This window comes from Nelumbo lutea, chromosome 5, assembly GCF_056320005.1.
Source record: "Nelumbo lutea isolate HS-2025 chromosome 5, American lotus-T2T, whole genome shotgun sequence".
Lineage (NCBI taxonomy): Eukaryota > Viridiplantae > Streptophyta > Magnoliopsida > Proteales > Nelumbonaceae > Nelumbo > Nelumbo lutea.
Window position 1 is genome coordinate 70,373,686 of NC_142688.1, and position 72,089 is coordinate 70,445,774.

The window sequence follows — 72,089 nt, forward strand, 5'->3', positions numbered from 1 at the left end:
AACTGTTTAATAGTTAGATATCAGATCCGTAATTGTTTGATCCCTCTAATCTATGAAGCAACTAGGGTTTAATGATTTGCTGCGTCATAAATTGTTAGATCTGAGGAAGAACACTCGACTGAATTAAATGCAACTGCTTGTGCTTGTGTTGTTTAGCTTCATCGATCACTAATGCTTAAGGCAACTACTGGATTAAATCTTTAATGTTTGTTTAGAAATTGTTTAGTAGTAAAGGTTAAGAGGATTGTTTGTTTTCTGATTAACTGTGATTAGGGAGATACAGGAAAATAATTCCTACCGTAAATATTCAAAGTCTGAATTGACATATCTTTGCATCGATGAGCAGTAGTGAAATTCTAATGATGGATGTTGACTTAGACCAAGACTCATTTTTTGCTTAATTTCAGTACTTTGATTTGTATTGTTTCTCATTTGATTTTCTTTTTTTTTTTTAATTTTGGTTTTCATTATGTTCAAACCCCCCTCGATTTTTGTTCTCGCAACACAAAAACTAGGCTGGATACTCATTGTGGGAACGATCCTTACTCGTACTACTACATTTGTTTTTGAGAGTATAGATTTTATTTTTGGGTGCCTACGACAACACACCAAATGGTCAAAGCCTTTTTGGTGTTGTGTCTTTCTAGTGTCAAACCTAAACCTAATATGCAAGTTTGCCACTTAACTTGGCCCATTGTCTAATGAGGTGAAAGTTCTTATTGGAAATGTAGAGGGAGGTTTTTGTAGAGGTCAAAGTTTAGGGAGGTTAAAGTAGTTATTACTACTTAGAAACTACAAGGTGAGACTTAAAGTAATTTAGCCTAATATAAATAAATTATTTTGCTGAAAATAGGGGTGAGCATGGGTCTCTTTGGCTTGGTTCCAATGCAAAACCTATAGTTTACAAATTGGAATTGGAACCTACTTTGTCGAGATTTGTTCTTGGGTCTATCCATGGAACTCGTTCTTTCTTTAACACCCCCCCCCCCCAAAAAAAAAAGAAGGAACATGATCTTTTAAAACTTTTGTTTTCAATAATGGTAATAATCATATACAGTTCAAAACTTATATTACCTTTAAATCGAGTAATTTAATTTGTAGATTATCATATTATATTAATATATATTACATAACTTATCATTATAATTTAAATTTTGTAAATAATACCTTTTACATTACTTGTTATACACATTCAAATATTAAATTGAAGAAAAATGATGAAATCACTTAAGTGACTCAATGGTCAAATGAGACTATGGTTTTTGTAACCATGAGTTCTTGGGTTCAAATCTTCACATGCTAAAAGAATTATGGGATTTATTTGAAGGAAAGTTTGGCTACAAGTCCTAGTTTTTTGGGCTGAATCGGTTAGGGCAAACCTCTAGACCCTTGAATTAGCTTAGGTGGGGGTCGATTCAGAGAATTTGTAACTATACCCTACTCGGTAACAAATTGGGTAAGGTCGATTCAAGTCCAATTTGGAGTAGGTTCCGTTGGTTCCAAGTAGAACCTACCCATTTGCTCACCCCTAATCAAAAGTCCACTCAATCAAGATATTAGAACAATTAATACATGCCACATCATTTGCATCTCTTTAGAAAAACGCATCCTGATATGGAACTTATATGGTGTATTGTGATTGGGCCAATGAAAACACATCAACATTGCCCAAGTCAAGACATCTAGTTAACCTTGCGTTCCAACTAGTTCATATGCCTATTAGGAATCCCGCTTGCTTCGTGTTCAATATCATTAAGGGTAAATTACAAAGACCCCCTTGTATCATGGGGTTAATGACAATTACTCCATGAACTTTCATTTGCAATAAAGATCCCTAAACTTTCAATTTGTGATAAAATAGCCCCTCTATTAGTTAATTTAAAAAAAATTCTCATTCGGTTGTTTAATTTTTTAAATCCCCAAATTACCCTTTTCTTATTTAAAGCTTGTTTTCCTATGTTAGTGAAATGATTTTTGTTATTTTAGTTAGTTTTGTTAGGAGAAAATGAAGGCATTTTTTGGTCAATTAGTGTTAAGAGAAAGGGTGAGGAAAAGAAAATAAGGAAAATTTAGGTAGGCAATTTGGTAATTTAATGTATTCCATTATCTCACTTAACGTACAAGGGCATTTATTGCAAAGTGAAAGTTTAGGGGTTCTGTGCAAATGAAAGTTTAGGGATAATAATACCTTTCTCAACCTTTTGGCTAAGATCAAGAAAGTTTAGGGGTAATTGTCACTTACCATAGTATAGGAGGTTTTTGTTATTTACCCTATCATTAAATTTCAAGATGCACTTAAATTAATAGGTTAAATTACATGGACCCCCTGTATTATGAGGTCAGTGATAAAGACCCCCTATACTTTAATTTATAAGAAACCCCCTGAATTTTAGTCATTAGATAAAGACCCCTTTGTTAGCGCTCTATTAGTTAACTTCGAAAATGATTCTCATTTGGCTATTTAAAGTTTTCTAATTGCCCAAATCACCCTTTTTTAATTTGTTTTACCTTTTTTTCTTTAATTTACATTTTGTATTGTTCATACCTAGTGCTTGCTTTGGGACCAACGTGATGACTAAGTTGGTTGACAACAAAGTGGGACATGGTTTCTTGAACTAGGTTCGATTGATGTGAATAGAGGATGGGGTCTAGTTTTGTTTTGGTTATAGATGAATAAGGGTCTAATGATGTTTGACTCAATTGGAGGGAATGTGATTAGAAGAGGAACAAAGGAAATGAGGGAAGAAGAGAGTGGGAGGCAGAGAAAAATGGGAGAAAAGAGAAAAGGAAGGGAGAGAGAGAGGTTTGGTTCAGATAGTGACACAGAGGTAATGGGTGGATATGGTGAATAGGGAAGGTTTGTTACAATGATGGAGAACATGGGAAAAACAATAAGAAGATGAAAATAAATAAATAAATAAAAAGAAGAAGGAGGAGAGAGATGATTGGAAAATGAAATCACTACGACTACTGTAGTGGTTGTAAGGTGAAAATGAAGAGATAAAGAATGCTGAGGGAGGATGACCAAGAGAGAGAAGGAAAGAAGCGGGGGAGAGAGAGAGAGAGAAAGCACCAATGAACTTTTAGAGATTTTTTTTTTCCTTTTATGGTGACGATCATTGGTGAGAGTCAAAATTCTCATGTTAGAGATTTTTCACCAAAGAAAATCAGATTTTTTTCCTTTTTCGGCAACCATCAAAATATTTTTGGATCGGTTAGTTTAAGAGAAAATGACAAAAAAAAGAAAATAAAGAAAGTTTAATGGAATATTTTAGTAATTTAACGTATTTTATTATTTGGCTTAATGGCCAAGGGGTATTGTCGCAACGTAAAAGTTCAAAAGGTATTTGGCGCAAATTAAAGCATATGGGGGTATTTGTCACTGACCCCATAGTATGGGGGTCTTTGTCATTACCCAAATTAATATTCTGTTTTCTCTTCATCCATCAAATTCATCCAACGGTCTTAATCGTTAGTTCCTGACCCATTGGCGGCTTTGTGGGGTACTACGATCGAACCGTCGATGCTCGCCGTGACGACCCAAGAGCAGCATAGCTGCTCTGAAGCTCTCTCTCTCCGAAGAACCGACTAAAAATAATCACCCGTCAATAAGGTAAAACACTCTGTGAACTCTTAGAAAATTTCTCACTCCGATCTCGAAGATGATCGGCGTTCAGGATTCAAAGACGCTGTTCTCTATGCTGAACGCGGATCAGCGGCCTTTCGAAGAAATCGTTACCGAATTCAGCTCTAAATTCCCGCGCACAAATCATTTCAATGTATGCTGTTCGATTGCCATTCTTTTAGAGGTAAGTCATGTCTATCTCCCCTTCTTGTTGAACCGTTAGTTTCTGATGTTTCCTGGATTTGCCTTGAATCTTGTTTAGGGTTTTGGGTTTTAGGGCGTGGCTATTATTTTCCGATAACTGAGCTAGGGTTTTCTCATTTCCCCAGTTTTATGATGGTGCTTGGTATAACTTTGAATGGATTAGATTCGTTTAAAATGATTCTTCAGTTACTCTGTCGATGAATGTTCGATGTTGGACTCTAAAGAGGAAAGATATGTTGGGTCAAGTTTCTTGGTGATTGATTCAGTGAGGATGGTGCTGAAGCTTTGCCCATAACTTCTATTGACTAGGTTATTGGAGTGGGGTCTGTAGGGGAGCCTTTAAATTCCAACTACCTATTCCTAGTACCTTTAGAATAGGAGACTTTGGTTGAGGCATAAGGAGCTATAGGCGAATAACAGTTGCTGATCAGAAACAAAAAAAGTCAGAAAAGGCAAATAGATTGTATATACTATAACTGTTACTGATAAAAAATGCAATTATATCTGCTATCATTGGTTCTAGATTCATCCTCATGTCATCATACATACATACATGCATACGTAACTCCAGCAGATATTTGAACTAGATATTATATATTTGGTGAGAAAACCTGTGTAATATTGGTTTAAAGAAATCTCCAAGACCTAATATCTTATTATTTAAAGCATTCCGTTCCAACTGAGGACTGTATAGGGTGTTTGTTTGGTCGGTCACCGTGCTGTCAAAGGGATATTATTTATAGATTTTAGATACTTCTACTTTCATGAAACTGGATGAAATGGTGGAATTAAGGTGGGTATTGGTCTCTATTTTTTTTTCTAGATTTTTCGGAGAGGTCCTATTTTCTGCCTGGTAGATTGAAACCATCGTCCAAGTAGGTGCTCGGTGACAACCCAGTTAGGAATGCTTTTTATAGAGAAGATTTTTGTGGGAGTTCATTTTGTAAATGGGGCCTTCTTTGTTTTCTTTCTGGTTCGTTCTTGCTTCCAATTCCCTCATTTCCTCTCTTATTATGCGGTTCTTCATTATTGGTAAAGAAGATGTTTGGATATGCTTAGTTGATAAAGAAGTGAGAAATATATCATATGATCTTTGAATTGCATCCTGAACATGTTTCCAAATCTGGCTTCATACGTAATCCTGTCCTTGAAATCTGAATAGGCTTTAGAAATTTTCATAAGACACTATGGGTCAAAAAATTTTCTAGACATTGTATTCCCCATCCAAAGGCTTCTCCTATGGGTACAGATAATTCGTACTATATCTTTCTCCATATCAAATTCCTCCTATTGTGAAATTCTCTGCTGAACTAGGAGTTTTCTACATTACATTTGACTTTATAAAGCTCATCTGTCCCAAATTTTCTACCCACAAGATGTTTGGATATGATTAGTTGATAAAGAAGTGAGAAATATATCATATGATCTTTGAATTTCATTCTGAACATGTTTCCAATTCTCACTTTGTCTGTACCCATATGGGAAGCCTTTGGAGGGATAATACAGTGTCTCTAAATTTTATTTTTGACCCATAATGTCTTATGAAGATTTCTAAAACCTGTTCAGATTTTATCAACTAATAAGAACATATCACGTATGGAATCCGTTCTTATCAGTTTAATTCCTTATTAAATTTGTTATGGGCCCGGGCGTAGGATCTCGTCACGGGTCGGTCCACGGGGAGAACCTCTTGCTTCCCCTTGCGCCTTTCCTTGCGTGCAAGCCCTATTGTGGAAAACCGAATGGGTGATTTGTCCAAGAGACCACCCGAACTCTCCTCACTCTTCTCTTGACTGGAAACTGAATGCCTTTATTTCAACTCATAGCTCCTTAAATAGGAGATTACAAAAGGGGAGTTCCTTGTTGGATTCGGCTAGGCTAGGGTAATCCATATCAAACTCAAACTTCTACTTCTAAATAAATTACCTACTTCTAATGGTAACACAACCCCTACTTCTAGTGGCAACAGAACTCTTACTAAGACGATAAGATAAGATAAGGATAAGGGATGAAGGATAATGCAGTTGGCGGTGAGTTGGCGAGCAGAGCTGTTGTGACAAGATAAGTGTGGGCCCACCTTGCTGAGCTATCGTGTGGGCCCCTCTCTAGTGCTGTTGCCGGATGGTGCGTGCGTCTCCTAAGTGTTGTTGCCGGGTGGTGGGTGTTGCTGTGCGTGGGTGGTGCGTGCTGCTGCCTATGATTGCGTGCGTCCATAACATCACACCCCTCTTGGACTACGAGCTTGTCCTCAAGCTTGAATTCAGGATGGATTTCGGGAAGCACCGTAGGAATCCCAGATAGGCGGAATGACTTTGCCCTCCTGGATCGGGTTCCAGTGAAGGGGGTTCATCCTCATCTTCCTCTTGTTTCACCAGGAGGCAGAAAAGTCTCTTGCACTTGTGCCCTGTTGAGTAGAGTTCATCGCAATTAAAACATTGCCCCCTCGCCCTGCGTTCTGCCATCTCAGCCCTGGACAAGTGCTTAATAGGGGGTGTACCGACGCTGCTCCCCACACTGGATGCTGATCTGGAATTGGTGCTCGTCAGTGGCTTCCATTCTTGGCTGGCTGCTGGATATGGAGCCATTCCGAGTGGTTCCGAGGATGCCCATGTTGATGGAGGCCGCCCCATACTGAAGGTTCCGTGGCTGAGTTGTAGTTTGCGTTCGAAGGTGCGTGCTAGGTTCATGGCTATGACCAGGTTGGGAGGGTGTTGCATCTCCACGTCCACTCTTAGGGGTTCTGCTAGCCCTGTGGTGAACATGTCGATTTGCTGATCTGTGCGAACCGAGGTTGCTCTGGTGAGAAGGTTTGGAACTGGCGTTGGTATTCTGCCACGGTTCCAGTTTGCTTGAGGTTGATTAACTCGCCCAGCGGGTTGCTTGTTAACGGTGGTCCGAACCTGAGGAGACAATATGATTTAAACTGCCCCCAGCTGAGACCGGGTTCTTCTTGCTCCAGTCTGTAGAACTAGAGTTGCGCCTCTTCTGATAGGTGGAAGGCGGCCAGACTGACTTTATCCTTGTCATCAGTACGCTGGTTATGGAAGAACTGTTCGCAGCGATACAACCATCCTAACGGGTCTCCGGTGCCGTCGTAAGATGGAAATTCCAACTGGCTAAACTTGGGAATAATAGCGGCTGTTGGGGCAGCGATCTGCTGTTCGCTGGACGTCTCTGTCCAGTCCGGACGGCGGCTGTTGGTGGTGGCGGTTCCCTCAGAGCTTCTTCCTTTGTTGGAGAGGAACACTTCCAGCAGGCGTTGCAGCTTCTGGACATCATCCTTGACCTCACGAACCTCCAAGTTGGTTTTAGCGAGCCTATGCTCTAGCTCGTGGACCCTGGAAGATAGCGGCTCCTGTTCCCCCATGACGGTAGGCTTTGATACCAGAATGTTATGGGCTCGGGCGTAGGATCTCGTCACGGGTCGGTCCACGGGGAGAACCTCTTGCTTCCCCTTGCGCCTTCCCTTGTGTGCAGACCCTATTGTGGAAAACCGAATGGGTGATTTGTCCAAGAGACCACCCGAACTCTCCTCACTCTTCTATTGATTGGAAATTGAATGCCTTTATTTCAACTCATAGCTACTTAAATAGGAGATTACAAAAGGGGAGTTCCTTGTTGGATTCGGCTAGGCTAGGGTAATCCATATCAAACTCAAACTTCTACTTCTAAATAAATTACCTACTTCTAATGGTAACACAACCCCTACTTCTAGTGGCAATAGAACTCTTACTAAGAAGATAAGATAAGATAAGGATAAGGGATGAAGGATAATGCAGCTGGCGGCGAGTTGGCGAGCAAAGCTGTTGTGGCAAGATAAGTGTGGGCCCACCCTGCTGAGCTGTCATGTGGGCCCCTCTCTAGTGTTGCTGCCGGATGGTGCGTGCGTCTCCTAAGTGCTACTGCCGGGTGGTGCGTGCTGCTGCCTATGATTGCGTGCATCCATAACAAAATCTGAATCTTTCCCTATATTAAATTACTCGTAGGTAAACCTTTTTTTTTTTTTTTTTTGACAAGTCTCCGTGGTGCATATTTTCTGCTGACAACTCGTTGGACTCTCTAAATGGGGTTTTAGAACTTTTACTTCTCTTTCTCCTCTAGTAACAATGACCCACCCCCCCACCCCACAAAACCATCACCAACAATGTCTCTATGGGTTTTCGGTGGGTGTCGAATCCAACCAAAGATAAAAAGTCTTGCTCGAAGTGAATAATTTGTATATGGTGATGAGCAAGGTCGTCTCCGCAGGGATTGGGTGGATTTATTTCCAAGTAAATGAAGTAGGGGGTTGTGAAGATAAGATGAAATAAAAGAAAATAACAAAAAGCAAAGATTAAATTGATGGACGATAGCTTCTAGTTGAAGGGACAAGTTCAGCTTTGATTCTTATCATTGATCCTCGATGCAAGGATAAATTCATATGTTTACGAATAAATTGGTTATAGCCATTAACAAGCTCTAACAACCAGCCTCTACTCATATTATTCGACAACCAAAACAAGCTCTTTGGTTGCTTCTCTTATTAATATACAGTCCTAAACAAGCTCTTATGATTTAATCTATTAATAGCATTAAGAGGGGAGAGACCCAATTCTGGTCAACGATCTCACAAGCTCGGACCGTTTAAACTAGATCATATATCTTATATAAATCGAAAACTTTTTTGCAATCAATTTATGTTAGTTGCCACCCTGATTAAACCTACCAATCATATATGAAATTGGAGGTTCAATCGGCCATAGATTATTCTCCTTGAATGAGCAAGGGCGCCTTCTTGCTTAATCAATAAAAATAATCTTTATAGGAAATCGCAGAAAACATATGAGTACTCATAAACAATGAACTGAAATAAAAATCAATTAGATCTCATAATGTTTATAGAATCAAAGCTTCCCTAACCCTTCAACCAGAAAATAAAACCTTACAGACACTTCATGATGAAACCGCAGTTTCCATATGAGAGGGGGCGAACTCAGCTTCTTCCTCCTTGGTTGCTGATTGTTCCCTTCGAAGGTTGAAGCTCACTTGGAGGATTTGATGATCCCCTTGGGTGCTAGTCCGCCCCCTTTATATAGACTTAGGAGGGAGTTGTCTCCTGCTCCTCTAAGGAGTTCTTTCTTCGTTGGGAGTTTAGTTCTCTAATAGATAATGCCTAGATTAGATCTAATCTACTCCTATCTCTTAACTGGTAATCTTAATCTCTTTTATCTTTCTAGAAATACAACAAAAAATTGAATCTGATAGGACTCTTTGATGATTCTTATTCATGCATGCTAAATTCGTATTGGGCCTTCTCAACGAATTGGGCTGCTACAAGGCTTCTCTGTGAATTGGGCTTCTTTGCGAACTGGGCTTCTGCTGCGAACTGGGCTTCTCTACGAATTGGCTTAGACGTCGGGCTCGATTTTGACATCGGTGTAGTCCGAATCTATCAAAGCTCAAAACATGAAAGTTGTAGAGTTTTTCTTTATCTTTCCAATGCATCTTGAACCATCTCAATCGGAGTCCGAATGGGAGAGTTATGCCCAGATTATCGCACGGCGCCGAAACTGTGCAAAATTACCCGATTAGTCTTGTTTTTTACCTAACGCCTTCTTTCGTGCCCTAAATCGAAATAATAGTGAGTCCAATTAGGTACTAAATAAGTGTAAAAGACTGAATATTAAGGGATAAAAATATGATAATTTTCATTCTCATCAGTTTTTTTCTTAAAGTCTCAGGATAATCACTCAAAAAGTGTTCTCTCGCTACATTCTTAGGGGATGGCAACATGTAGCAATTTCTTCATCCACAATTAAGCTGCTAAGTGCTATCTCATTGACTCCTTCAGCTATGAATGTCATGAAACTAAATTTTGATGGTTGTAGCATGACCATTCTAGGAGGTTCAGGGGTTGGTGGAGTTCTCTGGAATTGTCTTGATGATATTAATGCCATTTACTTGGAACCTATTGGCCAAGGAGAAGATTCAGGAGTTATAGTTAATTGGCTTAGAGACAAGTCTTGGAAAATAGCAGTATAGACATTTTGAGTAAAGTAGAAGTCTATCCAGGAGACTGAATACATCTTTCACGTGGATTCAGAGATTGGCAGGTTGAATAACATATGCGTTATCTAGGCAGGGAGTGAGCAGAAATCGGTTGTACTTGGCAGTTATGAACCTGCAGAGTGGGATTACACAAGTGAGAAATCGGAACTATTGGATTAGACAGCAGTTCTGGCCTAAATACTTTTTTTGATCAGCAGCAATCAAAGTGTTTTATTTATTTCTATAAACATAATTTACAGATGTACAGTTTAATTGGATTGCTTGTAGGCTAGTATTTTCCACCTGCCCCATAATGTTTTACATGAGACTCCCCCTAAAATCTCACTGCAGGAAAAAAAAATCAATCTATTAGCTCCTCGTCTGGATAAAGCATCAGTCAAACTATTTGCACTTTGAAGAGTCCATTGGAATTTGATGTGCAATTCTTCTGCCAAAGATTTGATTTCGCTCAACTATTATCTATTTTTCCATATTTCCTGAGCATGATTTCTCAACTAACTTGCCACTACCTTAGAATCCCCTTCCATTGTGATGTTTCCAACACTGACCGGTTCAGATAAGAGTGTCATTACAGTTCCATCATGTCATCTAAAGACTCCTCCAATTCCCAAGCTACTGGGTTCCCTATACCGCAGACACCAAAGTTCCTCTTAATGTTGGGATGAGTTGGAGGCAGCCACTGTACATTTGCTTCGTTCCTAGTTCTGGATGATTCTGCAATTACGTGCCAATTTCTGGTAATATTCTCAAAGGATATACAAGCAAAAATTGGCAAAGCTTTCATCTAATTCACTACCCTTACCATAATCATTTTCATCAATGCTTCCTTAGTTTGACCTTTCTCTTTAAAAATCTTCTCTTTCTGTCCTAGCACTTTTTCCCTATGTTTATAAAATTGAGCAGTTATTGGTAAAAAAAGAGAGCAGTTAACAATAAGAAAGGCACTGCCAAAAAGTCTAAATCCATAGGAATTGTCTTGAATTGGCACTTGGTTTGAATTTGCATTACAAACAAACAGAGCCTAAACTGTATTAGTTTTTCTCCCATTGGATTAGCCTAAATTATGTTAGTTTTTATTCCATTGGATTCCACCATCATATCCTCTATGTTTGATATCATGCCCTGCATATTCTTTCCTTACATGACCTTTTAAATATCCTCTAATAAATATTCTTTCCCCAATTGGAACTAGTTTATCCAGAAGTTTCCAAAAGGTTCTTTTAATGCTTCATCTAATCTTTCTTGATCTTCATAAATTCTAATTATGCTAATTTTCTCCTCTTAAGGTGCAATATAATTCTGTAATTATATTTAAGGGGCATAAAGACCCCTGCTTGCGCCAGTATAATTTTGCCCTCTTTTATTTTACATCTAGAACTTCATATTTTAAATCCATCTACTATTATCCCCACCCCATTTTGTTATTAACCTTTTCTATGTGCTAAAGTTTATATTCATTGATCTTCGCATCTTTTTTTTTCTTTTTTTTTTTTTCTTTTAGTTTGATCTCTTTCAATCATGCTTATTTGTTAACTTAGCATTATACTGGGCATGGAGGTTGTGTTAAGTTCCCTATGAAATATTAATGATCATTTGAGGATGCTAGATTCCTGTCTGGGGGGTTGTTTCATTAACTCAGAACCAGAAGTGGAGGTGATAGAAGATTGGTGACTTCTGTGTGGTGAACTAAAAGTAAAGTTGAAGTAAGGAAACTATCTGCTGGTTGCTTCTTGTTCATTTTTAGTTGGGAGGAAGAGGTGGGGGAGGTTCTGAAATGGGAATCAAGGCATTGCAGGGTTCCAGACCTACAACTAGATTATTGTAACCCGTTGGTTGGAGCCTTAAGTGATATATGGGGTTCCTGTTTAGTGTGGATAGAGGTCTATGGTATACCACTTCATGTGTGGTGTTTCCAAGCTTTTGAGTCAATTGGCGATGCGTATGGTGTGTTTAGAAATTTGATCAATGCACTAGAACGTGGAAAAACCTTGTTGCAGCGAGAATCCTTGTCTAAGTGCAATTGCTACATAAAATTGCGGATTTGATTAATCTCCTTTTCACAGGCGAGTCGTACGTTGTGAGATAACTTTGAGATGGTGTTGGGAGTAGGTGTTGAATTGGAATGAAGAAGTTGCAGAGTGGAGGAATATGAAAAGTTGAGATGAAAAGGGGGAGTTTCCAGGATTGAAGATAGGGGTGTTTTTGGAGTTTTGCTAATTGAAGAAGGTGAAAGGTCGGGTGAGTTAATTCGAGTTGGGGGATACGTGGGGCAAGGGAGGAATATAAAGGGACATAAGATGTGTCTTAATCTTTTTCAAAACAAGAAGGGTGGACTAGGTTGATGTAGGCTGAGGTATGATGGGCTGGGTTTTCAAGATGTGGGCAGGGACGTCTTGGATAAAGGGGATGAAGGGGCCACAGGTTTGTCTTGTGCAATTATGGATTTGGGCCCAGAAGATGATAGAGTTTCAGGTTCCTTCAATGGTGTGACTGTTGCCGGTAGGAAGCTTGCACAAGCAAAGGTCTTGGGCTTGCAGTCTATGCTGAAGTTAAAAGCAAAGGGTTGGAGAGTCATGTAGCTATCAATCATGGGAAGGATGCTTCTAGAGCCTTGGTTTCTAATGAGGTGCAGTTGATTTATAGAGATGAGGAACAATGATTTAAAAGGCATGCCTCAGGCAAGGCGAATTTTAGGGTAGACGCCTCGCCCAGGTCCTAGGCACAACCCATTCAAAAGGTGCACACCTGGTGCGCCTAGGCGTGTGCCTGGTGCGCCTTGCTCCTTAGCCTAGGCATGCGCCTTTTGAAAATTTGCCGCTTTTTCCCTTTTTTTGAGTTTGGCCACTGAAGCTTCAAGAACCCTCTATTTGGTAATGTTGTCCCATTCATTCATCTTAATAAAATATCTTCTTAAAAGCAATTTAAACTATAAAATTATTATTATTATTTTTGTGTGAAATCTAAGAATTTAAGACCCTAACATGGACTTGTTTGGGCTTGCCTCGAGAGGCATGGCACAAAGGCGACTCGTAGAATTAGGAATATAATATATCACATTAGCTACTTGATGCAATTGAGAAAAGAGATTGTGGGTTTTATATGCTTGGAAATGTTTTATATGTTTGATTTCATTTTTAAATTCTCATTTGAATATGCTTTACATATTATATTTATGCATTTTAATTTTAGATAATAGGTTTTTTAAAACATTTATTTTAAAACTTAAGTTAATATTTTTATTGTTTTATAATTTTTTTGATTATTTTTGAAAATTTTGCATTTTTTTCGAATTTTTTGTGTTTTTTTTTTAAATTGTGCGCCTTGCCTCAAAAAGGCGCGCGCCTCGCCTTGCGCCTTTTTTGCGCCTTGTGTTTTTAAAACACTGATGAGGGGTGGGTGTGGGTCATAATGTGCTATAAAATTTCAGATCACCTTGCTGATGAGACGCCTGTTAAAGAGAAAGAGAAGGTTGGGGTGCTACAGTTGAGGCAAAGATTGTTGCGGGTGGGTTAGGAGGTGGAGTTATTGATGAGAGTGTGTTGGTTTAGAGGGATTTAGGAGGTGTTTTGGAGAAGGATCTAGGGGGGATCTGTCATGCTAACACAACATGGGGCCATGGGGGTGAAGGGGAAGTATACAATGGATCATGGCTATTTGAGAGGGAAGTGATAGCTGGGAAAGGAGCATGAGGTGGTAGTGGAAATGCGGACAATGTTGAGCATGAATTGTTTAAACAGAGTAGATGCTAGTGTTGAAATCACCAGTGTTCAGGCAGAAGAGAAGGGGGAGGGAGAAAGGAAGGCAGAATCTGAGAAGGTGGAAAGTGGGGAGGAGGAGGAGAGTGCTCAGAGGGGGGGTGTGGAAGGAAAAGGTTTTAGCATTGGCAATGGTGAAGAGATAAAGGTATACAAGAGGGCAAGGAAGTCCAAAACTAAACTGATAACGACGATGGGGAGTTTGTGGAAGGGTCTGGGGAAGGGGAAGAAAGTACAGAAGAGGTTATTATTGTCGAAACACATGAAATCCAGAGTAAGATTGATCTAGAGAAAGTAGTGAATAGTGAGGAGGAAGTAAGTAAAATTTTGGGGCTATTCTTTGTGGGGGGATGAAGAGTTTGCAAGGAGGGTGTTTAGGCATTTGGATGAGAAGGAAAGGTTACAGAATAAATTGCAAGGAGGTGGAAGGGTTTAACTTAGGAGTAGAAGTGTTTCAACAAAGATTGGATTCAGATGGAGAGGGTGTGCTGTTGTAGAAGAAAACAATCAAGGGATTGAATTCAAAACTTTTGAAAAGAACGTGGTTTTGGAGCTGGAAAGAATTAATGTTAGTACTAAAGACGTTGAGGACTTGAAGCAGTTCCCTAATGCAGTAAGATGTTTTAGAAAGCATAAAAAACCCCATGCGTGGCTGGGGGAGGGAAGCTTGTTTGGAGATTCTTGCACTTGCCTCTGCTGAAAAGGAGTAGTTTCTTGTTTGGGCTTAACTAGAAAAATGAAGAAGTCTAAAAGAGTCCTTAAGCGGAAGATAGGAGATTCTTGCACTGGCCTTTGCTGGAAAGGAGTAGTTTCTTTGTTGGGGAGGGTGATTTTAGATTGGGGTCCATGTTGAAGGGGTCTTTTGTTGTTTTGTTGTATATTTATTTATTAATTTAGTTTTAAGGTTGTTGGGAGTGGATGGCTGGCTTTAGTGTTGTTGGGTTGGTGTTGGGAGATGTTTGAGGAGTTAGTTTGGTTTTTTTTTTTTTTTTTGAGGGGGGGTGTTGTCACTTCTCCTGGGTGACTGCTGGCCACCTTTCTTGTGCTTTCATTTTTTTTTTCTTTTAATAAATTCTATTTTACTACCAAAACCCTCTTTAAATGATCTGCTGTCAGTATGCTGTCTATTGCCACTTGTCTTGCAAAAGCCTCCATCCTTTGGGGAATGGGATTGCCCCAAATACCTTTATTTAGAAAATCTTCATCTGATTCCTTGTAATTGCATAATAGAAAGACTTGACTGAGAACCTGTCATTGTTTCATTCCTTCCACCATCTTTCATCTCTCTTTGAAAATAGAGATCCTCACCTCCTCTAGCTTGCTTAGAACATGACACATTCTTCCATCTCCCTTTCAAGTAGAGGTCTCCTAAAGTTTGGACACCACGCTAATGAAAGAATGGTAGGATCCATCGAATGGACGCCAAAAAGATTGCGGAATGGGTGGGCGAATTTCAAAAATTTCCTACCTTTCTTGCAATTGGGAATCGCATTCCCTTATTTTAGAATCAAATATTCAAGGATCTACTCGAACCAAACTAGACCAGATCTGAACCAAAGATCAAGGGAAGGGTTATACCTGATACGAAGAATCAAAATCTCCCAACGTCGGTGTTCACGCCCAAAGAAAGATCCAAGATCTGCTCTCGCTGAAGATGACACAACAATGGTGGGGCAGAACCAACAGTGCACGTCTCACGTACCAAACTCTTCACAAGAACTCGTTGGAGGCTTAGAGCACCGAACCAAATCAGCCTTTTAGCAAAGACTGATATCAAGAACAGATTTCTTGATTCTCCCTTCAATGGAGTTCGAACTATGCAATAAGGTGGTGACGACTAGAGGAGATCCCTAAGCTGAAAGTGGCGTGAATGCAATTTTCAGCTTAAGGAAGATGAGATCCTCTCTCAGATTGCAGAGAGTGTTAACTGCAAAAAGCCTAGGTCGAATTCTTGTAATTCTTTATTAGGGTTTTCTCCTTTCTTAGTGATTAAGAAACCTCCTAATCCAATTAGGAGTTATCCCAATCCAAATCTGTATTTGGATAGGGGTTAATCTTAATCCTATTTGCAGATTAGATCAGCCCCTTCCTGATCTCATCAGGAGGTTAGTCTTAATCCTATTTGTAGATTCGCCCCTTTAAGTGGGTGATCAAATCAGCCCAGTTCGAAATGGGCTTTTAGGCCCAATAAATAATTAGTGCTCAATAAGCTTCCAAACTACTGCCTAGTTGGGCTTCTTTGTATTGTGTGGGACCCAAGCATTGATTTCCACATCAGCCACATGGTTTCGGCCCAACCTTTGTTACAAGTTTTAGCCGAATTCACTGGAAAGCCCAGTGAACCCCTTGAGCCCATCACATGGACCCTATGAGCCCAACACTTACACCAAGTGGTCCCTGGGCCAAGTCATCTTATAAAAACCTAGGGACTGTGGGCAGATGCAAGATTAGCCCATCAGGTATTATCCTAAATGGCCTTACACTTAACCTCTTAGCCCATAATGATCAAGCACTGCTCGACAAGAAAGGACCTCTCCCTTGGCTGCTAGGAACAATGCTGCACTCTCTACTCACATGGATCTCGGGATTTAAAACCATTTGCAAACAATTTGAACCATATATAAGTATATATCATATATATAAATTTTGCAAAAAAAATTCCAACGATTGAAATCAACTGCCGGCAGTTTGGTTTCCATCAGAGAGAGTGCATCCCCGATCATTACCTTTGTCCGACAAAGGGGCTGATCCCGTCACTATGATCACCCACTCAGATGAATTCTCAAACTGTCCCAACATACCCAGGTTTTGACCCCCCGCTAAGGATCTAACTGATTGGCATATCAAAGACAGCCCAATCCGACACTTAGTGCATTACCATTATCGGGTCTAGGGGTTAGGTGTAACTTTCCAGTTTTGCCCATCAATCTCCAAGGTCCATGGCAATATTGGAAATCTGGTCCTGTTCAAGGGTTCAAGTAATCTTACATTGCGTGTACCTTGGGTCTCACCCTGGCAGCTGAGACAAGCCACCCCAACAGTTGGCAGCACACCAGTGTCGGTCTTGACAGGATAAATCTCCCCACACTTATCCAACGGCTGTGAACATTTAAAACTAACACAAGTCTCATTAAGTGTCCAGTTTTAGGGTCTTACACAGAAGCATACCACACAACATGAATCAAACATGTACTTTATTTATTTACATTAAATATCAAAAGTACATCAAAACTGATTGAAGCTAAGGGCATACAAAACTGTCTAACAACCAACTGCTCTCCTCTCAAATCATTGCATTGATTGATCTCAATATTGTGTGGACTAATGATGTAGCACACATTTTAGAAGAAAGAGGTAGAAACACGAGTAAGAAGAAGAGAATTAGGAAATTTCTATTTTGCAAAACATAACATAATACAACCCTAACATAATGTAAATTTATAAGAAACCTAGAAACTGAAAATTACAATTAAATTCTTACCAAATATGAAAATTACAAATAACCCCTATTAGAAATTTTACAATTAAACCCAAATTTTGCATTAATTTAAGTAACTCTAAGCTAATGTCGTCTATGCCTAAAATAAGTACGAATTCTATGTGGTGCTTTGGTCTCAAAGTGATCTCAATCAATTCTCCCCGGTGGAAGAGAACTCTCCTCAGGAGAGGTAAGGGAATGATACTGCTCCAATAGATCTGGGTCAAGACGACGAAGTTCATCTTCTGAAATCCAAGTAGCATCAGTCTTAGGCCAACCTTTCCATTTCACAAGATAATGCTGAAAACCACCTAGTTTGGAAGTGACAATTTCATCATGGAGAATACTCTTGATTTGCTTGGCATGTGAAGATTGAACTCGGGGCAGAATGGGTATGGGTACTAAAGGTGAAGCAATTCTGGTTGTGGACGCCTGTAGGTAGAGTAGGAGGCTCGTGGGTGCCCTGATGAGGAAACAAATCCTCCACATTGAAAGTTGAGCTAATTCACATGTCCGAAGGTAAGTCAAGTTCATATGCATTAGGTCCTATCATTTGGATGATGTGCAATGAGCCATTGGCTTGGGCATGTAACTTTTTAAAGGAGTGCTTTGGGTAACGCTCGGGACGCGCATGAACCATGACATAATCTCCTTCATTGAATTCTTGATTTCTATGATGTGCATTTGTAGCAAGTCTATAGTTTTCATTACTTGAAGCAATTTTTCATCTTATACTGGCATTCAAATCACGGATATGTTGGGCAAAAAAATCAAGAGGTAAGGGGACAAGGTCAATAGGTGTATGGGGGATAAAGCCATGGGCAATATTATAAAAGGGGGTTTGTTTGGGCTTTTGGACCAAATAAGAAAGTGATGAAATCCAGGAAATTTTCAAAGTAGTATCTTTTTTCCAGGCTGTTGGATTGAAGGATTGTCAAAGAGTTGTATGTTTTCTTTTTTGCTAAAGTTTTTATAGGTGGGATGATTTGTTAGGTCTTTGCCTTTGTTGGAATGGTGTATGCCTTGGAGGTTTTGGGAGGTCGGAGGATTTTTTTTTCTTCTCTCAGGTGACCACTGGTCACCACCCTTGTACTATTTCTTTTTCTTTTAATAAATTTTATTTTATTATAAAAAACGCTGTTGTGATCAATTACTAACTAGGTAAAACTTTGTTTCAGGAGAAAAAGATGCTCAAACCAACTCAGCGCTTGGTTGCATTTTCTATTCTTCACCAGGCTTATTCATCACAGCCATTTTCTGCCAACCCATTCATTTCTTTTCTTATCAATGTAGGTTTGCTGTGGTAATCTTGACATTATCCAAATTCCATTTACAAAGCTATTGTTATACATGGTGATATTGGAGATTAGTTGATCTTTTTTTATTACTTAAAAATTTTCAGGAAAGATAATGATTAGCATTTTATTGAATCTAATGTTTTATTTTCCTTGCAATCTATTTTGGTGTTTTGTCTTCTTGATATACATAATTTAACTTATCTCCCCAGAAGGCCAGAAATGGATTAAATCTGACATAAATGCTAGATTTTTTTTTTTTTTGGTAGGAAGCATGTGATGATGCTGCTGAAAAAATGGAAAGGGCATTTATTCTTCAGTTGCTTGGGTCTTCCACTTCTAGCAACACGAAAGAGGTTCATTTACTTTCTTCTCTCTGAATTTGATCCGTCAGTGAACCAATCTAGTTACTGATAGGCTTCTATATTTATTACAAGCCAGATGTTTTATGCGTGGCTTGTATTTAACTTATGACTGTAACATGAATGAGCACATGCTTTATGTTTCAGCATACTATATTCCTGCTGTTTAATATCATTCGCTCTGTACATTGAATAATAAATTCTTTTGGACTTTTATATGTTTTTTTTTCCCCTTATGCAGGTGCTTAAACAGTCTGCTGTAGATTACATCAAAGGATTTGATCCTTCATCACATGTAAGTTATTTGTGTTCTTATATATGAGTTTTATGAATGGTACTTATCATAACTAAATTGACATACAATGATGGTGTTTCCTGTTTGAATATTTTCCTTGGCCATCAGGTTTTCTTGCAACGTGAACAGTTGCAAAAGCAACATTTTGACAAAGTACAGCCTGAACCATACAATTGCTTGTTCAGGGGTGCTGCTGTCAAAAATGTAATTCCGGATCCTGATCTTCCTCATGGTTGTGATGCAAATTCACCAGAGTATGACCTTTTCTGTCAAACAATGCTGTCATGATTTTATTATTATTATTATTATTATTATTATTATTATTATTATTATTATTGTCATCATCATCATCATCACTCTTTTTAACATCACTTTCAGCATCTTCATTACTGTTATTTATTTATTTAAAATATGGGATTTCTGTACTGAATTTTGCAAAGAAATCAACTGACATTTCAGGCTTGAATTTGTACTGCCTGGTGCCAAACCAAGGATTGGATCGGGAGATAGGGATGTGGCAATAACTGGGATGTTGCAAAATTTATCACTGGAAGGATTGGAACCTCAATGGATCAGGCCTCTTCCACCACGACTTCCAGTACAAGATGGAGAGGCAAGAATTTTATATCAGGAAACAATATACAGTTATGTGAGATGTGATCAATATTGTTGGAGTTAACCCTTCTCAAATCTCTTACAGCTTGTGTGGCTAAATCCTGACAATAATCATGAGCTGTTGTGGGACTATGGGATGTGTGCTGACACCAGCAGAGGAGCTGCTTTTAGGGATTTAATTGCAAAAGCCTTGAAGGGACCTCTTGCTCCTGCACAACAAGAGGTGAAATATTTACTATGCTGAATCTTATGTTTTTAAGTTATTCTCTCAGTGTATCCTGTTCTGCTATTTTTTATATGGCCTTGAAACTTGAGTGCTTGGAACTAAATGTATCATTTGATCTTCAGATTGCTTTTCTAAGTAATTGCTAAAACCTCTATTCTATTCTCTCTTTGGTTAGGAGATCACTCTCATTATCATTATAAGTTTTCTTATTAATGAAGAAAATGAAGGAGCATTTCTGATCTTATATCATTCTTCTTACAAGGAACTTTTCATGTACCATAAATCAGAACTGAAAAAATGCATGTGTACAGATTGCCAATTATGTTTAATTTTGACGGTTAAGGTAAAATTCCAGTACTATAAGAAAGAAGTGACTGGGCCCCATATTCAAATGATTACAAGATATGAATGTAGTGCATCATATATGGGATGTATATCTACGCAATAAAAGAATAAAATTCAAATTGCACTTTCATAAGGGTTGGGTGGTGGGAAGAGATAGAGTGTTGGTACTTTGCTAACGCATCTTCAGTTTGTGGATGACATATTGATTTTTTGTGATGGAGAAAGTAAAGAAGGGGTTGAAAATTTGAAATTGGTGGTGAATCTCTTAGAAAGAATGTCAAATCTTTAAATTAATTGGATCAAGAGTTCAGTGGTTGGTTTAAATCTTGAGGGAGAGGAATTAGGCTCTATGGCTTGAGATTTTAGGGTGAGAGAGGGGAGTGGCCTTTAAAATATTTAGGTTTACCTCTTGGTGGCAACCCAAGGTTTGTTAGTTTTTGGAACCTGGTCTTGGAGAGGATAGAGAAAAGATTAGCTGGCTGGAAAAGGAACTATATTTCATTAGGAGGGAGAATCAGTTTGATTAAACCCACTCTGGCAAATCTCCCTATTCAGTATTTATTTCATGTTTGTCTTCAGGATGCCTCAGGCGACTGTGAAGAAAGTAGAGAAATTGACGAGAGATTTTCTTTGGGAACTAGGAGATAGATAAAATAATCATTTGGTGGGATGGGAGAAGGTGATCAAAAGAAAAGAAGAGGGTGGGTTGGTCTAGGAAACATTAGTAAGAAAAACCTCACCTTTTGGGGGCGTTCTTTTTTTGGATTTTGAGATGGGGGAAAGTTGGTCAATGGGATTTTGTTTCCCATTGACCAAGAAACCCATGTTCTTTTTTTCAGATTTATTTGGGGACCAGGGAAAGTTTATTTTCCTGGGTAAGTGGGTAAGTGATACCCATCTCCTAGGTGGGTAAATGACTTTCCCACCTGGGGGAAAATTGCCAATACTTGAATGGGACAAACTTGCCCCTTTTAATAATGGATTTTTATGGCTAAAATGGTCATTGCGTTATTTACATGGGAAATAAAAGAACATTGGTAAATTCACTTACTCAGGTGAGTCTTTCTTGGGAAACACTTACCGGGTAAGTGCATTTACCCAAGTAAGTAACTTACTGATAATGAATGGAGCCTCTTAGGTAAGTGGTTGTGGCGTTTCCCCTTGGAGAATGAAAGGCTGTGGCACAAGGTGATTTCAAGTATTCATGGCCTTTCAAGGAATGGGTGGTGATGAGGGAAGATTTGGCCCGACCTCGTAATCACTCAACACGTGGCAAAAGCAACAGCTTGGCATAACAGCTCGCCAAGGTGCGAGCTCCCAAGGGAGGAACTAGCGGTCCGAACTCTCCGCAAGGAGCCCAAACTCCCAATACGGAGCCCGAGCTCTCCCTTAGGCCCCGAGCCTTATGAACACAAAGGCAACAACCTGAACTGGCCTGCCCCATGGCAGTTCGGGCCACACCTCTCTCCGAACTCAAGACTTCGCCTCGCACACCACTCCAGTACTTTGCCCAGGACACCGAACTGAACAAACCGTACTTGACACCGAAGGAATCCGTATCCAGGGGCGGAGCACCTGACTGATTTGGGATCTGACGCTTGACAACCGCATTCCAACGGCCACCTGCCATCGCCACCTGACCCTACCATCTCTAGTTACAGAGACGGCTCCAACAAGGAGCAGCGACAGTTCTGTCCCAGCAGAGGGGATGACACCCGAACTGGCAGAAGCACAAAAGTAATCATACCCGACCTGACAAAAGCCTTGGAGTGAGTGCGCGAAGTGGTTATAAAAGGCTCCCTATCCCCAAGAACAAGATGTGAACTTTGCGCCATCTGGTTTTGTCTTGCCTTTGAGAGAATACTAACTTGAGCTTTGGAGCAATCTCACCGGGTTCCCCCCCGGAGTTCCCTCATCTTCTCCGTTTCGGGTTCCCTGTATCTCCGTTTTGAGGCAAGGCCGTTGACAGCTAGGACCGGCCGGATTGCGCACCATCAATTGGCGCCGTCTGTGGGAATCGCTTCTAAAAGCCTCCCTCTAAAACTCTCATAACCTCTTCTTTTTCCAAAAACCCCAACACTCATGGCTTTTCCAGCAATGCCGGACGTGGCTCAGAGATGAACACGGGGAACAACTCTAAGTCCCCATGGTGTGCATCGGACAATTCACCATCCCCCTTCCGGTGGATGGGATCCCCAGCTTGAATGCACCACAAACAGTGGCACCCGTAAACCTTCCTGCCTTTCCACCCCTTTCAAGTCAGCATTTGACCAGGTACAATTGCAGAGAAGCGAGCTGAAACCCGCAAACACTCCTCTGGTGGGCTTCAGCGGAGAGGAAGTCAGGCCCCTCGAGAAAATAACAGTACCTGTGGAAGTCGGCACATGGCCTTGTGCGGTCAGACTCAACCACGATTTCCTGGTGGTCGCGACCCCCTTCCCATACAATGCCGTAATAGGGCGGCCAATTACGCATATCCTGCGGGCAGTGGTCTCCACCTACTATTTGGAATTGAAGTTCCCTACAGACTTCGGTGTGGGAGTAGCGCGGGGCGACTAGCTTGAGTCCCGCAAGTGTTATGTTGCCGCCCTGAAGGGAAAAACCAAGGCGGCTGACGACCTTGAACTGGAGCGGCCTACGGAGCAAGGCGAGGAACGAGCTTCACCCACAAAGGAAACGGTCGCAATCCCGACCTCGGCCACGGACCCAGCTCGCACACTATAGATCGGTGCTTCCGTCAAGGAACCTCTACGAACCGAACTGGTGAGTTTTTTACTTCAAAATTTAGATATTTTTGCTTGGTCCGCGGCCGATATGCTTGGTATTGACCCCAGCCTTATAACTCACAAACTTAATACTGACCTTGTAGTCAGACCCATTAGACAGAAGAAACGCAACTTAGCCCCAGAACGCTAGAGGGCGGTCGACGAGGAGGTCGAAAAGCTCATCGTAGCAGGCTTCATATGGGAAGTTCATTACCCGAGCTGGGTAGCCAACCCAGTGCTGGTGAAAAAGGCAAACGGCAAGTGGCGCATGTGCGTCGACTACACTGACCTGAACCGAGCTTGCCCGAAAGATTGCTTCCCATCGCCTAGTGGACGCGACCTCGGGACATGAGTTGCTAAGCTTCTTGGATGCATACTCGGGCTACAACCAAATCAGGATGGACCAGTCCGATGAAGAAAAAACCAGCTTCATAATCGAGTTCGGCCTGTACTACTACAAGGTCATGGCCTTCGGATTAAAAAATGCTGGGGTGACCTTCCAAAGACTTGTAAATAAGCTGTTTCGGCCCTTAATAAGCACAAAAATAGAATGTTATGTAGATGACATGGTCGTCAAGACGCAATTTTCACAGGAATTATTACAAGACTTAGATTTTGTCTTCCAAATTCTGCGTCAATTTAGCATGAAACTGAACCCAAACAAGTGCGTCTTCGGTGTCACCTCGAGTAAGTTCCTAGAGTACATTGTCAACCGGCGCGGTTTTGAAGCCAACCCGGACAAAATAAAGGCCATCCTAGATATGAGACCACCTAGAAAAGTAAAAGAGGTTCAGAGGCTAAACGACCGCATAGCCGCTCTGAGCCGCTTCATGTTCAAATCGGCAGACCGCTGCCTGCCTTTCTTTAAAGCAATCAAAGGCAAAGGGTTCGAGTGGACCCAAGACTACCAGATCGCGTTCGACGAGCTAAAAAATTACCTCGCTAGTGTACCGACCTTAGCCCGGCCCGAGGAGGGCGAAGTTTTGGAACTGTACCTCTTGGCAAGCGACGAGGTGGTCAGATCGGTACTAATAAAAGAGGTATATCGGGTCCAAATACCCATCTATTATGTTAGTAAATTTTTGCAGGGAGTCGAGACAAGGTACCCGTAGATAGAAAAGCTAGCATACGCACTGGTAGTAGCAGCTCGGAAACTCCGTCCGTACTTTCAGGCTCACACTATCATCATCTTGACTGACAAACCTCTGAGGCAAGTCTTACTCAAGCCCGAGGTTTCCAGTCGGCTGACTAAATGGGCCATCGAACTCAGCGAATATGACCTCCAGTACAAGCCACGAACTGCTATTAAGGTCCAAACCTTAGCAGATTTTATCGCCAAATACATGTTCAGCCTCGAAGTCCCTAGGCCGGTCGAGCCTGAGATCCCCAGTTCGGGTGAGCATGGAGCTCCCAAGCCAACAAAGTCTGAACCCAGTGAAGTAGCAGCCAGTGTGGCATCCCTCCTGGTTAGGACAAATGCGAACTGGGATGAGGAGCCCTGGATCTTTCACGTAGATGGCTCCTCAAACCAACAGGGCAGTGGGGCTGGAATAGTACTACGCGACCCAGGTGGCACGAAACTAGAATATGCACTACGCTTTGAGTTCGCGACATCCAACAACGAGGCAGAGTACGAGGCACTGATAGCGGGACTGAACCTAGCGCAAAGAGTAAGGGCAAAGCACATAGTTATTTGCAGTGGTTCCCAGCTTGTAGTCAACCAAGTTACGGGCGAATACGAAGTGCGCGAGCTGACTATGATCGCCTACTTAGCAAAAGTAAAGGAGGCTCTGCTCAACTTCCAGTCACACTTCATCAGGCAAATACCGAGGTCAGAGAACACTGAGGCTGACGCCCTGTCCTGGTTAGCCAGCACGAGTCACAACACCATGATAACCGTGTACATAGAGGACTTACCTCGGCCTAGCATTCTCGGTGGGGCAGAGGAGGTCGCTCCCGTCCTTGAAGCAGAGCCGAGCTGAATCGACCCACTCGCGAGCTTCTTGCTAGATGGAGCCCTCCCTGCGGACCGCAATGCAGCCAAGAGGGTGCAGCGCCAGGCAGCCAAATACATCATAATAAACGAACGGCTATACCGACGGTCCTACATGCTGCCCTACCTGTGCTGCTTGCGACCTACTGAAGCCGAGCTCGTGCTCCGCAACACTCATGGAGGTCTGTGCGGTGGACACTTGGGAGGTAGAGCCCTCGCTCAAAAGGCACTTCGACAAGGGTACTATTGGCCAGTGATGAAGGCAGAAGCCGTCGAGCTCATCAGAAAATGCGACAAGTGTCAGAAGCATGCCAATATCCACCATCAGCCTTCTGCCGACCTCAAGTACCTCACCAGTCCATGGCCCTTTGTGCAATGGGGCATCGACCTCCTAGGGCCATTCCCGCGAGCAACAGGTGGGAGAAAGTTCTGTTAGACAGTTATGTATGCCCTTAGCTTCAATCAAAATGATGTACTTTATGAGTTTATTGTAAAGAAATAAAAGTGCATATTTGATTCATGTTCCCTTGGTATGTTTTTGTGTAATACCCTTAAACTGGACATTTAATGAGACTTGTGTTAGTTTAGAATGTTCACAGCCAGTGGGTCGGTCTGGGGGGACCTATCCTGACAAGGCTGACATTGTGGTGCCACCAAGTCGGTTGGGGTGGCTTGTCTCAGCTACCGGGGTGAGACCCTAGGCACATACAGTGTGGGATTAATTGAATCTTTGAACTGGACCAGATTTCCAGTATTGCCCTGGACCTTGGAGATTGATGGGCAAAACTGGAAAGTTACACCCGACCCCTAGAATCGATTATGATACTGCACTAGGTGTTGGATTAGGCTGTCTTTGATATACCAATCAGTGAGATCCTTAGCGGGGGTCAAAACCTGGGTATGTTGGGACAGTCTGAGAATTCATCTGAGTGGGTGATCATAGTGATAGGATCAGCCCCTTTGTCGGACAAAGGTAATGATCGGGGATGCACTCTCACTAATGTAAACCAAGACTACCGGCAGCCGATTTCAATCGTTGAAATTTGTTTTGCAAAATATATTTTATATGAGATATGAAAGTATATAATTTATGGTTTCGAAATGATTTGCAAAAGGTTTTAATTCCCTGGATCCATATTTGAGAGAGTGCAACACTGTTCCTTGCAGCCGAGGGAGAGGTTCTCTCTTGTCGGGCAGTGTGTGATCATTATGGGCTGAGAGGTTGAGTGTAAGACCATTGAGGATAATACCTGATGGGCTAATCTTGCATTTGCCCACAGTCCCTGGTTGTTACAAGGTGGCTTGGCCCAGGGACCACTTAGGGTAAGTGTTGGGCTTATAGAGCCCATCTGATGGGTTTCATGGGGTGCACTGTCCATAACAGTGTATTCGGCCAGGCCTTGTAACAAAGGCTGGGCTGAACCCATGTGGCTGATGTGTAGATCAATGTTTGGGTCCCACGCCATACAAGGAAGCCCAACTGGGCAGCAGTTTGGAAAGCTTAATGAATACATAACCCTAAATGTGCCTTAAGCCCATTTCGAACTGGGCTAATTTGATTAGTCTTTAAGGGGCGAATTTTGAGATAAGATCAGTTGATAGGATTGGGCCCACACCCTATCCATTCAGAGAGTCCAAGATCTAAATGAGATTTAGATTTGGAAACTTCCTAATAAGATTAGGAACCGGCTGATCTAATCTGCAGATAAGATAAGGATTATCCTTTATCTTAAAGGGACTTCTAATCCAGATATGATTTGGGTTAGCAACTCCTAATGGGATTAGGAGCTGATCCCTTTAAGTCTATAAAAGGAAGAGGGGCGGCAGCCTTTAGACACAACATCCAACACAACAGACAATCAACAGTCTAGTCTTCAGAGCTGAGATCACAGAAGAGAGAATTCTGCACCCTGCAAATTCTCTTTAGCTGCCTCCTTCCTACAGTCGCCACCTTTAGCAGTTCGATCTCCATTCCTTGGTAGAAATCAAGATTGGATCTTGATTCTAATCTTTTGGAGAAAAGATTGGTAGGAGTTGTATTCACAAGCCGTTCAAGTGATTCTTGGGAAGAATCAGGTTCTTAGGAAGGACACTGCTGATTCTGCTCTACCTTGCACTGTGCCATTTTCAGTGGGAGCAGATTTTGGTTTCTACCTTTGGCGTGAACACCTCCATTGAGAGATATTGTTTTTCTGTATCAGGTATTATCTCTCTCTCCTCCTTTTGGTTCAGATCTGGTTCAGTTTATGGTTCAAGAATGATCCTTGAAAATATGATTTTCTAAATAGGGAATTCAATTCTCAGTTGAAGGGAAAGAATTTTTTTTTTGAAATTCGCCCCCTTTATTCCGCAATCTTGGGCGCCCATATGATGAATTTCCTCCTATCCCTTCAAGTTCCTAGTGGTGGCGGTAGATTACTTCACAAAATGGATAGAAGCTGAACCTCTGGCAACAGTTACAGCCCGAAACATACAGAACTTCTTTTGGAAGAACATAGTATGTCGCTTCGGGCTACCTCGGGTACTGATCTCCGAAAACGACAAGCAGTTCGAGGATATCAAGTTCCAAGAATGGTGCCAAGATATGGGATTTCGTCAGAACTTCACATCGGTTGCACACCCGCAAGAAAACGGTCAGACAAAAGTAATGAAAGAGCCATCCTCTGCGGACTGAAAGCACGAATAGACCGAGCTAAAGGGTTGTGGGCGGATGAGCTACCAAGTGTTCTATGGGCTCACCGAACTACGGAAAAAACCGCCAAGGGAGAGGCCCCCTTTAACCTCACCTACGACACTGAAGCGGTAATCCCAGCGGAAATCGAAATACTTACACTGTGACTAGAAGCATATGACGATCAGACAAACGGAGACGAGTTATGTACCAACCTCGACCTACTGGATGAGGTAAGAGACCTCGCGCACATCCGGACAGCGGCCTACCAGCAAAAAGTAGCTCGGTACTACAATGCCAGAGTAAAGAAGCGGAGCTTCCGCGTCGGCGACCTAGTTCTCCATAAGATCATGGTGCCCGAACCTGGCGTGGGCAAACTTGGACCAAATTGGGAAGGGCCCTACAGAGTAAAGAGAGTGCTCGGGGGGGGGGGGCATACGAGCTCGAAACCTTGGAGGGCAAACAAGTACCCCGAGTGTGGAACATCGTCAACTTAAGGCGATACTACCTATAGACCACCAAGCGAAGTGGACGAAATTACTACTAGAGCCTAAGGGCTAGGATGAAGGAACCTCGGCATAGGCAAGAAAAACTGTCAGCCAAAGGCTCAAGCGAAGCGGAGACTTGAGTATTAAACATCAAAATAGGCCGTGCGAGTGCAGTAACCTGGGCAAGAAACATATCGGGCATATGATCAGTTCGGCAAATACGATCAGTTCGGGAGAAAGAACAACCAACACTTAACCAAAAGAGTCATTTTGTTTCAAAATAAGAGTATATATATATATATATATATATATATATATATATATATTCGAGCTCGCAGGCCCAAAGGTACTTATTCTTCATCAGAAGGCACTAAAACAACACCTGAAGGTCCTGCCTCTCCCTCGGAGTCGGGCTCACCATCAACAGCGTCGGCCATCTCCTGAATGATGCGCGAAGTGGATATCGCACTAATATCAAGCTCGGGGTATGTATTATGGATCATCCACCGACTTAGTTTAAAGCCCTTTCTGTACGAACCACCATCAGGTCATCGAAGCGCGGCGAGGCAATGTATTCATCGACGGCCTTCTTCTTAGCGTCCTCAATGCCTTGGGAAAAGATCTGTGTTCTCTCCCTAATGTCCTCTTGAAGGTATTCAACCTGATGTTGCAAATCCAGCCTCAGGTCCGCCATATGCTTCACAACCACTTCCATGGCCTCGACATCTCTCTGAGACCTTGCCTGCCTGGTCAGTGCAGCGCGAGCAGTCCATGGCCTCGACATCTCTCTGAGACCTTGCCTGCATGGTCAGTGCAGCACGAGCAGTTGCCTCAGCAGCTCGGGAAGTCGCCTCGGCAGCACGGAAAGCCTCTTCGGCAGCTCGCACTTGCTTCAAGCTCCTCTCCACCTGGGCCGCCAAGGCATGGATAGAAGAGTTCACCTACCAAAAGGAAAGAACAAGTGATTAAAAGAATGGCAGCGAGAGGGATAAAAGCAAAGAAGCCTGATGAGAAATCTGACTCACCACCATGGCATGAGTGGCAGCACGACAGGCCACCTGGTTCAAAGGAAGATCGATCCACGCTGCGACTTCCTTAGGGAAGCGGACCTGAGGGCCCAGCTCGCGTATAAGCGGACCCAGAGTAAGCGGGAGCCCCTGTGTAAGTAGTCTCGGCATAAGGGGCCCCTACCGCTTCTTGCATTGGAGGAGCCACCTCGGGCTCCCTGGGCGGATCCTCTGATGGGTAGTCTGGTACCTTGGGCTTCGCATCTTGGGGCAGCTCGGCACGAGTTCGCTTGGCGACTCGCTTTCTCCTCTTCATGCCTTGAAACAGGTGCCCACCACGAGTCCTTTCTGAATCCATCACACCTGCAAAAAGTGTTCGGCATCAGAAAAAACAAAAGAACAAAGCAAAACAAGAAACCTCTGAGCAAGGAACCTACCCGAACTCAGGCTGGTCGCAATGAGCTTGGCCTCTGTCAGATACTGATGGCATTTTAACCCAAGCCGTGCCCATTGCCAGAGGCCCTTCACCGTCTCTTTATCAAGCGTAACACTGGAGTCAGGGGCGGCCATCCCCCACCCTGTCTGAAACGGCCACCCCAGTACACTTCGCACCCCGAAGTAGTCCCGCTTCCACGCCGGGACCTTGTTGGGAAGTTCATGTAAGCTTAAAATCCAGGCAAGGAGATAGGTAATACGCCCGCCTACGCCTGGGAAGGGGGCCTGCTTGCTTCTTAAGCATTAAAATAGAAGAGAATATCTCCAAGTCTAAAGGAAAGCCTTGTTCGCAAAATAGGGAGATTGTCCCCACCAAGTTACGAATGGAGTTCGGGTGAAGCTGGCCGACAGTAGCGCCGAAGTGGTTCATGACCTCGACAAGAAGGGGGTGGAAAGGCAGTCGCAGCCCCACAGCGAGCTGCTTCCAGAATATCACAATCTCTTCAGGACCGTGTTCCCAAGGAAAGCTACCCGAAGGTATGAAGTAGGCATACTCCCCAGGCAAGTTGTAATAGGTAATTAGGGATTGGAGCCCCTCAGGCATCATGGTCGAGGGACCAAACTTGTCTAACGTCTGACCTCGACGAGAGGTGGACGCCAAACTACCCGAGGCGACTCGGCCTACGGGTTCGAATTCTTCCTCGAGCTCTACCTCCGGTTCGTTAGGATTGCCAGGGGATGCAACTCGGTTCGTAGAACCTGCATCTGACCCACTTGAAGAATTGTCTGAGCTATCCGAGCTAGACATCGAGGAGAGAAGATGGATTCCAGGAAAGTACTCACCTGGAAAAAGGCTTGAACAGACTACGGGAACTGGAACATAAGCAAAAAACCTTGAATGCGAACTAAAAGCTTGGATGTGAGCTGAAACTTGGACGCGAGCTCAAGAAGCAAAGCGCAGAAGTGAAAAAAGCAACTAGGGTCCCCCACTATTTATACCCGCAGTAACCAAGAATCAATGGCTCAGATCAAAGCCAATCCGATGGCCCGTAGTTGCGGTGACCGCGCGTCTCCTAAGACCAAGACGTGACTGGCCACACGTCTCTTGAAACTGACCGCACGTCTCCTCACATTAAAGGCGGCAGCGGCACGTTTTCAAATTTGAAAAGACGCCCGCTGTCACATCTCCCAGCGACGCACTTTTTGAATTTTGAAATAAGGTGCGCGCTGTCACTTCTCCCAGCGGCGCGTTTTTGAATTTTGAAATAAGGCGCGCGCTATCACGTTAGTCGGCATTTGTAGGAAGATCGACACGTCTCCCGTCTTTTGGGTGCTCGAGAAACCCAAAAGAATCCTAGCAACGCACCTCGCGCTATCACTCAACCAATTGGAAGTACGGGACAAATCCACCCGCCACCTCGCGACCTCATAATCACTCAACACGTGGCAAAAGCAATAGCTCGGCATAACAGCTCGCCAAGGCGTGAGCTCTGAAGGGAGGAACCAGCGGTTCGAACTCTCCGCAAGGAGCCTGAACTCCCAGTACGGAGCCCGAGCTCTCCCTTAGGCCCCGAGCCTTATGAACACAAAGGGCAACAACCCGAACTGGCCTACCCCATGGCAGTTCGGGCCACACCTCTCTCCGAACTCAAGACTTCGCCTCGCACACCACTCCAGCACTTTGCCCAAGACACCGAACTGAACAAACCGTACCTGACACCGAAGGAGTCCGTATCCAGGGGCGGCGCACTTGACTGACTTGGGATTTGATGCTTGACAGCCACATTCCAACGGCCACCTGCCATCGCCACCTGACCTCGCCATCTCCAGTTATAGAGACGGCTTCGACAAGGAGCAGTGGTGGTTCTGTCTCAACAGAGGGGATGACACCCGAACTGGCAGAAGCACAGAAGTAATCATACCCGACCTGACAGAAGCCTCGGAGTGAGTGCGCGAAGTGGTTATAAAAGGCTCCCTACCCCCCAAGAGCAAGATATGTGAACTTTGCGCCATCTGGTTTTGTCTTGCCTTTGAGAGAATACTAACTTGAGCTTCGGAGCAATCTCACCGGGTTCCCCCCTGGAGTTCCCTCATCTTCTCCGTTTCAGTTTCCCTGTATCTCCATTTAGAGGCAAGGCCGTTGACAGCTAGGACTGGCTGGATTGCGCACCATCAGATGGGATGCTAGTATTCTGCAAAGAGCTAATCAAGCTGCACTGTGGAAAGCATTGCATGGTATACTACCTCAATTTCTTGAGCGTATCAGGTATGATCTGGCTTCTGGTAATAGATCAGATTTTGGGAACATGTGTAGGTGGAAGAGATCCCCTTGAAAGATGTGTTTCCTTCCTTGTATGCTCTTTCAATCGTTAAAGAAAAGCTTATGTCTAAATTCATTGGTCTCTTTCCTCTTCTGGGTTTGGATGGAATTTGGGTCTAGTGAGAAATCTTAGACAGTCTGAAATACCCTCAGTGTCCTGTGTGTTAGAAGTTTTGGATAACTTAGTCTTTAATGTTTCAGTGGGTGATAATTAGGTGTGGTCTCTCAGTTCTTCCAGTTTGTTTACTTGTAAATCCTTCTTCTCTTCCCTTGTGACCACTTCCACTTTCTCTTCCTTTTTGTGAAAGAAGTTTGGAGTGTTCCTATCCCCCCAAAAGTTGGTTCTTTTTGTTAGGAATCTTATCAAGGGTGCATCAACACATATCATTTGTTGCAAAAGAAAAGACTAAATTGGTTCTTGTCTCCCAAGTGGTGGTGCATTTTGTTTAAGTTGAATGGTGAGATTGCTTACCACCTCTTCATCTCCGTATTTGGGAATGGTTTTGCTCTCTTTTTGGTTGCAGGTGGATCTGTCTTGTTATTTTCGAATGGCTCTTTAGCCCGTCTCTTTTGAGGGGTACAAAGAGAAGAGGCAGAATCTTGTGGAAAAGTGCAAGGGCAGTGGTAGTGTGGACAATTTGGGAGAGAGGAACTTGTGAATATTTAAGGATGAAGAAAGGAATAAGGAGGCAGTTATTGAGACTGTTACAATAAGAGTATCACATTGGGTGAAGACTTTGAAACTATTTTCAGATTTTTCACTTGAAGACTTTTTTAGAAATTGGGGGTCAATTGCTTAATCCTCCTCTAGGAAACAAAAAATCCTTGAGGTATGATCTCCCCCGATTGGTGGGTGGATGGAACTCAATTTTGATGGTAGTAGTTTGGGCAATTCATGACCTTCTGGAGTTGGAGTTGTGATTTGGGATGAGGATGAAAACACTTGTGGTTTGTTTTCAGGGCCAATTGAACAAGGTGATCAAGTGAGAGCAGAATTCATGGCTGTTGGGATGCAAAAAGCAAAGGAAATGGGAATCACAAGGCTGGTTGTGGAAGGGGTTTCAAAGATAGTCATTGGATGGCTGAAAAAAGGAGTGTTATGGCAATTTAGAAATGAATTCAGGCAGTTCAAGATGCTGTCAAAGATAGAAGGTTTGCTAATGGTTTGGCAGATGAACTAGCTAAGCAAGGAGTACATGGAAATCATTTGCATTGGGATCAATTATGACGAGGTGATGGAATCTAATTGTTGTAAAGGGTTTCTGTTCTAACAACCTCATGTTGCAATCTCTCTCTTTGCTGCAAGGATAAGGGTAGTCACAAGCTGCTGGGATGGAAATGTAACTATAAGACTCATTAAGCTGGTTTAGTATTCGTATGAATTGACTCAACTCAATTTGGGTTGAGTGAGGCTGATGACTTGCTTTCAGTTTTGAAAATCTTGCAGCAGTGACTGTCAAAATCTCTAGTGTTAAGCCGGAGTCCATTCCAAGGTCTTGCAATCTGTTCGTAGGAGGGTGATGGTAATCTGGTTAGCTACAGAAGCTGAAGTGTCGTTGTGGTGGGAATGCTCCAAGGTTGAAGATGAAGCTGAGCTGGCAAGATGGTTCCCATGTGGCAACAAAGGAGATGCAGCAGATGCAAGCTGAGCTGGTGAGACCTTCAATAAAATGGCCGAGGAAGGTGAATAGTCGTCTAAAGGGTGTTGAGCTGTAGGAGTTTTTAAATCACAAGTGGTTAAAGAGCGCCTAGAACTTTCTTGGAGGTGGTTAAATTGGGTGCTTGGTCAGACTCAGGGTGGGGCCCACAAAAAATAATCGAAGAAAATGTTCATAACAGAACCAAACCAATTTTGTGTCGGGCTGAAAGGAAACTTGGGTCGGCCGAACATCTTGCTAGAGACTCATGTGACTCTTTAAGTAGTTATGTGAGTCATGGGGACCAAAAACTTGTTGGGTACAATAACTATAGTGTATCATCCTCCCCAACTGAAGGTACAGAGAAAACTGAGAATTGATGGTGGCAGTCGTTACAGTGGGCTCCAAGGAAGATGGAGGACAAAAAGGACCTTGGTAAGGAAGCAACTGATTGCCCGAATCCAAATTTGCCTGAGAACATTTAGAAGAGAAAGATATTGTGGATGATGGGTGGCTAGACCATGAAGTATCTAAGGATGATGACTACGAGTTGGACGTTGAATCCTTGATTGGCAGTGTTGGAAATCTAGCTGAAATGGAAGAGATGGTGGAAACCTTTCACATAGCCGAGATGTTCGTAGCAGAGGAGAAGCTTGCAGAAGCTACACATATCTCAAATTGCGCAACAGTAGCAGGGGTCTCAATGAGGCCGAGAATATTCTGGGTGTTGGGGAAGAAATTCTAATACCTAATCAAAGAAAATCACCTCCCAGTGGAAGCCAAAGACAGGAAGCGAATAAGGCTTTGGTTGAGACTCATCAGACAATAAATAGGGATACTCCGGTTAGGGATCAGCAACAGAGCTCCGGAAGCAGGTAGCCAGTGGTCCCAACCGATGGACCTCCTTCACAGAAAGTTCAATCCATTGGAACCGGTACTCCACTGTGAATCCTACCAAGCCCCTAGAACACTAGGAATCCTACCAAGCCCCTAGAACTTAAGCCAAGGGAGGACAAAATGGTGGAAGAGGTAGGGGAGCATGAAAACAATTATAAAGAGGACTTTGTGGCTGAATTTGTAGGCAAACTTGGTTGTAAATTGAAAACCCTAATGACTTGAAAACGTATTTATGGAGAAAGAAGGAAGAAGGCAAGATCAAGGTTTAAAATGTCGATGTTGGTCAAATGTCGGTCATCCAAATATAAGAAACATGTTGGAAGTGTCAGAAATATCATATGGGAATGTTGTAAAAATTATAAACATGGTGGAAACATTGTAAAATATGCAAAATATGTAATGCTATTTTATGAAATGATAAAAGAAGCATAAGCACACCTTTTTAAATTATTATCTTGTTTCAAATCATTAAACAAAGATAAGAAATTAAGGTTATATAGAAAAGAATACATTCTGAAGTTGCCTTGTAAACCTTAAGATTTAGAGCTTTGTGATAGAATGAGTCAAATCAAAATTTTAACTCAGAAAATGTAAATGGTTGTAATAGAACAACCAAATAATCTATTACACAAACAAAAAAACTGATATTAACTTCATACTTGAAATGAATATTGAGCTAGCCCAAAGTGGTGATCATGTAAGTTAGGTGGACAATAACATTGTTAGTTCACATGTTGTCCCCAACTTATGTTATAATAATATATTTTGGACTCCACACAGTATTGGTAGTGTTCACTGGGGAATATGTCGATTCTAGAAAAATTTCATGTTGCAACCCATTGAAGTGGAAATGGAAATATGTTGTTGAAACTATCTCTTGTACTCCACATAGTGCTGATAATGTTTATTGGGGAAATGTCAATTCCTGTAAAATTTCATGTCGCTACCCATGGAAATGGCAATATGTCGTGGATATATTAGGGAAATTAGGGACATTTTAAACCATGGGTAAGATAAGAAAGTGGAAGTTGAGTGAGGCTGAAAGATTAAGACAAGATGTTGAAGGAGACAAGGAATTCAGCGAGAGAAAGGGAAAGAAGAGAGGGAACAAATAGGGGAATGAGAATTAAGTAGGGGGGGTAGAAGAAACAAAAGCCTGGAAATGAAGTTGGTCAGTTGGAATGCTAGAGGTTTGGGAAGTGCCAGCAAGAGAGCCTTAATTAAGGAATCATTGAAGAAGGAAAACCCTGATATAGTTCTCTTCCAGGAAACAAAGTTGTTAGTATTTGATGATAGGAAAACCCTGATATATTTCTCTTCCAGGAAACAAAGTTGTTAGTATTTGATGATAGTTGGGCAAGAAGTGTGTGGAAAGCAAGGGGTATAAGCTGGGCTATGACTCCATCATGGGAACCATAAGGTGGAGTAGTGATTCTTTGGAAGAATGATTTGTTGCAAGGTGTGGAAGAGCTGATTGGAAAATTTAGTCAGTCAAATTTAGGCAACTGAATGGTGGGTTTGAGTGGGTCCTGACAAACATATATGGTCTAAACCGATATAGGGAGAGGAATGAAATGTGGGATGAATTGGGGGATATTAGGGGACTTTGAGAAGGGCCTTGGTGTATTGGGGGAGATTTCAATGTGATCAGGTCTGTTGAGGAGACCAATAAAGAAACGCCAAGAGTCACCACTAGCATGAGAAACTTCAATGAGTTCATAAATTCTATGGGACTCAAAGAGATGCCCATACTACACAATAAGTTCACATGGTCCAACCTACAGGCTAACCCAAATTTCTCTAAACTTTAACAGATTTCTATTCACAGCAGATTGGGAGGATTATTGGGGTGATTTGGTGTCAAAAGCTTTACCTAGAGTTACTTCTAATCATTGGCCTATCTCACTATCAAAGGAGGACCCGAGGGAAGGGGTTCAGCCCCATTTCATTTTGAAAATATGTGTCTTTGTCACCCTGATTTTAAGAAGAGAAATAAGGAATGATGGGAGGAAAACAACTCAGAGGTAAATTGGGAAGGAATGAGGTTCCATAAAAAATTGAAGGACTTGAAGGTTAAAATAAAGGGATGGAACTTTTAATAGCTTGGGAGATTGGAGGAGAGAAAACAGGTGATAAATCAGATTGAAACCTTGGATGCCAAATTGAGGGCACTTTTGGGGAAGGTGATAAAGAACAAAGATGGTCCTTAAGGATACAACTAGAGGATATCTTGTTTAAAGAAGAGATAAGTTGGAGGCAAAAGTCTAGGCACAAATGGGAAAGGGAAGGGGAAACACAAAATTCTTCCATGCTTTAGCAAGTGGTAGAAAAAGGAAAAACTTCATATCAAAGCCAGAGGTTGATGGAGTATCAATCACCCAACAAAGTGAAATTCCTAGAGCTTTTTTTGATCACTTCAAATCTATCTTTAGAAGACCATTATTGGGAAGGGTGAGAGTGGAGGGGATAGAGTGGCCAAGGTTAATGGAAGAACACAAGGCCTGGTTGGAAAGGGAATTTAATTTGGATGAAATAGAGGAGGTAGTTTTCTTAATGGATAGAGCTAAAGCACTTGGGCCGAATGGGTTCACAATGGCATTCTATCAAGATTGTTGGGACATTTTGAAAGATGATTTATTGAGTGTCTTTAATGAATTTTTTAGAAGAGGGATAATAAATCCTGGACTGAATTCCACCTTTATTGCTTTGGTCCCTGATATAGGCGCTTTTGGCAGGCCTATGGCCTGTTGACACGTGGTAGAGTGCGCAGTCAGTTAGCGCGTCTGGTAGGGCAGAGGTCAGCGCCCTGCGCGGGACGAATGGCGCGACCACACACGGCGAGCTCGGATGACTGCCTTGTCAAGGCCAGATCGCATCCTAACTGCCTGCATGTGTCTGTTGTTAGGCGACCTCAAGTATAAATAAGGCAGGACTCCCCCAAGGTAAAGGATCTGCAACTGGAGTCCAAGCTCCCATTTTCTCCTATTGTCTGGCTCTCTAGCTTTCTGGCGACCACGTCCAAACCCCTCGGACCTTGTCTGCCTTATCTGCTATGCCCTCACTAACTTGGCTGTCGGAGTCCCCGCCTCGGGTTATAATCCGGGGCCTCTGACGTTCCCTTCTTTGTAGGTACTCACCCATGGTCGACCTCCGTTGACCTTAGCCAACCTCGGGTAGACCTCACTAGCCCTCAAGGGCCGCAGCGCCCTTTGGGCTTCTTGGGCCCTCAGTCTTAGCCCCCCTCGAATCCATCCACTAGCCAGCCCGTCCAGGAAGCTAAGCAAATTTACTGTGTTGTCCTCGGCCAATCCAAGCATCAATAATTGGTGCCATCTGTGGGAACTCGACTAGGGACAAACCTAGACCATCCTTGACCGGCTTGACCACCTCACGCAGAGGTTGGATGAGGTGGGGCGATCGACAAGAGGCCGCCCGTACGGTGGCCGCCCTACTAGAGACCTAGGGCATTGTTGTGGATGCCCTTCGCGAGCTTTGTTGGCTAAGCGCCCTGTCAGACCTTATCGGGCCGACCCCTCAGTGTCTGGGGGAAGTGATCGAAGTGTGAGTCAGCTGCTGAGAACCCTCCAACCTCCCGATCAAAGGGAGAACGAATCGGTACGATCTTGCAACCGACGCCGAAACCAAGGACACCGCCGCTGATAAGAAACGCCTCCACCTTGCACCTTGGACATTTGAGACTACCTCGACGACCAACGGGCCAAAAGGGATCGAGATGCGACCGGCTCGTCCTGCTGCCGAGGAGACCAGAACGAAGCCGAGGTATCCGTTGGCCAGCAGATCATAGAGCCGAGGTACCCTCCTGGCCGAGGCACCCCTTGGTCGAGGTACACTCCTGGCAGAGGTATACTCCTGGCAGAGGTACCCTCCTGGCTGAGGTACCGTCCCAGCAGAGTTACCCTCTTGGCTGAGGCACCCCCCTGGCCGAGGTACCCTCTTGGCCAAGATTCCCACCTGGCTGAGGTGCCCTTTTGACATGTCCGCTGAACGGGTCCTCGCCAAATGCCTACTCAAGTCCTTGGCGTTCAACAACATCCTTATGCAAGCGTGAGCTAGATGTGAATCAATCCTCTAATATCAAGAGTAAACTTAGGGATTAGCAGAAGAAAATAGGTCTGAATAGCTATACAAAAGAAGAAGATGGCGAAAAGAGGTAAGAGTAAAAAATTCTCCATTCTCCTCTAACCCTATTTTATTAAGATCTAAAAATTTGATGATGACAAGAATGCCCTTAAGTGGGTGGCTAGCTTGACAGTTACATAAAGAAAATAAAACCAAAAATAGATAACAGGCCCATTAAGAATAAAATAAAAGATACTACAAGAGAGGATGTTAGGGCCCATTCGGCCCAATCTCTTTACACTCCCCCTCAAGCTGAGCATAGATGTCAATCATGCCCAGCTTGCTTATATAATGTGTCAATTTCCCTCTTGGAACTCCCTTGGTCAAGATATCAGCCAGTTGCTCTTCTGATGTGATGAATGGCAAACAAACTTCTCTTGAAGAGACTCTTTCCCTTATGAAATGCCTATCAACCTCAATGTGCTTAGTTCTGTTATGTTGAACAGGATTATGTGCAATGTTGATAGCAGCTTGGTTGTCACAATAGAGCATCATTGGTTTCTCATAGTCCACCCCCAATTCCTCTATATGAGATCGTAGCCATAGTAATTCTGACACACCATGAGCCATTGCCCTGTATTCTGCTTCAGCTGAGGATCTAGCAACTACTGATTGTTTCTTACTCCAAGACACAATATTCCCAACAACCAGAGCACAATAACTAGAGGTGGATCTTCTATCATCAATACATCCTGCCCAATCTGCATCAGTAAAAGGCTTCCAGCAGGTGTCATTTTTATGTCGTGGTTTCTTGCAATATTCACACACCTGCTCTCTTTTCTCAGTAGGGCCCTTTGGTTTCATTCTTGCATGTGCAAAATGTTTTGTAGGTGGACTCTGCAACTGAACCTGCCGCCTACTCTCCTCACTACTTATCATAGCATATGCCTGTGAAAGAGTAATCTCATCTCTGGCCAAAATATTCTGTCTAATAATATCAAACTTAGGGTTGAGTCCAGTGAGAAACTCAAACACCCTATTTCTCTCCACTAGCTTTCTATACATTTCAGCATCCTTTTTACTCTCCCATACCACTGTCTCCATAACATCAATTTCCTACCATAGGGATTTTAGTATAGAGTAGTAGATTGCTACACTCTTCTCCCCCTGTCTGAGGTTCTTCACATCACTTTTCAATTTATATGCTCTGGCTACATTCAGTTTTTGTGAATAGGTCTCAATAACACTGTCCCATATCTCCTTAGCCGAAGACATCTAGAGATAGTGTGGGCTTATATGGGGTTGCATAGAGTTGACTAACCATTCTATGACATTATAGTTCTCTTGCATCCATTTTTCAAATTCAGGGTCTGTCTCCTCGGGTTTCACCTTACTGCCTGTGAGATACCCGAGTTTTCCTCTACTACAAACATAGATTTTTATAGAATGTGCCCAAGCAAGATAGTTCGTCCCATCTAGCTTAATTGTGGTTACACCAGTCAAAATGGAATCTATTGAGGTAGGTCCAGAAATCGGCACCTGCTTGAACTCACTTTCGTATGTCTCCATTAATCAAACGGAAATCAAAGAACCAGAAATTTTGACTATGTAAACTTACTTGAAGTCAAACCAGAACTCGGGTGCTTGAAAAAACTAGGGTTTTGCTTTGTCCAACTGATGGGAGGAAGAGAGAAGATGCAGCCGCACCTACCAGACTAACCCAAACTCTTCCAAACCCGAATCGCCCTCCTTTAGTAGTCACCAGACTTTCCAAGCACAGAGCGCCACACCCGAGCTTCACCTTTCCTGGTAACCTCGAAAATCTCTAGTCAGCTAGGGTTTCGGGCAGCAGCAGAACAACATCACTTCTTGGCAAAATCCAGCTAGATCTAAACTCTCCAAACCCTCTACCAACTAGGCAAGTGATTCTCTATATTATAGAGAACCTATCTCTCCATACACTCCCTTGATTTTAGAGTGTACAGGAATGAAGGAAAAAAAAAGGAAGAGGAACTAAACCCGCTCTAATACCAAGATGTGAATCAGTCCTCTAATATCAAGAGTAAACTTAGGGATTAGCAGAAGAAAACAGGTCTGAATAGCTATACAAAGGATGGCGAAAAGAAGAGGTATGAGTAGTAAAAATTCTCCATTCTCCTCTAACCCTATTTTACTAAGATCTAAAAATTTGATTATGACAAGAATGCCCCTAAGTGGGCGGCCAGCTTGGCAGTTACATAAAGAAAATAAAACAAAAAATAAATAACAAGCCCATTAAGAATAAAATAAAAGATATTACAATAGAGGATGTTAGGGTCCATTCGACTGTTATGGCTCATTCGGCCCAGTCTCCTTAAAGAGCTAACCGATGCTTACCAACTGGAAAGCGAGCCGACGTGTTGGGCCGACGACAGGAATCCTCCTACCTAGGAAAGCGAAGCCGAGGCCAGCCTGTGTCAAAGCTTCCTCCACCACCTAGGGCTCGACTCGTCTCCCCACCAAGTGGACCTGAACGATCAACCCTCTGCACCAGATACAAGGGAACACCGTGTTGTCTCGCGTACGGTCACGACTTGGTGCCTAGTTCGGGCACAGTCCAGATCTTCAACTTCGAGACCCGCCAAATGCGCGGACAACACCTGACATCGAAATTCGTCTCGAGCGCATCCACGATGCGTCCACCCATCGACTGCACCTCAAACAACGGTGACTAGCTAGAAGACGATGCCTGGCCTGTGCATAGACTCATCAGCTCACTTGAAGCACGGGATTGGGGGACACGTGCACCTCGTACCTGTATAAAGCACGATACCGAGCTACATGGACCCGAGGTTGATGCCTCTAGGCTCTTCGACCCCCCATGAGCTCCTCCAGGAGCGAAATCATCACGACAGCAAACGGAAGCCCCTTAGAGCTAAGGACGACATCTACACGTTCATAGGGTGGGCTACTCCCATTAAGACTTCGGCCCTAGCAGACGTCTCCATGCTCCTAAGTCGGGCTATCCTCATCAACTCCGAAATCGGGGCCAACACCTCCACGCCCGAAGACCGCTCTCTCCAACCTAGCTACAACCGAGGTCCTCGCCATAAAAAGGCCACTCAACGCCTCCTAGCAAGAATGACACTCTTGGGCCGAAGCCGAGGTCCTCAACTAAGACCTCTACCACGGCCTCGAGAGTGGGGGGCAAATGATGTAGGCGCTTTTGGCAGGTTTATGGCTTGGCGACATGCGGAACAACACGGAGTCAGTTAGCGCGTCTAGCAGGGCGAAGGTCGACGCCCAGCATGGGACCAATGGCGCGACCACAAGCGACGAGCTCGGATGACTGCCATATCAGGGTCGGATCTTATCCTGACCGCCCGCATGCGTTTGTTGTCAGGCGACCTCAAGTATAAATAAGGCATGACTCCCCCAAGGTAAAGGATCCGTAACTGGAGTCCAGACTCCCATTTTCTTCAACTCTCTTTCTCTCTAGCTTTCTGGCGACCTCGTTTGAACCCTTTGGACCTTATCTGCCTTATCTGCTACGCCCTCACTAACTTGACTGTCGGAGTCCCCGCCTCGGGTTATCACCCGGGACCTCTGACGTTCCCTTCCTTGTAGGTACTCGCCCTCAGCCGACCTTTGTTGACCTTAGCCGTCCTCGAGTAGACCTCGCCAGCCCTCGGTGGCCGTAGTGCCCTTCGGGTTTCTTGGGCCCTTGATCTCAGCCCCCCTCAGATCCATCCACTAGCCAGCCCGTCCAGGAAGCTAAGCAGATTTACTGTGTTGTCCTTGGCCAATTCGAGCATCAACAGTCACTAAGAAGTTAGAGGCAAACCCAGTTATTTAAAAGGCATGTCTCAGGCGCGCCTAGGCGCATTTTAATTTTAGATAATAGGTTTTATAAATAATTTATTTTAAAATTTAAGTTTATATTTTTATTAACATTATGTTTAATATTTTTTTATATTTTTGTATTTTTTTAAAAAGACATGCCCTTTTTTTATTTTTTTAGCTTTTTTTTTTTGTAATTTTGCACCTATCTTAAAAAGGCGTGCCCTTTCTTAAAAAGGCTCACGCCTCGCCTTACGCTTCAGGTGCAAATTGGCCCTTGCGCTTTTAAAACACTGGGTGGACCACCTAAGGGATTTCAGACCCATCAGCCTGGTTAATAGCTTATACAAAATCATTGCTAAGGTGCTCTATCGAAGAATTAGATTTGTGCTTCCTTCTATCATCTCCCCAAATCAAGGAGCTTTTGTTAAAGACAAATAGATTATTGATCAGATTTTAATCGTGAATGAGAGTGTTGAGGACTACAAAAGGAATAGAAAGAGGGGTATAGTCTGCAAACTTGATTTGGAGAAGGTTAACGATTTGGTGGACTGGTCCTTTTTGATGGAAGTGATTGAAAATTTTGGATTTGGGGAGAAATGGAGAAAAAGGATTTAAGTATGTTTGAAGAGTTCTCACTATTCAATTTTGGTGAATGGAATTGTAGTTGATACTATAATCTTTTGTGAAGGAAGCGATTTGAGGAAGGTTGGGAACCTTAAGAACTTAATTATTTTTTTTTGAAAAGGCCTCAAATCTGAAAATCAACTTTGAAAAAGGTTATGTGGTTGGAGTTAAAATGGATGTTCAAGAATTGGAGGCTATTGCAGGTTGCTTAGAGTGCTCCACCTCGTCCTGGCCCTTAACTTATCCAGGTCTTCCCCTAGGAGCTAACCCAAAGGAGAGCCGCTTTTGGATCCATGTTGTGGAGAAGTTTGGAAAGAAGTTGGCAAGCTGAAAAAAGAATTATATCTCTGTGGGGGTAGAGTGACTTTGATCAATCCGACACTTGCTAATTTGCTGGTTTACTTTTTGTCTATCTTTAAGATTCCTACTAGGGAAGCTAAGAGGATTGAGAAGATGATGAGGGACTTCTTGTGGGAGCCGGGGCAAGAGAAGGACAATTTGATTAGGCGGGAGATAGTCGAAGTAAGGAGGAAGGAGGATTAGGATTAGGGAATATTGCTTTTAAGAATGCAGCTCTTCTAGGTAAGTGGTTGTGGAGATGGCCTTTAAAGAGGGAGAGGTTATGGCATGAAGTGGTGGCAAGTATCCTTGGCTGTTCTATTTTTAAGATTCCTACTAGGGAAGCTAAGAGGATTGAGAAGATGATGAGGGACTTCTTATGGGAGTCGGGGCAAGAGAAGAAGGACCATTTGATTAGGCGGGAGATAGTTAGTCGAAGTAAGGAGGAAGGAGGATTAGGATTAGGGAATATTGCTTTTAAGAATGTAGCTCTTCTAGGTAAGTGGTTGTGGAGATGGCCTTTAAAGAGGGAAAGGTTATGGCATGAAGTGGTGGCAAGTATTCTTGGCTGTTCTCGAAATGGTTGGGATGTAGGGGTATCCAGACAGGCAACTCTTGCAGCACCTTGGAAGGCAATTCATGACATCCTCCCACAGTTCCTTCGCTTTGTAAGGTATGATGCTTGCTTTGGGACTCGTGTTCTTTTCTGGGAAGGCACGAGTGGGAAATTTTCCCCTTAAGGATCTGTTCCCTTCTCTCTTCTCTATTTCCCTTTATAAAAAAGAACCAGTGTCTTCATTTCTTTTGTCCCCGTATGCCCCTTTATTGACAAGTTGGGACCTTGGCTTCCGTAGAGGGTTGAGGGATGAGGAATCCTTATCAGCTTCTGAGCTCTTATTGTTACTTGATTTTGTTTGCTTGGACCCACTCATTTTTGATAGGAGGATTTGGACTTTGACTCTGAAAGGGTCGTTTACTTGTGCATCTTTCTTTAAATCCCTTTGCTCCAATTCCTCTCCTTGGGCTTTCCCAATTAAAGAAGTTTGGTCTAGGTCTATTCCCCCAAAAATAGCTGTTTTTTGTTGGGAAGTTTACTATGATAAAATCAATATGATGAATAACCTGTAGAAGAAAAGACCTTTTTTGTGTTTATCCCTAACTGGTGTATTTTGTGCAAAGCGCAGAATGAGGACTGTTACCAACTTATTGATTTCTTGTCCTTTTGCTGCAGCCATTTGGAATTGGATATTTGATTTGTTTGAGTGCAAGTGGAACTTGCCAATTGAGGTAAGTTTGCTGTTTTCCCCATCTACCTTTGTGTGGACCACAAGAAGAGCGAGAATTATGTTGAAGTGTATAAGAGCAGTTCTCCTTTGAACTATTTGGGAAGAGAGAAATTCCAGAATTTTTCAGGAGATGGAAAGAAGCATTCTTGAGGTCAAGGAGTGTATTTTTACAAGGACTATTTTGTGGATGAAATCCTTAAAGCTCTTTGAAGATTATTCCTTTGAGGATTTAATGAGGAATTGGTTTGCAGTTGCCCTCACTTCCTCTAGGAAGCTTAGAGTTCAAGTAACTTGGACTCCGCTGATGGAGGGTTTTGTTAAGCTGAACTTTGATGGAAGTAGTCAGGGTAACCCAGGACCGTCTGGGATTGGTGGTGTACTGAGAGATGAGAACAACAACATTATTGCCGTTTTTTCGGGACCGGTGGGAATAGGAGACTCTGTGAGGGTCTAGGAAGCTTAGAGTTCAAGTAACTTGGACTCTGCTGATGGAGGGTTTTGTTAAGCTGAACTTTGATGGAAGTAGTCAGGGTAACCCAGGACCGTCTGGGATTGGTGGTGTACTGAGAGACGAGAACAACAACATTATTGCCGTTTTTTTGGGATCGGTGGGAATAGGAGACTCTGTGAGGGCTGAACTCCTAGCTGCGGCACAGGGGGTACAGATTGCTTATCAACTTGGAGTGCAGAATTTAATAATTGAAGGAGATTCCAAGGTGGTAGTAGGATGGTTGGCTGACTTGGGTATTGTCACTTGGTACTTAAAGGATATTTTAAAAAAGGTCAAATGGCTATTGAGGGACATGACAGTTAGATTTTAGTGGTTGGGTAGATCGGCTAATGCCTTGGCTGATTATCTTGCTAAACAAGGGGCTACTCGGGTCTCCTTGTATTGGGCTTCTCTGTAATTTTCTTTATCCTTTGTTATGTTCTTTAACTAAAGGGTTGATGATTTCCTCCATCTTCCCTCCTTAAAGGGGAGGTAGCATCTCGTGCCTCTCCCTAAATTGTACTATCTTTGGCTTTGATTTAATAAATCTTACAATTCACTGATAAAAAAAATTTGTAGTTGATAACTTTCCAACATTGAGAGGGATTAGGCAGGGTGGCCCTCTCTCCCCCTTTCTTTTTTCCTCGGTAGCTGATGTCTTGGGGAGATTAATCCAGAAAGCAAATTCTAGGGGGTTGGTAAGAGGATGGAGAGTGGGAAGGGGTAGTGTGCCTATTGAACATTTGCAGTTTGCTGATGACACAATTTTATTTTGTAAAGGAGGTGATCTTAGTTGCGTGAGAAATATGAAATTAGCGGTTCAACTTTTTGAGCAAATGTCAAAACCTGAAAATCAATTTTGGAAAGAGTTGTGTGGTCAGAGTGGATATGGATGAAAGGGAGATGTTAGATTGTGCAGCTATCTTGGGTTGCGAAATATCAAATTGGCCTATGAATTACTTGGGCCTCCCCTTGGGAGACAATCTGAGAAATGGTAACTTTTGGAACCTGGTGGTGGATAGAGTAACAAAGAGATTAGCTTCCTGGAAGAGGAATTACCTATCCTTGGGTGGGAGGGTAACCTTAATCAAGTCAACTTTGACTAATTTACCTATTTACTTCTTGTCGGTGTTCATAATTCCAGTTGGGGTTTCCAAAAGCCTACAAAAAACAATTAGGGACTTCTTGTGGGAATCAAGGGAGGAAAGAATAGGTCATGGGGTTAACTGGGAAACTGTAATTAAAAGTCTGAACTTTGGAGGCTTAGGAATTGGCAATATTCAAAAAAGAAATGAGGCTCAGTTAGGAAAGTGGTTGTGGAGAGTACCAAGAGAAAAGGAAAGGTTATGGGCCAAGGTGATTGTGAGTATTCTTGGGTTGACAGCTGAGGGCTGGATGTGGGAGTATTGGCTTGTTCAAGGTAGCGGCAAGAAAGGATGTAGAAATTGGTAAAAGCTTGGGTTTTTTTTTGGGGGGGTGGTGAGGATTTCGCCTTAAAAGCTTTTAAAGATTTTGAAAGGAAGAAGAAGGAAGAGAGCTCGAGAAAAGGGTTAATTGGAAGAGGGAAATGGGATGAAGATGGAAACAACCAAAAGGAGGTTCTTGATGAAGGAGATTAGATTCTCTCTTTTGTTTGTTCCTTTTTTTTGCATCTCAGTTTGTCCTTTGTTCTTGGTCTAGGTGTTGGTGCCGGAAGAGTTAGGCTTGTGTTGTCTGGTGTCTTTGTCTATTAGTATTTGGTGTAAGAAGGGTCTAAGCCAGTTTTCTTCTCTTGGGTGATTTCTTATCACCTTCCTATGTATTTCTTTTTATTTTAATGAATTTTTTCTTTACCTTTCAAAAAAAAAAAAAGTATTGTCTCAAGCTACCAGTGTTTCTCCTTGGAAGTCTATTCATGCCATCCTTCCTTTTATCCAGTACAGTCCTTGTCTGGGAATTTGGTAAAATTTTGGGAACATTTGTGGATGGGGGACTTTCCCTTGAAAGATCATTTTCCCTCTCTCTTTGCCTTGTCTGATTACAAAAATGAACCAGTTTCCACCTTCCTCTAATCCCCCATATTTGGGACCTGGGTTTCAGAAGGGGAACCGGGGATTCAGATCTAAATTTACAAGGTGTTTGCTTGGACCCTTCAAAGTTGGACTCACGTATTTGGATTCCCTTTCCTTCTGGGTCTTTTTTTGTGCCTCTTTCTTCAGAGCTTTAACTTTGAATTCTGAAAGTGTTGGGCAAACATTTCCAGTTAAGGAAGTCGGGGGTAAACCGATTCCTCCTAGGAATGGGGCTTTCTATTTGGAAGCTTTCTTTGGGAAGGATTAACACTGGTGATCTCCTTCAAAGAAAGAAGCCTTTTTGGTGCTTATCTCCTAATTGGTGGGTTCTTTGTAAAGCTGATGGTGAGTCCTGCTATCACTTACTAGTTTTTTGCTCTTTTGTTTCTTCTATTTGGGAATGGCTCTTTTCTTTGTTTGGTTGTAGATGGATTCCTCCACCAGATGTTCAAGGTCTCTTTGATTCTGCTGCTGGTAGTTGGGCAAAGAAGAGGGGGAAGGTTCTGTGGAGATGTACAAGGGCAGCAGTTTGTTGGACAATTTGGGAGGAAAGGAATAACAGAATTTTTGGTGACAAGGAAAGGTCTAGAGGGGCATTAATTGAACTAATCACCACAAGGGTATTGCAATGGGTGAAGTCTTTGAAGCTATTTGAAGATATTTCAACAACAGTTTTGCTGAACAACTAGAAGGACTGCTCCAGCTCTTGGTTTCATAAAGCTAAACTTTGATGGCAGTAGTGAAGGAAACCTTGGCCCTTCAGGCATTGGAGGGGTATTTAGGAATGAGGTGAAGTCCTAGCTGTTTTGGAAGGTGTCAAAAAGGCTAAGGAGCTCAACTTAAGGAGGTTAGTTATTGAGGGAGACTCAAAATTGGTAATAGATTGGCTGCAAAAAGAGGAGACCAGTATGTGGAGTTACTTAAATGAGAAAAAGAATCTTCAAATGATTGATCCGAGACATGACGGTGAGGTTACAATGCGTAAAGAGGTATGTTAATTCCTTTGCAGATGCACTAGCCAAACAAGGGGTGGGAAGGAATCAATTATTCTGGGCTTACATGTAATTTTTAATTTTTGAGGGAGTTAAGAGAGTTTATCTCTCCTGGCTTTCTACCTACATCTTTTCTCATTAATGAATTGCTTCTGTTACTGATAAAAAAAAAGAAGCCTTGGAAGCAAACTTACAGTGAAGGCCAATGTTTTCAAGGGGCTATATTTCCTGAGAAGCATGCACAAACCTATCATTCTGGACATTTAACAAAAAAAAAAAAAACCCTATCATTCTGGACTTGTCGTTTAAGAGAACTACTGAAACACCAAAGAGCAGACTTAGCATGCAAAAAATATTTATTGTTTCAGGAAGAAAATATGCAGCAGAGAATGCTCATGCCATAGTTTTGGAAGAAAAGCTGAAGACAATAAAGAAAAAAAACTGAAAAAAAAACCTCTCCTCTATACAATACTGTAGCTTGTCCTAACAAGTAAAATAGAAAAAAATAAAATTTTGGTATAGGGTAAAAATAAAAAAATGTGAGGAAAAGACTCGATGATAGAGAAAGAGCTTGGGAAGCACACACATTTGTTTCCTTCAAAAAGATCCATTGCTTTTATAATCTTTATATACTGAAAAATTGTTCTAGAATGTATTAAATTCTATATATTTGGGTATGGCTTATCGAAGCCATTATGAATCTGTAAACAGAAATGCAGTTTGTGCATGTATTTGTGTGCATAAGCATGTTTAAAATGATGCTTCTATTGCCTTCTTTTTGAAAGTTTCTGTTTCTTTCTTTTCATATGTCTTTTCAGCAAGTCTTGGTGGAGTTGGCAAATGACGCAAAGCTTGTCTACCATTGTGGATTGACTCCAAGAAAGTTACCTGTATGTGATTTAACTATTTTACAGTTTTCCCTTCTGTCTTGCACTTGTTTTGTCATTCCTTTAAGCTTCTTTTCTCACCTTCAGGACCTGGTGGAACACAATCCTCTTATTGCTGTTGAAGTTCTGATAAAGTTGATGAATTCCACCGAAATTTCAGAGTAAGATTGTTCCTTTTTTTTTCTCAATTTATTAAAATATTTATTCATTTGTTTTTCTTGTAGAAGATCCAGACTAGATATCTCATAATTCTTATGTTTCCTCTTCTTGTTTACAGATACTTCAATGTTCTTGTAAATATGGACATGAGTCTACATTCCATGGAAGTTGTGAACAGGTTGACTCAAGCAGTTGATCTCCCTACAGGATTTGTACACATGTACATCACAAATTGTATATCATCCTGTGAGAATATCAAGGTTTGCTCCTTTATTTTTTTCTGAACAAATTGTCTATTCATTTGTTTTCTTTGTTTATATGGGAATCAGAAGCTGTTACTTGGCTTTGCCCTGTGAAACCATTTTGGGTTCCATAGGAATTCTCAAATTTGATAATGTAAGAGAGAGAACAAGTCATTCAGGACCCAAATGAATCCAACGGTCCTACTCTGATTTGGTATAACAATTTTATTTGAATGGAAGTATCATGCTAGACACATGGTATTTCGCAATGAGTCGATATTCTTGTGTTGATAATTTTTCTTTTCATTTTTCTATATTCAATTAAAAGATAAAGGGTATTTATTAATCACAGGTAAGAAATGTTGTCAAAGAGTACATAAACCTTTCTCCCACTTCTTGTGATAGGAAGGACCATAGAAAGGTTGAGGTTGGCTGAAATCCTGTAATAGGGCTTCAAAAATACCTGTACTCCAGCATGCTCATCCCCTAATAAAATGAATCTTTTACTTGACCACCCTTTGCTGCTAATGACCTGCCTCCTTAATGTAGTTTCCTAGGTGTTATATTGAAGGATAGATCAGATGGTTTTGAATGGCTTAGGGTGGGTTGGGAGGTGGTGACTAGAAGTAAAAAGCTAGGAGGGCTTGGGATTGGGAACATTAGGAAAATGAACATGGCATTACCGCAGAAGTGGTCGTGGAGGTTCTCCTTAGAGAAGGAAAAGCTGTGGGCTAAAATAGTGGCTAGATTCATGGGCTTGAGGACAACGGATGGGATCCTGGAACTGGAATTCTAGCAAGTATTGCAAGTGCTTCACCTTGGAAAGCCATCCATGACTTGTTACTGGCTTTCTCCCCTTGGATCAAGTATGATTTGAAGTCAGGCAGCCTCATAAAAATTTGGGAACAACCTTGGGTGGGGAATTACCCTTTAAAGGATCAGTTTCCTTGTATGCTCTCTCCGACCTGAAAAATGAGCCTATTTCACCCTTGTTCCTTCAAACTTGAGTTCTGGTTTCGGGTGGAATTTGGATCTGAGAAGGGCTGTTAGGGATACAGAATTGGGTATCACCTTGACTCTTCTGAGATTCTTGAAAATGTTTTCTTGGACCTTACAAAGGAAGATACTAGAATTTGGACTTTCCCCCTCGGGCTCCTTCTCTTGTGCCTCGTTCTTTAAAATCTTAACTCAACCACCTGGCCCTATTGGTTTTTCCTTCCATGTTAAAGAGGTTTGGTGTAAGCATATTCCTCCTTGGGTCGGGAGTTTTTGTTGGGAAACTATCCTGGAAAGAATCAACACAAGTGATTTGCTTTATCAAGAGAAGTTTTGGTTATGGCCCACTAATGAGACCCACTATAGGGTTAAGTTTTGGTTTAACGGTAGGTATGGCCCACTAATGAGAGCATAGAAATATTGGTTACAAATGAGGAGTGTTAAAGTTTATTTTAAGTTTTAATAGTGGGTGGGACCCACTAGTCAGATCGTAAAAAAGGGGTCAAAATTTTCTTTAATAGTGGGTTGGCCAAACATACCAGGAGGATTTAAACTTGTTTTAATAGTGGGTCCCAATAATCAGATCATTTAATTCTGTTTTTGGTGGTGGATGGGATCCACCAAATCAGGTTGATTAAAATCTGTTGTGATAGTGGGAATGGCCCAGTTGCCCACTAATAAGAGCATAGAAATTTGTTTCGTTCCATTATCATGTTTTATCGTTATGGTGGGTTTGCCCAACAAACCAGAAGGATTAAAAAGTCTTTTTATTTTTAATAGTGGTGAGACCCACCAAACCAGGATGATTAAAATCTGTTGTGACATTGGGTATGGCCCACTAGTAAGAGCATAGGAATTTGTCTTGTCCCATAATCATCCTGTTTAGTGGTGGATAAGACCCACTGAATGTGAACTAGTCTAGGAATTGTTTATATATATTTGACTAGTCAAAAGTTCTCTCGTGAGATAGGATTATATATAAGGGTGTCCACCAAATGTAATCCTAATCTCAGGGAGTTAAAACTTCAGTCGTTATCACAACTACTTTCTTACGTGGCATGTAGCCTAAAGATATGTGTGCCTTAAAACAAGACAATAGTCCCCATGCCCTTTGACTCTTTGAGAGTTACATAAGGATTAGAAATGGAAAGAAAAACAAATGCCTAAGAATAAGATGTGTGGGCAGGATATAAGGGGAGAAAGAAAAGAGGATAGGCATTACCTATACTATCTAGAATAGTGGAATTATCTTTATCTTCTTTCTTCCTTTGTTTGACTGCTTCAACCCTCTCATCCTCTCTGTTCTCCCTTCCTTTTCTTTCTACAATAGCAGAATTATCTTTATCTTCTTTCCACCTTTGTTTGACAGTTTCAACCCTCTCACCGTCTCTGTTCTCCCTTCCTTTTCTTTCTTTCTTCTTCTTCTTCTTCCCCCTTTATATAGATCAGAGTAGTTATGAGGAGTTAAAATAACCTCCCTTCTCTTCATACATGGGATTGGTTATTTAACTCTCTTCCATGACCATCTGATTTGAAATTTAAACTATTTCAAATTCAAATTAGGTAAGTCAGATGAGCTGAAGTTAGTGGGCCAGCAATCATGTCTAGCCCACTGTTAAATTATGAGTCTTTTAATCACTTCTTACTACTTAAAACCATGTTGTTTTTCATTTCCTAGCTCATTTAGCTTGTAACAGATGGACATGGTAGGTTTTAGTGCTTTAAAACATGGAGGAGTGACATGAGGTGTTCCACTACCTGCGGGCGTAAGGTGTAGTTTAGAATGTAAGAGGTGTAAGCCTCCCGAACACAAGGAGGTGTAAGCTTCTTTAAGAAGAGGGGGATGAGGAAGAGGGGGAAGAAGAAGTGGAAGCAGGATCTCATTCTTCTTTAATTTTAATACAAATATTTTATATTAAGAAGAATGAAGATGCATAACACTAGCTGAAGGTGGGGGGGTTGTTGAAGCGGAAGCGAGTGAGCCGGGGTAGAGCAAAACGCCCTAGCACAAAAAAACCAAATTGGGCTTGCATTTGGGGGTGGGGGCTTGTCCCCAATGCACTTTCTTTCCCTTTTCTTTTTCTTTCCCTTCCCTTTCCTTTTCTTTTGTTTGTTTTTTTTTTTTTCATTCTTTTTCTGTCTTTTTATGAGGTGTATGCGAGGCACACTAGGTGTAGCCTCTAATCATGAAAAGGGTGTATGAGGCATATGCCTCTTGCGCCTGAGGTGTGTGCCTCAGAGGTGTCAGCGCCTGGCATACGCCTCAGGGTGTTTTTAGGGCATTTCGCCTCCAAGCGTACACCTGCCATGCCTCCCACCCTTTGAGGCGTACGACGCCTCTGGCATATGCCTCAGGGCGTTTTGGGGGTGCCTTGCCTGGAGGTGCACGCCTCCAATGCCTTTTAAAACACTGGTAGGTTTGGAAGTTCAAGAAAGTGAAGACAACTGGATTCTTGATCCAGTGAGATCAGTTGGGAAGAAATTTGAATTGGACAGAGTTATGGATGAGGAAATGTAAGTAAAATTATGGGTTGATTTTCTTGGGTGGGGAAGAGTTTGAAAGGAAAACTTTCATGGAATTGGAAGTTACTACTCATGAACGTGGAGATGGAAGAGTAGTGGATAGGAATTAGGTCTGTTTTGATGGTTGGGGCGTGGTTACAACTTTCAAGGGCTGGGAGGGTTGGGTGAAGTGGAATTTTGGGAGTTGGGCAAAGTGGGAATTTTATTGCCTTTTGGGTTGAATTTGTGGGCGGTTTATATAAATTTCATGTTTGTTTTTTTTTGGTTTTGGGTGATTACTCACTACCTGATTGTATTTTTGTGGTTTAAATGATTTTAATGAATATATATTTTTATTTATTTTCAAAAAAAGAAAAGAAAAAAACAGATCACTTCTTACAGGTGCTGTAGGTGGTCTTCTTTGCATGTGACTAAACCATCTTAGTCTATTTTACCTCATTTTATCACCTATTACTATTAGGTTTCCTCTAATGAGTTCAGTTCTGAATCTGTCCTCTACTCGTTTTGTGGACATGTTTCTTAACTGTGCAACTTTACAAAGCATTTCTGGCCTTACAAATTTCATTTTTTGCTCAAGTGGTATTCACCTATCACATAAGACTCTGGATGCATCCCTCCATTTTGCTCATCCTGTTCTAATTTATTTGGCGGTGCCCTCTTGAATCTCTCCCTTGTTATGGATTATTGAACCAAAGGTAACAGAAGAAATCACATTGAGTTACCTCTTGGTCTCTAATTCTATTGCATTAATATTATTACTTTTTTGATGAGTACTACTATTCATTTGCTTTATTATTATGGGTAAAAGACTTAAACCTCCCTTCGAAATTCTACTAAATCCTCCCATTTCCTTTTCAAAAAGACTAAGACCTCCCCTATTAAAGTTATTTCTAACAGAGTCACCAAAAGGACTCCTTTACCCTTGCTAATTTTTCAAATTTCCAAAACAGTGGAATAGTTTCTTTGTCCATTCCATTATCTTCGGTCTTGGCCTATGCTTCGTCAAGTTTTCATGTTGATTTACTGGTTTCTTCCATTGATCAGCCTCTCTAGTCCCCACTCCCTAACGTGCATTAATCTCCCAGACTCCATATTGTTGGTTCTGTATCTTTAAATGCCTTCCTATGTGCTAATGTATTGAAAGATTCAGCTTGCAGATCAACCTCTTACCCTTATTTTTGCAAATCTGTTCTTCCGCAAAATGAGAGCAGCAATATTTTATGGTTATGAATGGTTTTCTGTTTGCCAGTTTCTTTCAACTGCCAGGAAGTTTTTTTGGCCTTGGTTGATGTATTTGCATCAAATGATTTTCTTTTTCAATTTTTTGTAGCACCAGAACTACAGAAACGTTATTAAAAAAGGTGGGGAGGAGTTTCAGACTGACAAATTAAATTGAATTCAGTTTAGATCATAGACTTGCATCTCTACTTATGGTATTGGATGCAATACAATGCTAAAATAACATTCAGTTGGGTCCCCGTACCTATGTTTCTGTCAAAACAAGAAAAAAAATGAAAAAGACTGTAAAGAAACAAAGGAAAAGAAAAATTAAATGCATCTCACCACAAATACAGAGAATGCATTCTCTTCAAAAGGATATGAAATATTTACAAGAATCTAAATTAGGATTACTTGGGCTTAACTAGCAGAACAGTTATGATTGGTCACCATATCGCAGTTGTTACAGCAAATGGTTTAATGGTTGCTTGAAGTGACTAAGGCCAGTTTTCCATTCATCGGTCTCTTTCAGCTGCCAGGGTAGTTCAATACCTCATAAATCAATCGAATTTGTCCCAAGTACCCAAACCTTAAAAAGGGGCAAAATTGGATTTTTAACTAAATTTCATCACGTTTGATGTTGTATGCAAATGGATCTTCACTCATTGCTAACCTAGGGGAGGCTGTTGTCCAATAATATTATCTGACAGGGAAGGTCTTAGTCCATTATAAGTGAAGGGAGGTTTTAGTATTTAAGTGAAACATGGGGGGAGGTTTAAGTCTTTTACCCAACATCATCATCATCGTCATTATTATTATTATTATTATTATTATTATTATTATTATTATTATTATTATTATTATATATTTTATTTTAGTCCTATTCTGAAACCTCTTTGTCCATAAACCTGGTCTTGCATTCAATCAATCGCTAGTTTCATCAATTAATACATTGGGGTTTCTTTGCTGAATATGTTTAGTCAATTCATCCATGACTAATGCAAATAAATAAGGATTATTCCGTCTTTGACAAAATTCTGTGGTTGAAAGACTGGTTGTATATAAGAAAGATACATGCTCGATTCCCTTGAGAGTTCATAAGGTTTATGTTTCTGAAGGTAACCAGGATAACTATGGTATGGGCTACGGGGTTTTGTGTTGCAATGAACTTTGAATGATTAATGGGCAACTCCAGAAAAGAAAGAGTTGTCAAAAATTTTGTTGCCATTCTTATTTTGTAAGTGAAGATTCCTACTATCTTGAAGAACACAGGAAGTTCCATACAAGGTGCTGTTACAATCCCAAACTTGGTCCAGTTAATTACAAATTCCTGCTTTATCTGAGAAATGAAATGTTTCACACCCTTTTACTGTCTTCCTTGTCCTTTTTGAGGCCTCTTTCTCAACTTCATTTGTAGTGTCCTAAGATTTGTTTGTAACATTGAAATAACTCCTTAGAATCTCTGTTTCCCCTTTTACAGGACAAATATATGCAGAACAGACTTGTGAGGCTTGTATGTGTTTTCTTACAGAGCCTAATCCGCAATAAGATAATCAATGGTGAGTCTATACAAGTAATGTACATTTGCCATTCTGATCACTTGCAATATTATTGTGTTTGTTGAACCCATTTTAGGTTTGCCATCTAATCCATGTATAATATTCCATATACCTATCTGTATACAGATCAAGGTACCTTTGTTTCTTAAGATGCATAAACATACCACCCTGGTGTGCTTGCCTAAGTGCTTCACTGCTGCTGGGTGATCTGACTGCCTAGGAATATTAAGTAATTAATTGTGTTTGTTGAACCCATTTTATGTTTGCCATCTAATCCATGTATAATATTCCATATACCTATTTGTATACAGATCAAGGTACCTTTGTTTCTTAACATGCATGAACATACCACCCTGGTGTGCTTGCCTAAGTGCTTCACTGCTGCTGGGTGATCTGACTGCCTAGGAATATCAAGTAATTTATTTTATTGGGATGTGTAATAGTTCTTTTACTGATTATGAGGATGCATGGTAAGCAATACAAGCAAGAATCCTGTTTCTCCATTATGCTATGTTCTGCTCAGTGCAATAAAATTTTTTGAGAGGTGAAGTCACACAATTAATTAATATGGCAAAAATACACAATATTCTAAAATAATAAAAAGCTAATTAATTAACCTAGCTGATCAAACAAGAGATGGGTATAAAAAATAGAGCAATAGGGATTAGGAGGCATGTGGATTAAAATGGGTTGACATGTAGAGCCACCAATGGAGTAGGGAAAGAAGGAAAATGGAATCATTTGTGTGGGGGTAGAGTAAGAAATCAAGATTGAAAGAAAATGGATAGGAGTTGATAGAGAATTAGAGTGATTGGGGAGGTCCTGATTAAGTGTCAAGAAAAAAACATAGGAGTAAATGTAGAAATCATCATACCCGAATTTTATATGGTAAATATGGATGGAGTGCTCGAGTGTTTTGGATGTATCTTGTAACTGTAATTCTGTACTGGGTTAACTTGATCCCTTGGAATTAATTGCAATTTTGTTACTATGTGAATAGGTGACGATTATATGTTGCTAATTAATTATCCACTTGATAATGCAGTTCAAGATCTCTTCATTGAAGTCCAGGCATTCTGTATCGAGTTCTCACGGATTAGGGAAGCAGCTGGACTGTTCAGACTCCTTAAATCGTTGGAATGAATCATTCCCTTTGATATCCATCTTATTGTTAGTCTCCAAAGTTACATGCCTTCTCATTTTGCTCTTTAGTTTTCCATTTATTTTGTAATCAGTGTACCAATTGGACGCCTTCAATCTATTTCATATTCTTAGCCAATTAGAGTCTTAATTAGATCTGCTATTTCAATGAACGGCATGGTTGTCCATCCAAGTGCCATCATTTCATGGTAGGGCACTAAGTACAATCCTGTGGAAGCTGTCGATAGTAAGACCATCTTAGCTTCGACTCCCGAGTGTTAATCTCGCATCCTGGTTTTGCTACTCCAGCTGAAATAATCCTACTGATCGAGACTTAGTGTATGCTGGAAATTTTATTGTGTTGATTTTTTATTTGATTACGTGTCAACAAGTGGATAAAATATCGCAACATAGTATCGAGTCTCCGGGTCACCGATATGTGCAGTACGTGGGGATCGATATGCTGGAATGTAATGATACCAGAAAAAACTTGATACCAATCTACTGGCATCATAGGAAACCACGGATATTTGTAATTTTAAATACTAATAATCCTTTACACATATCTGCAAATTAGTGGGGACTGGACACCGGAGTTATGCATGGGCTTTGTTAAGCAAAAATTAAATAATAAAAACAAATAAGAGTAGACAATTTTTTTATATTTTGACTTTTTAAATAATTAATAATCATTTATGCTTCATATATTCTTTTTAATAATGTTTTACAATATGAAAATAATAATAATAATAATAATAATAAATTTCAGTTAACCCTCTAATAACTAGTATAATAAAATAAATGCTGAAAATATAATAAAGTAATCAATAAATAGTGTAATCTCTGATAATAGTTTGATCTTTAATAACCAATAAAATATAATGAAAATATATAATTGTAAAAAAATTAATTTACAACATAATTACAATAAATCTAATAAGTACAATCAATTAAATTTCAAAAAATTAAATAACAATAGTTGAGTCTCTAATAATTATTAAAAGTTTACTATTAAATAATGATCTAAAAATAGATTTATACATAATTATTAAGAATAGATTTATCACATAAATATAATAAGTATTATTTTTAGAATATAAATAAATATTAATTTTAAATATATAAATAATTTTGTAAATATAAAATTATTATAAATTCAAATTTTATGAAGTTTACTATAACTATTTTTTGATTTTAAGATTTAAAAAAAAATTATTACATGATTCTGTTATTTTCACTATTTACAATTTATTTATGTTAAATACTGTGTTATTTAAAATACTTGTCTCTTTAAATATCTAAATAATATTTAAAATATTTTATATTTTTTATATTAAAATTATTACATAATAATAAATAAGTATATATAAATATTTAGCTATTTTTAATATTTTGTTATTTAAAATATTTTATAGTATTAGAATTTTTTATTTTTTAATTTTAGTTAAATAGAATTTAAATGATTTTATTATTTAATTATTAAGTTGAATAATCCATATATTTATAACATATATTGTTATTACATAGTTTTGTTATGAATTTCATAAAAATATAAAGTTATTAATAATTTGAGTATTGCTAAATTTACTATAATTATTGTGTTTTTCATAAATATCTTTATTATAATATTTAATTAATTCTGAAGTTTTTTAATGTGAAATTGGGAATTATAGATAATTTATGATAAACTGGTAGATAGTAAAAAAAAGGGGGGTTTTTATTGTATAGTCCACCCCAACAAGTCTTAGCTCCATCGTATTGTTGGGGTAGGTGCCAATTTGGAATTGATGCCAATACACGGGCAGGTATTGGTGTTATAGGTGGAGGTGTTTGAAATTTTGAATTGTTGTAGGTCTACAGTGGAATTTAGAATTCTGAGGTGGAGTGTAGTGTACTTATCCTAATAAAAAAGTAGTATATGATCACAAATCCATTAGTGAATTAGTGCCTTGAACCACAAAGTGGAGTGTTTGGAAGGACATGGAATGAGTGGAAATAAATTCAACTCGCCTTAAAAAATTACATCCTACTCTTTACACCTTACATGTTGGTTTGACATGGTAGTTCTAATACCCCTATATCTTTCGAAGCTTTTAGGTAGCATTAGGGAAACCACTCTTGGTGGGTATTTAATTTGTCTCTAGGTCCATAGGTGAAAGATTCACAATGTTTTGCATAGGAAATTAAAATAAGGAATCTTGATAATGTTAAGATCGTGTACATGGAGATCAAATTCAAATAAGGCTATCTAGATAATTGTTTTGGTCCAATTTTTGTTGTCTCACAATTGTTTGGCCTCCAAGATAGTTTACACGAAGTAGTAGTAGATCAAAGTGTAAGTGCAGTGGTGAGGCTACGTACATGAGTCTCCTTGAAAGACAAAGGAAGACCGGATGTAGGATGTGGGCAAAAAGCTAGGGCAAATGTGAATGATAAGATGATCTTTTCATTACGAGATGGACCCCTATTTATAGGGAGAGATCTCGAGGTTCCGAAAGGAAGGAGCCAAAAGCGTTTGATTCCCACTAGGAAAGGGAATATTGGATTCGCTATCAGTTGTCAGGGAACACTGCTAGGGTTTTGCCACGTGTCTTAAGAGATATCTCCAAGACAAACTTTCCTTTCGTTTGAGGATCTTATAGTCCGCGTGTGCTACTTCCTTTCATGACCCATTTAACCGACGTGGCACGATTGATGTCATCATTTAGTGGGCGCGTCTTTACTAAGCCCACGGGTGTCCTGTCATGTGCATAATTTAAAGATGCACATGTAACTAATATTTATTCCCGGTGTATAATAATTCTACGTTTATCACAGTTTTGCAATAACTTTGAAGCCCATCACAGATCCACACGTATGCAAAGCTCATAACGGGATCGCGCATGTTTAAAACTCATCGCAAATCTGTGCATGTTTAAGTTTCATCGCAGATTTGTGCGTACCTAAAGCTCATTGCAGGTTTACACTAGCCAAAGTTCATTGTGACTTGTTTTGAGTACGGATTTGTCGCAATCATGTGATGAGTTATAAACTCATTGTAGATGTCCGATGAGTTATGAGCTCATCACAAACATTCATGTGGTATTAATTTGATACCCTCTATACTCTGATGGTCTGAGCGATCACTATGTACCTACATTAGCCCCTTGTTTATCGGTAAGTGGAATCTTACCGATAAGAATCTTTGTCCTTGGATTTGTCTTGAGGTTTTGTGATGGAGTAATGTAGAGAGGGATCAGTGTGTGTTGTGGCACGCTGATCTTTGTGCGTTAAGTCTAGTGATCGTCCCTTTCTTGATTGGATCTTCTGCGATCAAGGAAAAATTCATTTGGATCTGTTGTCAGCCCCCTGCTTATTGACAAGTTGCGAACCGGTCAATAAATAGTCATACATTCCGTTTAGTGGTATCCATAGATGGGAATCAGGGTGTTTGTTTTGGGCTAGTTTTTCATTCACTCTATGATTCAGCCCTCCCGTCTTTTGACAATTTGCTTTTTTCAGTAGGCAGCTCTGTACTCAAGTTGTTTGCAAAGTTCAGCCCCCTACCTATTGGTAGAAAGTGAATCGCCAAAAGACAAGTATCAGACATCAGTGACTGGGCTTCCAACTCCCCTTTGGTCAGGGGAAGTTATCTTCTTTGAAGTATTAGCCCCTTGTTCCGTGATAGTCTAATGCTTTACCAAAGACAAGTCAAGTGGTGGCTTTGAATTTCAGCCCCCCATCTTTGGTAAAGTATTGCCCCTTGTGAATGCTTGGTGTGAAGTAGGAGTGTTTTGTTTGGGTGGCTTTTCGCATTCGATCGTTGCTCGAATGATGGAGAAGTCGTTATGCGCCGGTGACATGGCAGTCATGATTAGGGCTTTTCGTAGCTATCATCTTCGCATTAATGCATTGTGTTCACATGTGTGGCTCGGAGAGGGGATGTGATATTTAAAGTGGTGGTTGCCAACATGGCACCACTTTTGAATTAATGCGCCAGTTTGTTCCACTCGAGTAGGGGTATAATTGTAATTTATCTAGTTTACTTTTTCGTTAAGCGATGATGGGGGAGTTGTAATCATATCGTTTCATCTTCCCTGATGTTGTTTAGAATTCTGGACGCGTATGGGGCTTTTACAAAGGAGTAGTACGCCTACTACCATTCCTTTTTGCGTGTTCTTTTGTTCTTAGCCAGATTGCCCTCTTAATTTCTATCTTTACCTTTCTAGCAACCGTTCTTAGTACATTTCCTTCTTTGTTCCTTTATCCTTTGGCAATGGATCCACGCCAAAAGAAATCCGAATGCCCATTCATGGATTTCATGCATGGAGTAGATAATGCAGAGATGCTATCTGAACATGAGGCGTCTAGGATGGGTGACGGTGGTAAGGGTTGTGGCCTCCTATGCCAGTATCAAGGGGGAAGGATGGGGGTTTTGATGTTGTTGATGGGAGTGAACTAACGTGTCTTTATGAGCATTTGGATCGGTTAGTTTCATTCAAGTGTCGGGAGCCCAGGACTGATAGCCCGAAATCATTGAATAGCTATTTTGGCTGGGCACGCCATATCTTAGGGAATCCAATGTTTTTCCAGTTTCTACGGGATGTTGGACTTTTACGTTTTGTAGACTGTTTTCTTGATCTCCCTAGTAAGGAGGGAGTGAGTTATCTAAAACCTCTATTGGATCATTGGTGTTTCCGTACTCACATGTTTGTGGGTGCATTCCGTGAATTTGGTATCACTATCGAGGATGTTGTTGCCTTATTGGTATTACTAATCGATGGGTTGGTGTCTACACACCACCTACAATTTCTTAAGTCCCTTCCTGCCAACTTGTCGGGGCTCTATGAGGAATTGATGGGGGAGATTGCTGAGTTCAAGTCCTAGGTAGACCAGTCAATTGCCCGGGGTAAAGTGCCACTTGAAGCATGGATGGCTTATTGGTTTGAGGCCAATAACAAGGGAGATGTAATGGTGCACAGGGGAGAGAGAAAATGCCATCTTGCGGTGTTTATTTTATACATCGCGCCTCGTTTCCTTTTTCTCGGGCTGCTTGATTATGGCCTTTGCACGGTGCTGGTCCCCCTTGCCGTGCTGGTTGCTGGAGGTCACCATCTTCTGTTAGCATCAGTGTTTCTGGGGTACCTATTCGAGTAGATGGTGTTAAACAGTGTATGCCCTTAGCTCCAATCAGATTGATGTACATTATGTCATTTATTGTAAATGAATAAAGTGCATAATTGATTCATGTTATTATGGTGTGTTTCTGTGTAATACCCTTAAATTGGACACTTATGAGACTCGTGTTAGTTTAGAATCTTCATAGCCGATGGATAGATCTAGGGAGGTTTATCCTGCCAAGGCTGACACTGATGTGCTACCAAGTTGGTTGGGGTGGATTGTCTCAGTTGCTAGGGTGAGACCTAAGGTACATGTAGTGTGGGTTTTCTTGAAACCCTAAACCAGACCAAATTCCAGTATTGCCTTGGACCTTGGAGATAGATGGGCAAAGCTGGAATGTCACACCTGACCCCTAGACTCGATTATGGTATTGCACTAGGTGTCAGATTGGGCTATCTTTGATATGCCAATCAGTGAGATCCTTAGAGGGGTCAAAACCTGGGTATGTTGGGACATCCCGAGAATTCATTCGAGTGGGTGAACATAGTGACAGGATTAGCCCCTTTGTTGGACAAAGTGAATGATCGGGGAATGCACTCTCTCTGATGGAAACCTAAATTGTTGGCAGTGTATTTCAAATGTGTTTGAAATTTGATTTTGCAAAATATATTTATATAGAAATATACTTATATATTATGGTTTCAAATTGTTTGCATAATGTTTTAATTCACGAGATCCATGTGAGTAGAGAGTGTAGCACTGTACCTTGCATCCAAGGGAGAGGTCATCTCTTGTCAGGCAGTGGTTGATCATTAAGGGCTGAGAGGTTAAGTGTAAGACCATTGAGGGTTATACATGATGGGCTAATCTTGCATATGCCCATAGTCCTTGGGTTTTGATAAGGTAGCTGGACCCAATGACCATTTAGTGTAAATGTTGGGCCTGTTAAGAGCCCATGGTGATGGAGGGGTTCATTGTGTCCTACAGTGAATTTGGCCAGGCCTTGTAACAGAGGATGGGTGAAGAATTTATGTTCTTGTTGAAGAACCATCCTATTGATCCTGCTTCACCATATATTATGTCGTCTTTAGTGGAGGTGAGTTTTGGTCTTCTCCTTCGGTGTGAACACCTACATTAGGAGTTACTATTACTTCGTATCAGGTATATCTCTCGCTTCCCTTTTGGTTTTAGATCTGGTCTAGTTTTGATTCAAGAACGATATTTGAAAATGCAATTTTCTAAATTAGGAAATACGATTCCCGGATGGGAGACAATGAAATTTTTGAAATTTCGCCCAACCTTCCTGTAGGGTTCAGCCATCCATATGATGGATCTCACATCCCTTCATGAATGTGTGCACCTGGGTTGTAAGGGCCTTTGCATGGAGCATGTAGGCACCATGGAATCAGCCATGTCATCCTAGAACCGGCCAGGGTATGAATGTAATATTATGTATATATAGTAAACTTGATCAAGGAGAATTTATCACACAATTTGAAGTCAATAATATATTCATTCAAAATATACCATATTTTCATCGCACAATTTAGAGTACATCATAATATGTTATATTTTCATCGCCCCATTTGGATCACATCATACTTTTTCAGACTGAGTATGCATACAAAGAATTCAAAGAATTCAAAGTGCCCTATGTTCTGAGTACAACACATCTTTCTTATACAAAGACATATGACAAGTTCTCTTTCAAAAATGTGTAAAATGTTTACAACATGCTTTATTTTCAACACAAGTATACATAACATGCTTTTCTTTACAGTGTTATTCATAATATGGTTTCAACCAATGAATGTTCACAGTTTCATCTTCTTTTCCTGTGTTTGTAGTTTTGAGTATGTAGTTGAAAAAATGATAGGATCCATCTAATGGACCCCAATAAGGTTGCGGAATGGGTGAGCGAATTTCAAAAATTTTCCTACCTTCTTCCAACTAGGAATAATATTCCCTAAATTTAGAATACAATATTCAGGGATTCTACTTGAACCATAATCAAACCAGATCAGAACCAAAGAGAAAAAGAGAGGATTATACCTGATATGGAGAAACAGTATCTCCCAAAGTTGGTGTTCACACCCAAAGAAGACACCAAGATCCGCTCCTGCTGAATATGACACAACTGTGGGTGGAATGGAACCAGCAGGGTGCGTCCTACACACTGGATCCTTCGCAAGAACCCACTGGAAACTCTGAACACCGAATCCTTATCAGTCTTCTTTGCAAGACTGATGTCAGAAACTGAGTTATTGACTTCTTTCTTCTAGAAAGATCGAATCTAGCAAGTGGGAATGGCGGCGGCAAGAGGAGAACTCCTGGGACGAAGATGGGTAAACAACTTCTCTTCTCTTTGGAGTTTTGTAAGATCTAATATCTGTTCGCAAGATGCTTTCTTGCTCTCTCTGAAACTGATGAACTTACAATTTATCTATAATTTTTGAGGACTTTAGCATGGATTTTTATGCCGGTTTTATTAATTTTTGCCTTAATTTAGCTTAATGCTAAGAATAAGTTCAGGGATAATTAATCCAAGAAAAGGAAGGAAAAAGGCAAGAAAAGAAGGTTCAAAAAGACCAATTTCAATCTAGCCCAGTCGTGGAAGCAAGAGAGAGCACTTCGGCCCAAGAAGAGCAAGTGAATTCCTTGAGAAAACCCAAGAAAATAAAGCCTAGCTATGAGTAGAATTCGGCCCAGCAAGGAAGGCCCATTCTCAGCCCAAAAGAGCAGCTCAATGTATAGCTATCATGTGCTAAGAGAGAGCCTAAGTGCAGCCCAAATAGCAGCCCTTAGGAGGCTTTCAAGAGAGCTCTAGAAAGTTCAAGAAAGGGGTGTAATACACCCCATTCTAGAGGCTTCAAGAAGGGGCAAGAGCCCCCTTGAAAAACTATATAAGGAGGCCTCTAGGAGGGGGGAGAGGTGTTCAATTGCTTGAGAGGAAGGCTCTCCCACTCTTAGAGGTTCGGCCACCTTGAGAGAAGAGAAGAGAAGAAGGCTAGGCGCAAGGAAGAAGAAGAAGAAGGGCTAAAGGAAGTTCAAGACAAGCAAGCTAGAAGAGAAGGTGAGCTCGAATTGAGGGTTTGTGCTTCAAAGATCTTTTGTAATAAATCAATTGTAGTTCATTCTCTTTTGATTCGAATTCAGTTTTTTTGTTATATTTTCTTTCTTCTTTCTCCTTTTTTTCCATTCTTCCTTGATGTAATTCAGCTTGTAAAATTTCAGTTTAGCAATCAAATTCTTTTTGATTCATTCAAATGGTCATGAATTATACTTGAAGTTTCTTGAATAAGGGTGTTATTGTAGATTAATTCGGCCAACTAACCTTCAAAACTCAGATCTGAATTCTCAGATCTAAGATTGCAAGATCTGAATTGCTTGAAAGAGAATTCAGATCTGCAATTTTCAGATTGGCCGAATTAATCTACAGCTTGGAATTCCTAGAGTACTTGAGAGAGACTCTAGGAATTCAGATCTACTATTCAAGAACTGAATTGAGTGCAATGTTAGAGATAACTTGCACAATTCAGTTGGTGATCAATTCAGATTTGAATTGATGCCTTAGAAGTGTTTGAAGAAATGCATGCATGGGGATTAGATTCTTGCTAGAGATAGAAGAACTGTCACTCATGCATAGGATGAACATGCGCTTGAGAGAGGCTGTTCATGACCTTGGGGTTTCACCAAACCAAGGCTCAATCATGATTTATTCGAATGATCCAAATTGATAGATTGCTGAATTCTGAGATTGACATTTATTGCTTACTCTTCTAACCTGATTTGAAGGCAATTGGGCCAATGATTTAGATAGATTTTAATTTAGGATTTTGACACTTATATAACACTATCTGCACAAATAGGAGCACTCAGTAAGAAAATAGATGAAATGCAGATAGCTGCCATGCATGTGCAGCCTCTTAATTGTGAATTGTGTGGGGGAGGCCACATCAGTACAGACTGCCAAGTTGGCAATCAGTTCAGACCATCTACTGAACAAGTTGACTATGTCAGCAATTCGTCAAGACAGCAGGGTTACCAGAGTCACCATACTTTTCATCCAGGATGGAGGGGACATTCAAACCAGTCCTGGCCAAATCAGCATACTTCCAAGCCGTTCCACCAGACTTATCATCAGCCTGAACCAAAATCCAATTTGGAGGAACTGATGACAAAATTTATAGCAAGTGCAGAAACTAGGTTCCAGAACTAGGAAGCCTCAATCAAAAACCTAGAAAACCAAGTGGGGCAATTGGCACAATTAATCTCTTCCAGACTGCCGGGAACTCTTCCAAGCAACATTGAAGTGAATCCACGAGAGCAGGTGCAAGCTATTACCTTAAGGAGTGGAAAAGAGTTGCCTGAGGTAGAAAAGAAGAATTGGACTGAACCTAAGGCAGAAACAAGCCTTGAGACCAGACAATAGAAGACGGAACAACCAGAAGCACAACAAGGGATGCACCAACAATCACAAGTTCCATTCCCTAACAGGTTGAAGCAACAAAAATTGGAGAAGGAATTTGGTTTTTGAAGGAATTATTGGCAAACAAAAGGAAACTGGGAGATGTGACTACAGTTGCATTAAATGAGGAATGTTTTGCTATCCTTCTGAACAAGCTGCCTCAGAAACTCAAAGATCCAGGGAGTTTCACTATTCCTTGTACCATTGGCAGTTTAAAAATTGAAAAAGCTTTATGTGACCTGGGAGCTAGCATCAATTTAATGCCATATTCTATCTTCAAGAAATTGGGGTTGAATGAACCCCAACCCACTAGAGTGGCATTACAATTGGCTGATAGATCCATTAGACATCCTAGGGGGATCATAGAAGATGTGTTAGTTAAAGTTGACAAATTCATTTTTCCAGTTGATTTCATTGTGTTAGACATGCAAGAAGATGTGGAGGTCCCGCTTATCCTAGGGAGACCTTTTTTGGCTACCGGGAAAGCAATGATTGATGTCCAACAAGGACAACTCAGCCTTAGGATACAAGATGAGGAGATAATTTTTAAAATGTCTAATGCTATGAAACATGCATCCTCTAGTGATGATTCTTGTTTTATGATTGATGCCATTGAATTGACAATTGATGAATGCTTCCAGGTAAGTAGAATAACTGATCCTCTTGAACTCTGCCTCCAGCAGGGAGAACTTGAAGAAGGAAAAAATGAAAAAATAAACCTCATGATAGCATACCTGAACGATAAGTCTCAATTCAAGGGAAAGGGGTTTCTTAAATTAGAGAACTTAGGCAAATTGCCTGGACCATCAGGTAAGCCATCACCCCAAGAACCCCCCACCCTTGAACTGAAGCAATTACCATCCCATTTAGAGTATGCTTTCCTTGAGGAACCATCAGATCTCCCCATGATAATTTCCGCAGCGCTGAATCCCTTACAAAGAGAAAAATTATTAAGAGTGCTGCGGGAACACAAAAATGCTATAGCTTGGAAGGTAGAAGATATCAAAGGCATTAATCCATCAATCTGCACTCACAGAATTTTGATGGAAGAGGACAGCAAGCCTTCCGTTCAACCCCAAAGGCGCCTGAACCCCAACATGAAAGAAGTGGTAAAGGCTGAAATAATTAAGTTGTTCGATGTTGGGATCATTTATCCTATTTCTGATAGTTCTTGGGTAAGCCCTGTGCAAATTGTGCCCAAGAAAGGGGGTACGACTGTTGTTCCAAATGAGAAAAATGAACTCATCCCTACTAGAACCGTCACCGGATGGCGTGTGTGTATTGACTATAGAAAATTAAATGAAGCCACCCGGAAGGACCATTTCCCTCTCCCATTTATGGATCAAATGTTGGAGAGGCTACCCGGGCATGAGTATTATTGTTTCTTGGATGGATATTCAGGGTATAACCAGATACCAATTGCACCAGAAGATCAAGAAAAGACCACTTTTACTTGCCCATATGGAACCTTTGCATACCGAAGGATGTCTTTTGGGTTATGCAATGCCCCAACAACCTTTCAGCGATGTATGATGACTATATTTTCTGATATGGTAGAAAAATTTATTGAGATCTTCATGGATGATTTTTCAGTTTTTGGCTCTTCGTTTGATGCATGTTTGAATAATCTGGAACAGGTGCTTACTAGATGTAAAGAAACACATCTTGTGTTGAATTGGGAGAAATGTCATTTTATGGTGCAAGAAGGCATAGTGCTTGGACACAAGATCTCTCAAAGAGGTATAGAAGGCGACAAGGCCAAGGTGGAGGCAATTGAAAAATTGCCAACCCCAACATCTGTTCGTTCTTTGAGAAGTTTCTTAGGACATGTCGGATTCTATAGGAGGTTTATTAAGGATTTCTCAAAAATTTCCAAGCCATTATCTACCTTGCTTCAGAAAGAAGTGCCTTTTGAATTTTCAACTGAATGCTTTCATGCTTTCAACATCTTGAAAGACAAATTGATCCATGCACCTATCATGGTAGCACCAGATTGGACCCTCCCATTTGAATTAATGTGTGATGCGAGTGATTTTGCTATAGGAGCTGTTTTAGGACAAAGAATGAACAAACATTTTCAGCCAATTTACTATGCTAGCAGAACTTTGACTGGACCCCAACTCAATTACACCACCACAGAAAAGGAGCTGCTAGTAGTAATATTTGCACTTCATAAGTTTCGTTCATATCTGATATTATCCAAGGTTGTTGTCTACACAGATCACTCGGCATTAAGGCACTTGCTTACCAAGCAAAACTCAAAACCAAGACTGATCAGGTGGATCCTTTTATTGCAAGAGTTTGACATTGAGATTAGAGACATGAAGGGTGCTGCAAACCTGGCTACTGACCATCTCTCCCGGTTGGACACGGTAAGCTCAAAAGAGGAGATAACCAACAACATTCGAGAAGAATTTCCGGATGAGCAGTTGTACTCAATACAGAAATACTCATATCCTTGGTATGCTGATTTTGCTAATTATCTAGCTGCACAAGTCCTTCCTCCTAACCTTTCATATCAACAGAAAAAGAAATTCCTTTCTGATGTAAAATACTATCTGTGGGAGGAACCCTTTTTGTATAAATTGTGTGCAGATCAGATCATAAGGAGATGTGTCCCCGAGGAGGAGATGGAGTCGGTACTCCAATTTTGCCATGATAAAGAAGCAGGAGGTCATTTTGGAGCTAGTCGCACTGCAGCCAAGGTTTTGCAATCAGGTTTTTATTGGCCCACACTTTTCAAAGATGCCCATAGGTATGTGTCCACATGTGACAAATGCCAAAGATCGGGAAACATTTCCCGACGGAATGAAATGCCCCTTTCCAATATTTTAATCTGTGAAATCTTTGATGTTTGGGGTATAGATTTCATGGGACCTTTCCCGAATTCTTTTGGGAATAAGTACATCCTCGTTGCAGTTGACTATGTATCCAAATGGGTAGAAGCCATGGCTTTACCCACAAATGACTCAAGAAGGGTGGTACACTTCCTAAAGAAGCTATTCTCCTGATTTGGCACTCCGCGAGCTATAATTAGTGATAGGGGAACTCACTTCTGCAATAGCCAATTTGAGAGGTTAATGCAGAAATATGGAATTACACATAAATTAGCTACCCCTTATCACCCTCAAACCAGTGGCCAAGTGGAGTTGGCTAACAAGGAACTCAAAAGAATTCTGGAAAAGACCGTAGCATCTGCCAGAAAAGATTGGTCCATCAAATTAGGTGATGCATTATGGGCATACAGAACTGCATTTAAGACACCCATTGGCATGTCCCCCTACAGATTGGTCTTTGGTAAAGCATGCCATTTACCAGTTGAATTAGAACATAAGGCCTATTGGGCTCTTAAATTCTTAAATTTTGACATTCAGGCCACAGGGGCTAAAAGGCGGTTGCAATTGAATGAATTGGATGAATTTAGACTTACCACCTATGAGAATGCCAAAGTTTATAAAGAAAGAATAAAAAACTGGCATGATAAGAACTTGCTGAGACGGGACTTTTATGTAGGCCAACAGGTATTGTTATATAATTCCCGTCTCCGCTTGTTTCCAGGTAAGCTGAGATCCAGGTGGTCTGGACCCTTTACCATTTCACAGGTTTTTCCCCATGGGGCTATAGAACTCACCCACCCGGTTCAGGGCACGTTTAAAGTAAATGGTCAGCGCCTGAAACCATATTTAATGGGCGGTACTGTACCCCCTCCATCCACTGTTTATCTTGATAACCAATAATCTTTTATGCTTGCTCATGAACAGGTTAAGGAATCTTTTTGTCATTTATCTTTTTAGAATATTAGTTAGTAAAATAAAGATCTTTTTCTCAAAATTCCAATTCTTTAAGGACTCAGTTCATCATTTTCTTTTCTTCAGTTTGCTCTAGCAAGTGTGATCCCCTAACACTACGAACATTGAGGACAATGTTCATCTTAAGTGTGGGGGAGTGAGCCCGAGGCTAGGGTATGGGGGCTGAAACCATGCACCCCACCCCAACACACATATGCAGGCAATGACATAACCAAAAAAGACTGGAACCCCTCAAATTCATTACTATTTATTTGATGATTTTTTTAAGAAGGAATTCAATGAGTTGAGGGAGACTGATGTACTTGTTAAGTTTTTATTCTTGTGAATAACCCAGTTTGATATATGCATGAGAAAAGGAGAGCTGAATATGCCTTTCAGCATGACTAGCCCTAACTTCCTTCATGTGATTGGAAGCTCTTGATTTCATTGTTAATGGTCAAGAAAGCTAGTGCACATCTGAAGTGTTGATTCTTGAGGTTCAATAATTGCAAAGAAGGACAAAAGCCCAAATTGACTCCGCTATTTTGAGTTGAATAGTAAAACTAGCAGCTCAGAACATGAGTCCTATTTACCTACCTCAAGTAAGTGACTAGTGTGAGATGGAGCATAAGATGCACTCACACCAAAAAAAAAAAAAAAGGAAAAGTAAAACAGAGAAAAGTGTGTGAGATGGAGCATAAAATGCACTCACACCGAAAAAAAAAAGGGTGAGATGGAGCATAAGATGCACTCACCCTTAGAAATAAGTAATTGTGGTGACAACTGAGGTTCAAAGGGGCACTCTAAAGTTGAAATCTCATTAAGATTTAGTTACAGATGTGAAACATAGTGAAATTTGATTATTAACCTTGACAATTAAGGAGCTGATTTATATATGAATTAGGAGTGAAGGGTAGACTATGATGAAATTCATATTCTCCTTTCCTTGGATCTTATACATATCTTAAATAGTAATTTACAAGAATAAGAGTTGAGCACTTACAAAAGTCCCCCGACTACTGAATGAATTTCTATCTTAAAAAGTTCACCAGGTAAATGGTAAGAACAGAAGGGGGGGAATGTTCAGTTTATGGGTGATGTCCTTGCTTGAGGACAAGCAAAAGCTTAAGTGTGGGGGTATTTGATGAACTTACAATTTATCTATAATTTTTGAGGACTTTAGCATGGATTTTTATGCCAGTTTTATTAATTTTTGCCTTAATTTAGCTTAATGCTAAGAATAAGTTCAGGGATAATTAATCCAAGAAAAGGAAGGAAAAAGGCAAGAAAAGAAGGTTCAAAAAGACCAATTTCAGTCCAGCCCGGTCGTGGAAGCAAGAGAGAGCACTTCGGCCCAAGAAGAGCAAGTGAATTCCTTGAGAAAACCCAAGAAAATAAAGCCTAGCTATGAGTAGAATTCGGCCCAGCAAGGAAGGCCCATTCTCAGCCCAAAAGAGCAGCTCAATGTATAGCTATCATGTGCTAAGAGAGAGCCTAAGTGCAGCCCAAATTGCAGCCCTTAGGAGGCTTTCAAGAAGGGGCAAGAGCCCCCTTGAAAAACTATATAAGGAGGCCTCTAGGAGGGGGGAGAGGTGTTCAATTGCTTGAGAGGAAGGCTCTCCCACTCTTAGAGGTTCGACCACCTTGAGAGAAGAGAAGAGAAGAAGGCTAGGCGCAAGGAAGAAGAAGAAGAAGGGCTGAAGGAAGTTCAAGACAAGCAAGCTAGAAGAGAAGGTGAGTTCGAATTGAGGGTTTGTGATTCAAAGATCTTTTGTAATAAATCAATTGTAGTTCATTCTCTTTTGATTCAGATTCAGTTTCTTTGTTATATTTTCTTTCTTCTTTCTCCTTTTTTTCCATTCTT

At 41.1% G+C, this 72,089-nt stretch overlaps 1 protein-coding gene across 4 annotated transcripts; it reads left to right on the forward strand.

Moving 5' to 3' along the window:
• The first annotated feature begins 3,378 nt into the window (after positions 1-3,378).
• Positions 3,379-57,008, forward strand: LOC148852844 (CCR4-NOT transcription complex subunit). Of its 4 annotated transcripts, none has more exons than XM_088944733.1 (12): positions 3,379-3,809; positions 18,289-18,399; positions 18,675-18,761; positions 19,009-19,062; positions 19,171-19,316; positions 19,522-19,675; positions 19,763-19,900; positions 48,964-49,035; positions 49,120-49,193; positions 49,310-49,451; positions 55,651-55,729; positions 56,775-57,008. In XM_088944733.1, the coding sequence occupies exons 1-12, from the start codon at positions 3,663-3,665 to the stop codon at positions 56,870-56,872; spliced, it is 1,302 nt and encodes a 433-aa protein (XP_088800859.1). In that variant the 5' UTR covers positions 3,379-3,662; the 3' UTR covers positions 56,873-57,008. The 4 variants fall into 4 exon arrangements, with proteins under 4 accessions (XP_088800859.1, XP_088800860.1, XP_088800862.1 ...); XM_088944734.1 differs by having other exon boundaries at positions 3,482-3,809; positions 19,555-19,675; XM_088944736.1 differs by lacking the exon at positions 18,289-18,399 and having other exon boundaries at positions 3,524-3,809; positions 19,555-19,675.
• Positions 57,009-72,089: the final 15,081 nt, after the last annotated feature.

What these genes read in the sequence shown, in the direction of transcription:
- LOC148852844 (XM_088944733.1), top strand. Translation starts at nt 3,663, where the DNA reads ATGATCGGCGTTCAGGATTCAAAGACGCTGTTCTCTATGCTGAACGCG. An exon ending in CTTCTAGCAACACGAAAGAG is followed by an intron (nt 18,762 to 19,008) that starts GTTCATTTACTT and finishes CCCCTTATGCAG; the next exon opens with GTGCTTAAACAGTCTGCTGT. An exon ending in TGTGATGCAAATTCACCAGA is followed by an intron (nt 19,317 to 19,521) that starts GTATGACCTTTT and finishes CTGACATTTCAG; the next exon opens with GCTTGAATTTGTACTGCCTG.